Below are 72,089 nucleotides of genomic sequence, written 5' to 3'. Positions count from 1 at the left end.
TCAGTTAGATTTCTACCGTCGCGAGCAGCGAGATGATGGAAGCAGAGAAGCAGATTCCGTGGCTGAGTTCCGTCCGTTCTCGGAAGATGTTGAGAATGTGGCGATTCCGGATAACATGAAAACGTTAGTTATGGATTCTTACAGCGGAGATTCCGATCCGAAATATCATCTTCTGTATTTTAATACGAAGATGGTGATAATTGCGGCGTCAGATGCGGTGAAGTGCAGGATGTTTCCATCGACGTTCAAATCGACGGCGATGGCGTGGTTCACAACTTTGCCGCGAGGATCGATTTCAAATTTCAGAGACTTCTCATCCAAGTTTCTAGTGCAATTCTCGGCAAATAAGAATCAGCCGGTGACGATCAATGACCTATACAATATTCGCCAGCAAGAAGGGGAGTCGCTGAAAGAGTACATGGCAAGGTACAGCGCGGCGTCGGTAAAGGTAGAGGACGAGGAGCCTCGAGCTTGTGCTTTAGCATTTAAAAACGGTTTGCTGCCGGGAGGGTTGAACAGCAAATTGACACGTAAGCCGGCGCGCTCGATGGACGAGATGCGTGCTCGTGCCAGCACTTATATTCTCGACGAGGAGGACGACGCTTTCAAAAGAAAGCGCGCGAAGTTGGAAAAGGGTGACTCGTCGCCAAAGCGTGCGAAAAAAGATAGGAGCGGCGAAGATAAGGGGGATGGCAAGCAGCAGAGACCAGGTAAGGGGAAGTCGGTATTCAAACCGACCAAGGAACAGTTGTATCCACGGCGCGATGATTATGAACAACGTCGGCCTTGGCAATCTAAGTCTCATCGCCAACGGGAGGAAACTGATATGGTGATGAACACAGATTTATCGGATATGCTCCAAGGGGCGAAGGACGCGAATCTAGTGGATGAACCGGAGGCCCCAAAGTATCAGCCACGGGACGCCAATCCCAAGAAGTGGTGTGAGTTCCACCGGTCCGCCGGGCATGATACGGATGACTGTTGGACTTTGCAGCGGGAGATTGATAAGTTGATTCGGGCGGGATATCAAGGAAACCGTCAAGGTCTGTGGCGCAACGGTGGCGATCAAAACAAAGCGCACAAGTGGGAGGAGGAGCGAGCGGACACTAAGGGCAAGAAAAAGCAAGAAACAGCGGCTATCGCCACGAAAGGGGCTGATGACACGTTCGCTCAACACTCAGGCCCGCCCGTCGGGACCATCAACACCATCGCCGGGGGATTTGGCGGCGGTGGCGACACTCATGCGGCGCGTAAGCGCCATGTTCGTGCCGTTAATTCCGTTCATGAGGTCGCTTTTGGATTCGTACACCCTGACATAACAATCTCGATGGCGGACTTTGAGGGGATAAAGCCTCATAAGGACGACCCGATTGTGGTACAGTTAAGGATGAACAGTTTCAACGTCAGAAGGGTACTCCTGGATCAGGGTAGTTCGGCTGATATTATCTATGGTGATGCATTTGACAAGTTGGGACTAACTGACAATGATCTGACTCCATATGCGGGAACCTTGGTAGGTTTCGCGGGGGAGCAAGTAATGGTGCGGGGATACATTGATCTAGACACAATATTTGGGGAAGATGAGTGTGCCAGGGTTTTGAAGGTAAGGTATCTGGTTCTCCAGGTGGTGGCATCTTACAATGTCATCATTGGGCGAAATACATTGAATCGCCTTTGCGCTGTAATTTCAACAGCCCACTTGGCGGTCAAGTATCCGCTAAGCAGTGGAAAGGTGGGAAAGCTGAAGGTGGACCAGAAGATGGCGAGGGAGTGTTACAATAATTGCCTTAACTTGTATGGCAAGAAGAGTGCGTTGGTTGGTCATAGATGTTATGAAATCGAAGCTTCGGATGAAAATCTTGAGGCCCACGCCAATTGAGGAAACGAAGGCGCTAAAGTTTGGCGATCGCACTTTGAAGATTGGGACCAGACTGACGGAAGAGCAGGAGACGCGCCTGACAAAACTGCTTGGGGAGAACTTAGACTTGTTCGCTTGGAGCTGCAAAGACATGCCTGGAATTGATCCAAACTTCATATGCCATCGGTTAGCATTGAATCCAAGTGTCAAGCCAGTTTCACAACTCAGGAGACGCTTGGGTGGCGACAAAGGGAAGGCGGTACAACAGGAAGTCGACAAGTTGCTGGCGGCAGAGTTCATCAGGGAGGTGAAGTATCCGACGTGGTTGGCGAACGTCGTAATGGTGAAGAAGGCGAACGGGAAATGGCGAATGTGTGTAGATTACACAGACTTAAACAAAGCATGTCCAAAGGATTCGTATCCCCTTCCCAGCATCGATAGCCTTGTTGATGGTGCCTCGGGCAACGAACTGCTTAGCTTGATGGATGCTTATTCTGGCTATCATCAAATCCGCATGCACCCGGCAGACGAGGACAAAACGGCTTTTATGACCGCCAGAGTCAATTATTGCAATCGCACCATGCCGTTTGGACTAAAGAACGCTGGGGCGACCTACCAAAGATTGATGGATAGGGTTTTTGCTGGGCAGGTGGGAAGAAACATGGAGGTTTACGTTGATGACATGATTGTTAAATCAGTACGTGGTTTAGACCATCATCAAGATCTGGAGGAAGCATTTGGCGAAATAAGGAAGCACAATATGCGCCTCAACCCGGAGAAATGCTCTTTTGGTGTTCAGGGGGGCAAGTTTTTGGGATTCATGATCACATCCAAAGGAATCGAGATAAACCCAGAAAAATGCAAGGCGATTCAGCAGATGAAAAGCCCTTCTAATGTGAAAGAGGTCCAACGTTTGACGGGGCGAATAGCAGCTTTGTCTCGGTTTCTTCCCAAGTCTGGTGACAGATCTTTCCCTTTTTTCAAGTGTCTTCGCAAGAATGTCGCATTTGAGTGGACGGCGGAGTGTGAGGAAGCTTTTGTTCGCCTCAAGGAACTCCTATCGTCACCGCCAATCTTGTCGAAACCAATACAGGGACACCCGCTGCATTTGTATTTTGCTGTGAGCGATAGTGCTCTGAGTTCTGTGATGTTGCAGGAGATAGATGGCGAGCATCGAATTGTTTATTTTGTTAGTCACACACTCCAGGGCGCGGAGGTCAGATATCAGAAAATTGAGAAGGCGGCGCTGGCGGTCCTCGTCACCGCCCGGCGGTTGAGACCTTATTTTCAGAGTTTTCCCGTGAAGGTGCGGACGGATTTGCCCTTGAGACAAGTATTACAAAAACCGGATTTATCAGGTAGATTGGTCGCCTGGTCGGTTGAATTGTCAGAGTATGGTTTGCAATATGATAAGCGGGGCACGGTTGGTGCGCAGTCGCTAGCTGACTTTGTGGTCGAGTTGACTCCAGATCGGTTTGAAAGAGTGGACACTCAGTGGACTCTCTTCGTGGATGGATCCTCCAATAGTAGTGGCAGCGGCGCGGGAGTAACGTTAGAAGGGCCGGGAGAACTAGTGTTGGAGCAATCCCTGAAATTCGAGTTCAAAGCAACGAACAACCAAGCAGAATATGAAGCTCTCATCGCCGGATTGAAGTTGGCGCGGGAAGTGAAGATCGGGAGTTTGTTGATAAGAACGGACTCACAATTGGTGGAGAATCAAGTAAAGGGAACTTTCCAGGTCAAAGATCCTAATCTGATCAAGTACCTTGAGCGGGTACGGTATTTGATGACACTTTTTCAAGAGGTCGTGGTGGAGTACGTTCCTCGGGCAGAAAATCAGCGGGCGGACGCGCTGGCCAAATTGGCGAGCACGCGGAAGCCCGGCAATAACAAAAGTGTGATTCAGGAAACGCTGGCGTACCCAAGCATCGAAGGCGAGCTCATGGCCTGCGTGAACAGAGGGGGAACATGGATGGATTCCATAATATCTATCTTGGCGGGGGACCCGACAGAAGTGGAGCAATGCACGAAGGAACAACGGCGGGAGGCGAGTCACTATACTCTCATTGACGGACACTTGTATCGCCGTGGTTTCTCAACGCCATTGTTGAAATGCGTACCGCCAGAGAAGTACGAAGCGATAATATCTTAGGTACATGAAGGAGTGTGCGCGAGCCACATCGGGGGAAGGTCTTTGGCTTGCAAGGTGTTGAGGGCGGGTTTTTACTGGCCCACCCTCAGGAAAGATTGTATGGACTTCGTGAAGCAGTGCAAGAAATGTCAAGTGTTCGCGGATTTGTCTAAGGCACCGCCAAAAGAGTTGGTAACGATGAGCGCCCCGTGGCCTTTCGCCATGTGGGGTGTGGACTTAGTCGGACCTTTTCCGACCGCCAGGGCACAAATGAAGTTTATATTAGTGGCGGTGGACTACTTCACTAAGTGGATTGAGGCTGAACCCTTGGCCAAGATTACTTCTGCAAAGATAGTCAATTTCTACTGGAAGCATATTGTTTGCAGGTTCGGGATCCCAAGGGCGATCGTATCTGACAACGAGACCCAGTTTTCAAGCAGCCAAACAAGGGAGTTCTGCAGGGAAATGGGCATACAGATGAGGTTCGCCTCTGTTGAGCATCCGCAGACGAACGGGCAGGTGGAATCTGCAAACAGGGTAATCCTGCGAGGACTAAGACGACGGCTTGCGGAGGCTAAGGGAGCTCGACGTTCGTGAAATTCATATCTTCTGTAACAATAAAAAATACGGTCAGTGACAACATAGGAGACGAGAAAGGAAATGTCAATAATAAAAGTGAGCTATGGGCAACCTAAGTATTTGGGAGTTCTTGAGAGGTCAGCGCCCTCAAGGACAGTTGTGCAGTCAAGGATGGGAAGTGGGGCAAGGAGATTAAGAAAGGCTTTGTCGTTGGCGGACAAAGATTCCTCTGAAGGATCGGTGATCCCATTGGGCTTCTCCGTCCAGTAAAGAGGAAAAAGGGCGGTCCCGTCTCTAAGGGTGAATGCCTCTGGGTAGGCGGGATGAACCGCCACACGGAAGTACTTCCGTGCGAAGGAGGACTTCGCGTTACTTTTGTGGGGATGCAAGCACTTCCGGCCGGCTCGGGCCTTCAAGGAAATCCATCCTTTGTTTTTTATGGACTTGGGGTCGACGTCGTAGAGGTAGAAGAAACTGGTGGGGGATGGGGCGATGCCGACAGCGGCGCTTAGGATTTCAAAACACCGAATGAAGGCCCAGGCGTTAGGGTGGAGTTGGCAGGGAGCCGCGTTGATGTCGCGGAGGACGGTTTGGACAAAGGGCGAGAAAGGAAGCCTGATTCCAAGCTCGCTAAACATGTATTCATACGCAAAGAAGAAATGGGATCTCTTTACGTCGCCGTCTGGCTTATGAAGCCAGGGGCGGTCCCCAGGACTGCAAATCCAGATCCTGAGTTTCGCGCTAAACTCATCGTCATTCGACAAACCACCCAGGGAGTTCACGAACTGCACGATGAGATCGCTGTTCTGGAAAATAGAAGGTTGGTCTATAGCCTCGTGAGTGGGGGCTATTTGGACTGGAAGGGGCAGAGTGGCGTAGGTTTTTAGTCGGTAAGGTGGGATCTCCGGGGCCTCTAAACGGAGGCCGCCGGCGGCGGTGGCATCAGGGTCGCTTCCGGAGGAAGAAGAGGAGTGGTTAGGGGAGGTAGGGTTTGAAGCCATTTTTAGAAGATGGTGAAGTGAAAGAAAGGAAAAGATGAGTATGTGTGTGATGCAAAGATAAGGACAGTGGGACTCACCGGAGTAGGATGTGAAGAGTGGGTAGCGGAAAGGGTGATAAGCGACGGCTCCGGAGCGGAAGTGGGCAGAGGGAGTTTGGTAAGCGATTAGGGAAGTAAAGAGGGGTCTCGGAAAGGGATGACTGTGGGGAAGAAGGGTTTTTATAGGGGAAGGGGAGAAGCTGGAAGGGTGACGCGTGTTGGACGCGTGTGGAAGGTTGGAAGTCATGATGGTTTTGGGGAGGTGGGTCGCGTGCAACGGGGAGTTACTGCGCACGATGGGACGGTTATGAAAGGGGAAGTGACGGTTCCGGAGAAAGGGAAATTGATGTAACCGACGCATCACGTGGGGCAGCCACGTGAGGCGGATAGAGATTTGAAAGGGTTTTAAAATAAGGGAAAGCGCGAAAAGCCTCGCCACTATAAGGATCAAACACCATCGCCTGACGGGTGACACCAACAACGAAGTTCAGTCGCTCGCCGGGGTTACCGCCAGTCAATGATTGAATGATCAGCACATGACCCATGCCTGCCACCTTTCCCGCCGGCGAACGATCATACACCTGCTCCAACTTATCGCCAATACGAAGTAATCGTTCTCGCCGCTTGTGGACTTGTGGACTTGCCCGCTCGGATTGCTCGTCAAGTCAGTGGACTGGGTAACCGAAAATGCTAGTTTCCTTTTGCTCACGCCATGTTGGCGATATAGTTTACTTCTCTTTTCTCAAGCCATGTTGGCAGTGCAGATTCCGGTGTACTGTAAGACATATGTAAAAGCATTTAAAAGACACACTTAGCTCTCATACCTCGAGCTCGGTGTCTTGTGGACTAGTGGACTGGGCGAGCCCCTAGAGGGGCAACGCCCAGCATGTATCTCGCCCTGAGGCGGGGCCCTGGCCTTCAGATGGGCCTTGACCTCGGAGGCCCAATTGGCCCAATAGGTAGTACCCAAGCTCTATAAATAGGAGGTAGTTATCAAGTATAGGGGACTTTTGGCTCATTTGATGAAATAACACTTGAAATTCAGCACTCTCTCTCACTCTCATTCTCTCTTGGCACAATCCCTCTACCTCTAGGTACTATGCCTCTCTTCAATGTTCATTCCCAGAACAGTATTCTTTCTGTGAATCTGCGGTAAATATATGGTCTTTTACCGTAAACAACGTAATCACACTTAATATATATTTTCACTTTCTAAAAAAAATGTATCCCTTCTTTCACCATGAATTTGCAATAAATATATGGTCTTTCACCGTAAACAACCTAATCACACTTTCACGCTACTTGCTACCTTACTATAAATTTGCCTATTGTTTGCGTATTCTGATTAAAGGAAACTTGTATCATACAAAAAAGAAAGAAATATTGGTCATAGCAAGTAAATGAGTTGAGGTTTGCCTCTTCCAACGTTTTTTTTTCGTGCAGCCACACCGCTTACCTATGCAATAACATGGTTTCTCAAACCAACGCCTATGACGATTGACGACAATGAAGATTATTATTATTATTATTATTATTATTATTATTATTATTATTATTATTATTATTATTATTATTCTGCTTTCGTTATGTATATCTTATATTTGAAATGAGTTTAATTTTGATGCACCGACGGTGTAAAGTTTTTTTACACCGTCAACCAATCAGATTTCAAGGATGTGACATGTCAATTAAAAAAATTAAATGAAAAGAGAGATTTTCTCACATTCTTGAAATCTGATTGGTTGACGGTGTAAAAAAACTTTACACCGTCGGTGCATCAAACTTTTTCTCATTTGAAATTATGTGACTCAATAAATCATTGTGTTCACATGTTTTAAATTGTAAATCAAATAATGTTAAAAAATAAATATTAGCTTGAAATATTTTTTTTGGTACATCAGAAAATTAAAAAGAAAATTAAAAAGCTACAAGGCTAACAAATCCCTAGCTAGAATGGGACTAAGCACGGGAGGAGAGTCCTCCAAGCGATGATAGGAACACTCACAAGGAGAATGGTCCATTCACGCTGAACTAAAGTCCCGATTTCCAAAAACGCAGACGCAAGCTCATGGAAGTGGAGTTGATCACCCTGAAGAGCATCCACAATCTCCTTACAATCAACCTCACAAATGACACTACGAATATTAGAATCCCACAAAAAATTAAGGCCAAGCTTAACTGTCGTGATCTCAGCCAAGAGAGCATCGCCATCTCCCATGCCAACCATGAAGCCAGCCACCCAATTCCCAGAAGCATCACGCACCAGGCCACCCATGCCCATTTTGTGATGACTAAAACTAAAAGCTCCATCCGTATTCAACTTCACCATGCTAGAAGGAGGGAGCTTCCAACGATGAACCCGAGCATCATCATCCTCATTACCTATTCGCGTGAGCCATAACCCATAATCCTTACATTCCTGTTGTATCCATCGCGTAACGAAATCAACATACCAGTCATTATCGCCAATAACCATTACGTTTCTCCAACTCTAGAGGCCCCAAAGGGCAGCAGCAAAGAGAAGAGAGTGTTGGCCTTGAATCTGGGTACGGACCCAATCATTCACGCTGCATACTGCAAACCCGAGCCAGGTAAGGGCATTCAAATGGGGACCAGACCTCGCGAGAGTACGAGCAATCTCGTAAACAATGAAGGTTGTCCTCGAGGGGATGATCACAGCGTTGACAGTCAGGTGACGACGCCAAATGACAATGGGAACAATGGTTATTAACCTGTAACACATTGTGGCACAAAAGCCAAACGAAGACCCTCATTTCTCAGGGGCTTTAATTTTCTAAACCCAGGTCCAATTCTCTGTACGCTTAGTGATTATAATATCATCTTATTTCAATTTTAAAATCATTTATTATTTTTTCCATGAGAATGCATAAAATTATGTGACTTAAAAGTTAATAGTTTTTTTCATTCTCATTCACAAAAAATGTTAATAGTTTTTTTAAAGATCGATAAAAGTTAATAGTTGTTTAAACTAGAAGATCATGACTTGTTCACCTTATACTCCTTGAATATTTTTTAGGGACAAAAATCAAATTTTCAAGATTTTATGTAACCAAAATCATATTTAACTCTATTTCAAATTATTAATTTAACAATACTATCATCTTATAAAGTAATAAAATGATACTGTTATTTGTTTCTATTTTTAATTTTTTACTCATTCATATGGCTATTTGATGATAATATGATGTTAATGTGAGGGATAATCAAGCAATTTTTGGATAATAATCAACACTGAGTATAAATATATGATTTATTAATTATTATCATAAAGGCATAAATATTGTTCTAAAGTTTGAAAATAATTTAAACATTTTAAATATTGAAAAGAAGAAAATGTGTGCACACACGTGCATTGCACGGCCTAAAAGACTAGTTATAAATAATTATTCTAGTTTGAGTAAATAATTAAATAAATATTAAATATTTTTTAATTATAAAATATAATAAAATAAAAGTAATTGTGTCGAGACCTTTGATAAATAGTTAATATTACTAAATTTTTTAATTTTAATAATTTAAAAAATTTAATTAATACTAAAAACATAATTAAATGAATATGAAATACTTTAAATCAAGTAATAAGTTTTAATAACATTTTTTATCAACAAAAAATAATTTTTACTCTTAAAATTGAAGTTATAACTTTAATAGCCTAAAATATTATTTAGTAGATTTAATTTTTTTCATTATTTGTCATAATTTTGATCCTCTGTGTTATAATTTCTGAAGTCATTTAGTCACAAATATATAATATATAAAATAATATTTTAAGGTATAGGTAGTTTCCTTACATGTTTTTTTTTCTTTAACGTAGTTTCCTTACATGTTGCATATATTTACAGTAACAAATATTATGATATATACACCACATTAATTAATTGTACATATTCCTTGTATACACTCAATTATATATTACATTCATTATTTTTCTCTTCTCCTCTTTTCTCATTTTAAGTTTCTACACTCTCTAGTGGTCCACCAAACATTTTCCTTGCATTTAAACGTTCCCTCCAGGTGATATTCCACAGCTCTCTCTATTTACCACATGAGATCCAGGCATTGAGACATTTGCTGCAAACAAGGAAACATAATGCAAAGAAGGAAAAGAAGTAATGGACAAAAAATAAATAATAAAATCGGAACGAAACAAGTATCAAATGCATCATACCTAGTGTATTTGATGTTCTCCACCCCAGCACCTTAATTAATCTTTTTCGATGTATGTAGTCGCCCCCTCCAATCTTATTCTCAATATATATATCACAATTTCTCTCTGCCCTTGAATCACAACACAACCTCTCTTCCTGTGTCTTTTTATCAGGTCAGTGTGACCATGGTCTAGTTTGATTCAGTTTTTGTTTTTTATTTGATCAAGCAGAAGATAATTTAATTCCCTTTTGTTAGCTTTCAGTTTTGTTTCCTTGAATTATTTTTCTTTATGCACCATATGCTTATTTCATTTAATTTGACCTCTCATTCATGGGAGGATTCTCCTTGTATTGCAGGACCTGTTATTTTCATAGATCTGCTGGTTTATCGGTGAGTATGATCAATTTAATTCAATTATTATTTTCTAGGTGCAATTTTTCTGGTTTTATCTGTTTTTTTAATTGCTGCTGTTCCTTTAATATTCTGCTAGAAGATTCATAAGGGTGAATTTTATGTTGTACTGGTTATGGGGTTATAGGGTTTTAGCAAAAGTTTCGAACTTTTTGTACTCAGTAAGATTTGTAGCCCCCTCTCTCTCTCTTCGTTAATCCAATAAATATTAATCCTTTCACACTTATTCCACTCACAACCCATCGAGAGATCCAGATAATTGAAGAACAAATGAGAGATATGATAGGTAATAAAAAATAAGAGAGACATGCATAAAAAAATGTAAAATTGGGATTGAGGAGAAAGTTGTGTGTGAATATATCAAGACCTCACTCTGGAGGGATAGGGTGCCCAGCTCTTAAAAAATCTCAATTTTCTCACAAAATCTTGAACCTTTTTCGTGATCCAATGGTTCAAAACAAATTTTCATGTGTTGTGGAACCATGCATCCAAATTTTAGCCTCGGTTAATAATTGCGGTGTTGAAATTCTACTGGGACAACTTTGAACTTCCTACGTCAAAAAGTTGGGATTAGAATTGAATTTTTCATAAAACCTATAACCTAAACCTAAATAATTACTAAACTAACCAATTGGGGGTTTAACATATATTGAAGCACAAAAATCAAATAAGTGGCTAAAATGATATTTAAGTATACATAAAAATAACTCTTATCAACTCCTTTAACTAAGCACTTTGTTCTCAAATAAAAGATCAAGACTGTAATCAAACAAGTATGATTGAAACATTTCCAAAGCTGAAATTGAAACATTTTTTTACATAAATTTCGATCCTCTCTTGGGATAGGAAAATAAAATGGTTTCAATAACACTTCATTCACATCGTAAGGCTTTGCTTGCATGTCGGGGTGAAAATCAAAGGAAGAATATAAGAGGAAAGATAATGAAACGAAGGAATATACAAGAAAAATGAAATGACTTTTAAGTTGTTTGGATTGAGAAAAAAATAAGTGAGAATGAAAGGAAAAGTGAGAGAATATAAAATAATAAAAGATATGATTATCTTTACACTCATTCATAATAATAACTTGTTAACGTTATATTGTTACAATTTTATATTTTTTAATTTAAAATAAATTAAAATAAATTAGATGGGCCAGACATAACATATGACTATAAAATTTTAAATTATTGAAATTTATTATTTTAAATAATTTTAGAATAACATAATTATATAAAAATATTAAATTAGTTTAAAATACAATAATTTGATATCCTAATTATCAGTGGTTTAAAAGAGAATCTAGACAAATAGAAAATTTATTCATAGGTGATAAGGATTGTTTCATAACAAACCTAATTTGTTACTCAGATTTGAACATTGGTCAGCTCCTTGGGGAATTAATTCTCCTTATTTTCAGTTAAATGAACTTAACATCTCAAAGTGCTTTAATTGATACCTAGCTTATTTAACCAACAGTGACAAGAAGAGCAATATAATTGACTGGTAATTAAGTGATAACTTGAGTATCCTCAATGAATCTTTTCATCAATGGCAGCAGAAAAACACACTTTTGTTCCCAACTGTAATATTAAAATTAATGCAATATTACAATGATGATGTGGTTGTCTTATATCTGTGTTTTGTACCTGCACAAACAGAACTTAAGCAGGGTATATCTGGTAAAGCTTTGATTCAACTACACACTACATTGTTGAACTCATTATAATTAAAATCTTACTCTCATGAAGGACTAAATCATGCTTATTCGTATGAGAAACAATTTGTATATTTACATGAATGTTTAATAATATTAGTGAATCTGAGGTAGGGTCTAATTGCTTTATCAATTGAATGACTCTTAAATAAGAGTGTAAGTTTTTATTTGGTATCTTTTTTCAAGAAGATTGAGGCTTCAATTGATAGATGTGCTCCTCAAAGGATCAAGATATATAATAATTATAGTCTTGTGATTCTCCTGTAAGATTAGTCCAAAGTTTGTAATTTGATCACATGATTTCATTCTTTCCTTTGTGATATGCAGATGACAGAACTACTAGGGATGAAATCGCATAAGATCAATAAGAAGAAGGCTGAAACCAAGTCCTTTAAATCAAATGCTCGTCAAGGAGAAGTTTCTAAACATGCAGACAAGACAGTCACAGAGCATTCTGAAGAAGAGGATATAGTAAGATAGCGCCTTTTGGTTCTCATATTTATATATAGATAGTTGCCCATAATTGCTTTGAAGCATTTTCTTCATATTGTTTTGTTTTGGATTTCCGTTGTTATCATCATTTTTTCCCTTTTGGTATGAGTTTAACTATCAGAATAGAGAATTTAAGTTGCATTATTAAGTTGTATACCAAATATTTATGCATATGACGAGCATTATGGCACCGTTTGATTCATGTAGCAGACCACACTAGAGAGAAAAGACTTGAGTTGTTGTTGTACGCATATGTTAAATTTTTTTTTTCGGTTCGCAATCATTTGTTAATGTTCTGTAAGGCATGAGTGTCTCAGTATCCTAGTCCACCACTTGAGGTATGAATGTATATATTATGTTTTATATATTATAAAGCCAATACATATAGTTTTATTTCTTTAATAGGTACTTGTTTTTGCTCTTATATTTGTTTCAATTTGTACCACTTGAATTCTATTCATGATAGAGATTGGAAATGCGCTCTAACAATGATGATCTTGTACAGCCAATATATAAGTTAAGGACGCACAAGAAAAGATCCTTATGTTCAAGCTCCAAGAGGAAACTAAAATTGTTTACTGATGATGAGGCTGTTAAGTCTAAATTTCCAAAGTCCAGCTCAGAAGATAGGGTATGCTTATAACATGATATATATGTTTCTGAACCATTCCATTTGACTTTTAAGTTCATACTATTATTAGATTTTCAATTGTAGCATTTTGTTGTTTAACTTATGAATTGAGGGGTCATCTCTCATTTATCCAATGGCTTGATCCTATTTGTCACTTTGCTCTGGTATTATAGATTTGCATTTCTTCTTTACACGATTTTTATGTAAGTAGAAGTTAGAAAGTTAACTGGAGATTATTAGTTGGTGACTTGAATTACTGAAAAATTATGAGTGAAATCTAGGTCTATTGTTAATGTTTTCCAAGATTTTGCTATCATGTTGAAATAGGTAAGTCCATCGTTCTGCATGTGCATTGACATTTGACATAAAAGAGATTCCTTCTATTTTCAGTTTCTCTTGTTTATTGTTGTTGCTATGCCATTTTATGATTTCTATGCTTTATAACTGCTAGCCCAAGGCATCAGCTGAGCTTGATGAAGAGGTAGCTCCAGTAATCAAAGTTGATAAGCTTCTCATGCTAAGGTACTACACTGCCTTCTCATTTGAATCTTGATTTATATAGTTTTTTTATCTTAAACACTTTGAAATACCCTAGCTTTCTTCATTGATTTATGCCTACTTTATTTTTATTTATCCTCCCATAGGGTAAACAATTTAATTAAATGCATATACCAGTAAGAGCTTATCATATAAGTGTTTATCCATAAGCTAATTAGATAAGCTTATTGAAATAAACTTAAAATATGTTATAGGTATATCCATAAGCTAATCTGAGTAGCTCATGAAAATAAACTTAAAACAGCTTATAGGCATGTCATAAGCTGCTTACATAAGCTCTACAAACACATGCATCAACGTTTATGTTATCAGATAACCTCAAATAATTTATTATTATTTGACAAGTCATTGATTGACCACACCCACTTATGGAGCTGAATGAAATTTAGTGTTGAAACTTGCTTTCCATGATAAAGATCCTATGCCCCCATTTGGTGTCATCTTCTTTGTCTCATTAATAAAATAGTGTCACGTAGATATGAGCATGTAAGTTAAAAGGTTAGATGAGTGATTTTTAATGACATGACATAATTTAATTGGTGAGACAAGAAAGAGGATACCAAACGGTAACAAAGGATGGATTTCAGTCCGCTTTACATCCAATCATCAACCGCAGTTTTATCAATGTATAACTTGTTTAGTTTCAGTGATGCATTGTTTCCAACAAATTTAATTATTTAGAAACTATAAGCACTTATGAACTATTTGTTGTACGAGGGAAAATAGGGAAGCTTGCTTGCTTTCAATGAAAGACATTCACAACACCAATGAGGCAAGTGATAAATCAAGCTAATGCTCTTCCTCTCTTTTTTCATTCATTTCAAGTTTTGTTTATTCTAACTTATCATTAGTACCATGTCAAACAGGATATTGATTCAATGCAGCAACAAGATCCAGCACACACTGAAGAAGATCAAACCAAAAAGGAGAAAAGGTAAGACCTCTAACATCAGTGTTCTGCAATATAATTTCTACCTTTAACTAAACTATGTTCTTCAAGCAGTGTTAAGCTTGGATCAAGACAGAAAGGAAAAGCTGCTCTGAAGCCCAAAAGCAAGGATCTCCATTCAAGTTCAAGACAAGTTAATCCATGGAAAAACTTTGGTCTCCCCCTGGTGCCCACGTACGATGAGATTGAAGCAGTGATTGCTTTAATGTCTTTGAAAGGTAAGAAAGAAATGAGCACATTTAGAAAGATGATGAAGCCTGGAAAATCAATACAGATACTAATGAAGGTCCACAATTTCTTGGTAATAACTTGGCAAAATTTTCTTCCTTCTAGATGTAGATACACCTTTTCCACCTAGCATGGATTTGAGTGGCAAGATTAAGACCATCCCCAACTCTTCATCACATTTAGAGGTACTATATGATTCTATCCTCTCCAGTCGCTTGCTTAACAGTGTCATGTGAAACTTTTTGTCTATATCTGTCTTAATGATTATTCAAAGAGTCTCAGATATTTAATAAGTATGAAAAGAGGTGCACAAAAAATCTAAATATGACTGTGTTTTTCACATGAGCGGATTCTACTTAGCTTTCTTAATTTCATTTTTATGGTTCCAATATGCTTCTCTTTATATATTATCTTGGTTCAAAACTTTGATCAACCTGCTGACTAGAGGAAACTGATCATGATTGTTGTCAGAATCAGAGTGGCTCAGCTTCAAACATTGACAAAACAAGCTCAAATCTGAAATTGAAAGAAAGAATGGATGGTTGGTCTGAGAAGGAACTTGATGCTTTGGGGGCTGCTGTTCGTAGACATGGTGAATATAACTGGGAAGCCGCATTAGCAGATCCAGAACTGAAAATTCTGAAGAACAAAACAGCACAAGAGCTGGACACAATGTGGAACAGAGAAGCTGACAAAATGTTTCCATTGCTAAAGAGGAGGAAGAGCATGCCATGGGGGAATTCTGATAGTACCTCGGGTTCTTCTTCCAAGAATGCTGCTGAGGCTGAACCTGAGCTCTTGTTGGGTGGTGTCTTCCCGCTTCGCCTGTTGAAGTGAATGCCAAGGATTGGAGAAACCGTGTGGTTTTTTTTGCTGATTGAAAAACTAAACTTTTTTGTTGCTTTTGTCTGATTTTGCCAAGGTGGTATGGTACTGTTAGAATTTTCTGGATTTGATTTTCTGTTAATTTTTGGATTTCAGTTTTATAAAGATTTGTGGATTTCAGTTCTATAACATGAGTTGAGTAGAAAACTTTATGTTGAGTTTTAGAGGGGAGAGAATAGAAGAGGAGGGAGAGATTTATGAGAACTCTTCCACTCTTATTTAAGAGTTTTTTATTAACATATCATTTGGTTGGACACTTGGAAGTGAATTGAGGGGAGGGTTGAGTTTTTAAAAACTATTCTTTGTTTGGTTTAAATTTTTTGAGGGGAAGGGAGAATGGAGGGGGCCAAAAGCCCAAAACCACTCCTCCCTCAATTTTTACTTCCCTCCGATATTGGGGAATTGATAGTGGAAATTATTCACATGACTAAAACGCATTTTTAAATTAAGAGTTTGTTTGCTTTAACTTTTTTTTAAGAAAAATACACTTTTTTAAAATTAAAAATCATTTTCTTAACATGTTTTTTTCAACTTTTTAAAAAACTATTAATTTAGAAAAACTAAAAACAGATTATTTGGAAAAACTACTTTAATTAACTTATTAAAAATAATATTATGATCTTTTTTGTCCTAAAAAATATATTATGATAGATGAGAATGCAGTGATTAAAAGTGATTATTTGGACTTTGGACTTCTAACGTTGAGAATTCGATCTCTTAAGAGTCACTCTTGGAGACACTTTTAGCATTCACTATACCGTGGTCAAACAAGATTGTTGCAAAATCACTTGTCCGTTTTGTATTTATGTCCCAGTCTCATCAATCACATTGTATCATGTTATTAAAAATAAGAGATGAATATTATAGTTATAACCTGATATTGAATAATTTTTAAATGATGACTCACAATGTGATTAGTGAAACTGAGGAAGAGACACAAATCCGGGATAGAATATTGTAATCCCTCGTTAGAGTAGGGCAAGGGAGTGGGCAATTTAAGAACATGAGTGAGCTTTAGCTAAAAAAAAGTGCAGTAAATTCCTTTTAGAAAAAAATATATGAAATTTAAGGATGAGGATTCATGGACACGATTTAAACATGACTACCTGTAGAATATTTTCTCCTCTGTTGTGCTATTTTTTATTTTATTTTTTGGCAAAAGAATGACATAATTTGAATTGAATTGAATTGACTAAAATAGATTTCAAAGAATCGGTTCTATACAGGAAGTAGTAATTTCTTGGAACATACGTTTCTCCTCTTTCCTTCTTTCTTCCCCCCTCTTGTTTCCTTTTCATTCCACCAATATGTGGATTCCACCATCACAATTACACAGATCCCAAATGAAATACAATACAACAACTTGAACAACTAGAGTCCCCACAATCATCATTCATCATGCAAATCTCAGCTTACATGATGGAGCAGCTATCACCACTCCTGTAAAGAACAAATCCAAATCCATATGATCAGGTAAATCTACTAAATTTTAAAATAAATAAAATTGAATCCTCTCATCTTCCTTATGAATATTAGTGTCATGTTTATGCCAGAGAAATACAGTGTTTGAACAAGCACAGGTCACCAAGTCCTGCACAAAAGTTGTGTCTACCTCAATGCCTATGAAAAAAGGGGAGGATCCAGAATTTCTACCTCTTTGTTTCTTCGTATTTGCTGAGTGATTCCTCGAATTTTAGCCAGAGAGGACTTACATCCTGAGGGTTAACATTTTTTGGTCCTACAAAATATGCTTGAACAAAAAACTGTGGAGCTCTTTCCCTGAATCACAATCATTGAATTGAACATGAATTAGTCAGTACAAACAGTCAGGATAGTGATTAAAATTGATCCATTTTCTGTTCAGTAAACTAAACACATAATTTAGATCTCCAAAGGCGCATTCAGTTTAGTTCTTTAATAATACACATACAACAAACGTTTTTTCTCACTATGTGGGGTTAGTTACACGAATCGTAATGCAATATGTTCAACCCTATTGCAAATCACATCTAACGAAAAAAAATCATTTAAATCTTAATCCTTTTTAATGGCATACATGCTCAAACTGCAAGTCTTCTCCATATATATGCCCAAATCACATAAGATAAGATTCTAATACCTTCTCTTTAATAGGTGTTACCCCAATTTTCAAATCCTATCATATGTGTCTAGCTATCCATCAACATTTTCATCTCTATGACAATTAGTACCCTACCACATCTTATTCTTAGGTCTTATCTTTGTGGTATAATTTCCCTTAAGCCTAAGTGGTACATTTCTGTCACAAATGACACCCAAAACATTCCTCCAAGATTGACATTAAATTTTCCATGTAACTTTGGACATCAAATTGTTCCTCTAAGAGGACCAACTTGATGTTAAATTGACATTAGTGACTATTTCAATGGTTTATAAACTGATAAATTAACCCACTTTTATCTAAAGGACCACAATGGTGAAAAATTCGTAGTTTGGAGAGAAAACAAGAGAGGAAGAGTAATTTGCTATAACTGAGTGTTATTCAATCTCTATGAATATCTCAGATCACAAGTATTTTTAGAGTGCTTCAGCTTGTTGAGCAAGATATGCTCAAGTCTATCCAACAGCAGTGATAACTAACCACAGCTATGCAATAACAAAAGTGTTGCTAACCACATGCAAGGTACTACGAACTTCATAACTAAACACATGTAAATACTAATTATCTAATACTCTATGAAATGGATACTGTTTTCTTTGAAGAAACAAATGCATCAAGCTGAACCCTTAACTTGAAATTCTTAGCTCTGCCATGGCCAAACAGGGCATTAGAGTCAAAGGGATTGGAAAAAAACTTATTGACATGGATTTTAACATGCAACTAATATGGGGTAAATTTTAGGCAGAAAGAAGAATCTTTGGTGGTGGTCAGATCAGACAAACCTTCCCTCATATTCTGATAACCATGCAACATAGGCAGCACCAAAGTACATGGACACAAATGGACTGTTCAGATCATCAGCAGATTCAAGTTTATAAGCCCTGTGGCCCAACTCCCTGAACAAAAGAAGACATTGCACACACACGTCAGTATTCAGGAAAAAAACAAGCATTGCTTGAACACTATTATATCCATTTTTGGCAAAATTCAGATGGAAAGATTTCTTTATAATTGCAAACCAAAGATAGTTGGAAACTTGGTGTACCAGAAAGCTTTTTCAAAATGGTAGCATCTTACTGTGTAAAACAAAAAACAAATTTTAGAATTTGGCTAAGAATTCCACAGCAGAACTTTTAGAATTGGTGGTAATGGATATAGTCTAATTTCCAAATTATTCAAATTGTCAAGAATCACAACATACAAAGAAATAATACTTCCGTCAATATACGATGAGAAACTATTATAATGGGATACATCCTATACATACAAGTAAAGCCAGAAAGCAGTGGAGTAGTCAATCCCCATTATTCCAGGTCGCCCTTCAACTCCATCTACAAAACGCGTGCTAGCAACCTCTGCAATGGCACAAAGTACTCTCTGTGCACCAAATAATATTCAGCAAAAATCAGAAGGAAATGCATGTACACACATTAGAAGTATTGTCGGGTGTTTTTCACATCGAATCATAGAAAACTGAAAATGTTAGAAATGTTGTCTTCAGATTACTGAATATTCCTTGAATTTCAAAATCTCATCATGAAGACAGAAAAAATAGAAATTGTCTGCCTTCTTTCAAGATTAATTAGCTTAGCCACCCTAAAATTTATATATATGGGATAAGAAATCAATAATGAAGTTCTGATACAACTTATAAAACTATAGTGTCAGATGTATGGAGTTCACAAGCAAAACTGGGATAAGGTACATGAAAGCTTTATCACCAAACGACTTTCCAATCCCAAAAGAAAATTGAAAAGGATTGTCCCTTTTTTCTCATACTTTCTGCTCGTTTATCATGTCAGCTGAAAGTGCACAGTTTAAAAATGGCTATTATTCTTTGCAAGAGAGAGTTGAGATGGAATGGAAATATAGGAAACGGAAAACTCTACTCGTTTATCATATCGCGATCTACAAGTAAATGTACTCAGGAGAAACAAAAGCTTATTGAAAAGAAAAAGAAAAAGAAGCAAGCAGATGATTGAATCTGTTTGCTTCAATAAAACGGCGGAGGATAATATATACATTAAGAATCATAATACAAGGATTATGACAAACGTAATTATAATAATATATAATGCCTAATTAACTCATAATTACTCTATGTACATTATTTCCAACACTTCTTTGAGCTGGAGCATATAAATCATATTTGTCAATCTTGTTATGTATAAAACTAATTCAAGGACCTCTAAATGACTTGGACCGATGAAGCTATTGGTGATTAAATAGAAATATATCTCAACGTGTTTGGTTCTCACATGGAACACTAGATTTGAGACAATATGAAAGGTAGTCTGATTATGACAAATGAATGTCATCTATGTAACTTCCCCAAGCTTGGGTTCTTTAAACAACTGTATGAACTAGATAAGTTCACATGGCATGACTTCACACGAGTCTATGGAGCCAGTACTCCTTGTACAGATAATTCGAACATATGCATTAGGCATGGGAGAAGCAAGCTAGTAAGATGCTCAAACTAAATACTCCCCTGAGGAAGATAGTCACATAATGATATACACCACGCAGTACTGTAAGTCATCAAAATCATAATCTCATCTCATACCCAATCTCTTAAAGCGTCTTTAAACAGGAGCATTTAACCAATAATATGTTTAATCACCAAGAAGAGGGGCAATCATTAGAATTAGTAAAACAAAATCCAAAAGTTCTGGGTTGTTTTGTAATTTTTTTAAATGATACCATTCTATTTTCCACATATTTACTATGGTCAATGTGTCTTGTAGGCATGCCTGCACTTCATTGATCATAACCACTCTAGTAAATCAAACTTCTTCAGTTTTATATACTTACAGATTTAATTTTCAAGGTGTTGAGGTATTTGAATAGAACTATGTCCGCAACTGCCTGTAAGAAAAGATAAATAAGGTAAGGACTCATATGACAGATATACTACATATTCATATACATTTTATTTTTAAACATTTAATAATAAGAATGATCTGAAAATGTTTGGTATTCTCAAATGACCTATACAACAATATTTATATACGAAGGTGAGGAAATCAATACTAAAACAATCTTAAATCAATCCCTAAAAGGGATTAGAATATGCTAAATTAGGAAACCATACGACAAATATATATTACATATAATATCTCAATCCTAATCAACACAGTCCCCCTCAAGCTGGAGCACATATATCATAGGCGCCCACATTGTTACAAATATATGTTATCCTAGGACTGCGTGAGGGCCTAGTTAACATGTCTGCTAAATGGTCCCCTAGAGTTCACGTAAGAAGTCTTGGTGATGCCTGATGAAATAATAGAACTCAGTCTTGAAGATATAGCAAGAGGAAAAAGGAATACAATAAATATTCATATAACATTGCTATCACATGCAGTATTAGCCACATCACGTTACTCTCCTCTGCGCTAGATCTTGCAACAACATTGAGGGAACCTATAGAGGAGGAGAAGGGAAAGAGAAAGTAATAGCTATAGGGATAGTAGCTAGGGTGGTGGAGGGAGAGGGGACAGCTTGGGGTAAGGAATGTGATTCCATTAGAAACTACGTCTTCGGAAATGATGAGTTTGTCTGTGGGTGTGAGGCACTTAAGGCCTTTATGTGTGGTTGAGTAACCCAAGAAGATGAAATCTTGGAAGTGAAATGCAAGTTTTTGTTTGTTGTATGAACTCCGAAACAGAAAACAAGAGCAACTAAAGACACAGAGTGAGTGATGGTCAGAAGAGTTATTTAACAATTTAACCTATGGAACTCAAAAATTAAGAGAGCCAATAAGAAGTCTATTAATTGAAGTGCGAGGCTATGTGATACACAAGAGCGGCCACTCTAGCGCGCTGTTGACAACCCTGATCCCAAGAAAGGAGGTTCTCGCTGAAAATATAGACTAATAATTGAAGGAAGACATGAAATGTTGGTTAAACCAGTGGCAGTAATTGTAAGCATCATGAACAAAACAGATATACAGCTGATAAGTAGGATAAAAACCATCCACAGCCATGACTACTACTGCTGCAACCACCGTGTCTACCACAACCATGACAAAACTGCAGTTTGCCAAAGCTACTTCTGACTAGTCACAAGTAACACAAAGGGCATAACATACCAATAAGTAAGTGATCAGCAGGTATAAGCTAAACTTCATCTCTAACACACCTTAATGACTGCTTCAACTTGTTGATTCTACAGCAAGTTTTTATCAACTAGCTCCGCTGAAATTACAAGAGTACAGTTCACCACTGCAGAAGAAGACAAAGCACTACCGCTACTGTTGGTAGGAAAGAAAGGACACAGCACCAGAAAGTGATTGCTGGTGTCACCACCACCAAATGACGGTGGTGGATCGTACGTATATTTGAGGAGATCCACCAAGCACAAGACTCAAACCCAGAAATAAGCTATGACTATCATATTAGAAATTGAGAACTCATAGATGGTATTTGAGATAGAAAAAGAGAGAAACAGAACTCTCTTGAATGTTTACCATTTTTCACTATGTTTGCATTGCAAGCTACTCTCATGTCATGTTTATAGCTGAGCTAGGAAGCATCTAGCTACAATAGATCAATAAAGAGAGCTGACAGCTAACAAACATAACTCCCTAACTATACTGACAGATGGACATCTAACTCTACATGACATGCATACATACACAAGATGCAATAGTACAAGGATATTAATGACATTAAGTTTTCAGACTACTCCAGAAATTTAAGAAACTATTAAGCATCACTTTCGATCAAAATTATAAATTCTTACATAATGACAATGTACAACTTCAGGGAAAGTGACAAAGAAGAAAAAACCAAGTAATGCAAAATAATTTATTCATTACTAGTACATCTGAGTTATTAATCGCAATTACAGATTCTTACCTTTATTTCCACCCGGGAAAGATATGGTCTCTTCTTTTCGTCATGAGTAAAACGCACCTTTCCCTGTTTTTGTTTGGATTTACTCCACACTTTATGGATCTCAGGATGATTCCACATAGCTTCCATATCTTCTGGAGATGCTCTGGAATCCCAATATGTGTCAACACTTGCATCTTCATTCCAATCAAAGCAAAAAACTTGTTAGCCAATATAGCGATTACTTTTTTTTAATATAATTAAAATAAAAAACAGAAGCCTGACATTATTTAGATCAATTCGTATATGAACTGGACATATGATAAGAGAAAAAATATAAATAGTTGATGAATATCATCAACTTAAAAGTAAAGGCATGATCCAAGTAATGGTGTGATAAAAAGTAAATTTTAAGGATATTATAGTTATCGGATTCTTAGTTAATTTTGAGCTCTTATCATCTTTCCTCAACGAATAAAACTTATAAAAAACAAAAAAAAAATAATGTAAATGGTGTGATAATTGAAAAAGTGTAACATAGGAACAATAAAAAAATATAATCATACTTAAAATAAATACTTTCTTTCCTTTAATTATTTTTTATTATGTTACCCACAAAATAATAAACAAATATTAAAGGAGGAATTTTGTTAAAATCCATAGGGTAAAAATGAAATAAAAAATAATTAAATTTAAAAAATAAGCTCAAATGTTCTTTAAAGTTAATGAAATATGCTCATTTACCAAACGCGTTTAGTGTGGTCAAAAAAATTTACAAGCTAATCAAATAAGCTACAACCAGCTGAAATGACTAGCCAAAGACAGCCTTAGTACATAGACCCGGTGAGTAGTCTTAAGTAATAGAAAAGGGATAAGTTAATATTTTGATAAAGTGGTTAACAACTAATTGCTTGAGTGCCTAATAGATCCTTTTCTGGGTCTGCAAATATCATATAACCACCCACCAATCCTTTAAAATGGAATCCCATTAATAAATCAAAAAGTGATCAGATTTCTGAAATTTTCAAGATCAAGGAAAAGCCACGAAACTAAACCTCACGCCTATAGACACAACCAAATAGCCCAACTTTACTAAATTGCTAAACTAGCCTAGGCCTGAAAATGTACAAAATTAATAAAACCGAATAATGTTAGTCTAGCAAGGTCAATGTAATATTAGAATGAGTTCCCTTGTCAAGTTTCAACCAATATAGTGAGAACCGGCAATGCATTGTCCATCTTACCCTTAAGAAATAAAATGTTATAAAGGGGGGATAGGGAGGAGGTAGTGACCTTTTGAATTTTCTAATGAAGGTATAGGAGATCCAGCCGGACAATGAACAGGAGCTGAAGCGTTGCTCAACGGAGGACCATCATCAACAGATTTCCTGCACAAGGATGAACTCTTAGCAATTAGATACTAAAAACAAACATAAATATGAGCTTCCATTCCGAGTTATAACCCAAAAAAAAGACCACACAGCATACTTTAATACGCTGTTGTTGATACTAAAAGTATCTTATGTTAGTACTAGATGAGATTCGGCAATCAGACCATTGGCTACAATCAGAATTCAGAAGGCACTCTAGTGTTGTTTATGAGAAGTGAGAAGATTATTTTTATGTATTAAGCGGAGTCTCGCAAACCCCATGGATAAACATGAATCTCTCTCTCTATTAGTTTTCTTGACTCTATTTAGTTAGTAAACTTGCCGGATGATAGGGACAGACCACCCATTAGGAGAGTATATGAGACAAGATATAAGAGGATAGGAGAACAATGGGCAACTAACTAACTGTGACAGTTTGTGCAGTTAGAGGAGAGAGAATTTAGTTTTTGGATTGGACTTTAGAGGAGTGGACTGAGCTACTCGAATTCTCTCATTAATCTTGTAAGCATTGTATTCTTTCCCTATCTAGGGTCTGACCTACATTGGGGAAGGCTCTGGGAATTACGGTTCTTGAATTTCTAACTTTTGGTACAAGTTCCCATTACTATATCATGGTGGGACTTCCCCTCTCATTCATAGAAGACCCTATACTACAGAGATGCATCTCATAGACAGTCCAATTGATTACAACTGTTAAAGGTGAAACAAATTCCCGTACACACAAAAATCGCGCATAAGTGGAGCTTTTGCTTTTTGTCTTCATGGAGTTAGTGATATTCTGAAAGGATAAGAAATTTAAGACCATTTACCATCTATTATTCTGTTTACATAGTCTGGTGTGAACATGAAACTTTCAGATGGAACAAAACAAAATTAACAAATAAGAGAAACAAGCAAGAACAATAAAAAGAATTCTAAGGCCCAATGGTGCTAAAGCAAAAATTAGGAATGCTCCAGAACCGCTTCTCTTGGTGGAGAGAACGCAATGTCTAGAAAAGAAAAAATTATATGATGCAATGGTGGAGAGAATGAAATCCTCCAGAAGTCGAAATGCAACAATAAGTGCTGCACCAATGGGTGCATCATACTGCAGAAAAGGAATGGGGGAAAACCTGAAAAACATAGAGAAAGCAAGGATTGAAAAGTGTGGATGCCCACGCACAGCATGCTCTAGCAAGGACGAGAAATAAATAGCCAACATTGAAGTCAGAGAGCTTGGAGAAAGAGAGACAGAGAGAGGGGCACAGATTAAACTACAAAAAGAATAGCATTGTTGCATGGGTACAGTCACCTCATTCACTAATTGCACATTTTAATTTTGGTTTTTGATGTTGATGCAAAGACTGAAGACTTCTCTGACCTCGTTTGTCCTCTTACAGGAAATGGCTATATATATACACATCCCCAGAAAATAGGACATATTGCAGAAAAACTTTCCAGGAAGTTATGTTCCATTAATAAAACAGATGCTAAAATACTACAAGCTCGCTATAAGATTTGCAGATGAATATTAATAGAGAACATAGCAAAGTACACAGTGTTGAGAATGAACCAAACTTAGAGAGAGAGATAGAGAGAGAAAACGGTTACAACTGAATTCTATTATATTATAAAAAGGTAAAGGTTACACTGATCAGTATATGAGTATATATAGTCTTACATAAAGACTATTGTAATCTAACCATTAGTTAACTAAGCAAGATAGTTGACTAACTAACTAGTCTATTACTATATCCCTAATACACCCCCGCAATCTCAAGGTGGGTGATGAAGTGTGAACTTATCAACAACTCTGAGATTGGAAGCCAAAGTAGCAAATCGTGTTGGAGACAAGGCCTTAGTAAAGATGTCAGCAACTTGATCCAGTGAGGGAACATGCGTCACAATCAGACTCTTAGTAAGAACTTTCTCTCGAACAAAGAAAATATCAAGCTCCATGTGCTTGGTCCTAGCATGGAGAATAGGATTATGAGTAAGGGCTACAGCACTCATATTGTCACAGTAAACATGAGGAGTTTGATAGGGAACATTTAGTTCTGTTAGCAAAGACTGGATCCAGAGAAGTTCTGAAGTTGTATTGGCTAAGCTGCGATATTCAGCCTCTGTGCTAGAGCGAGCAACCAGAGTTTGCTTTTTAGAACTCCAGCTGACCAAATTTGGTCCAAAGAAAATGCCATAACCAGAAGTAGACCTTCTGTCATCAGGGTCAGAAGCCCAGTCAGCATCACAGTAGGCTCTAAGAGACATAGGTTGGTTTCTAAAACCCTTTTGCAGCAACAGACCATGATGTGCAGTCCCTTTTAGATAGCGAAGGATCCTTTTCACTGCAGTCCAGTGTTCTTCAAGAGGCTGAGAAAGGAATTGACACACCTTGTTCACAGAAAAACTAATCTCTGGACGAGTGAGAGTTGCATACTGCAAGGCTCCAACAATGGACCTGTACTGTGTTGGATCCTGCAAGTAATTTGCTCCATGTTTAGTCAATCTGGAGGAGCTGACCATTGGTGTAGAGATCCCTTTAGCATCTGCCATATTGGCCCTCTCAAGAAGATCATTGATGTACTTGGTTTGAGAAAGAATTAAAGAGCCATTCTGAAGCCTCTGAACCTGAATCCCAAGAAAATAGTCAAGATCACCCAATTGTTTCAAAGCAAAATCTGAATGAAGTTTCTGAACTAGCTGCTGAATCAATGCAATAGAAGACCCAGTGACAATAATGTCATCCACATAGACAAGGAGATAAACTCTATCATGTCCAGAAGAGAAAGTGAAAAGGGAGGGATCACACTTGCTGGACTTGAATCCATACTTAAGTAAAGCAGCTTTAAGCCTTTCAAACCAGGCCCTAGGGGCCTGTTTGAGTCCATACAAGGACCTTTGCAGTTTGCAAACCAGAGTCTTATCCTTATGTTCAAAACCAGGAGGTTGGTGCATGTACACTTCCTCTTCCAAGAAGCCATTTAGAAAGGCATTGTTGACATCCAATTGCTGAATATGCCAACCAAAAGTGACAGCCAATGTAAGAATGACCCTAATAGTTGTTGGCTTGACAACTGGGGAGAAAGTCTCTGTATAATCAATGCCAGGCCTTTGATGAAAACCTTTGGCCACCAATCTGGCCTTATACCTGTCAATAGTCCCATCAACATTCTCTTTGATTCTAAAAACCCATTTGCAGCCTATAGGCTTTCTGCCAGAGGGAAGAGGAACTAAAGACCAGGTTTGATTAGAGAGAAGAGCATCATATTCCTGCTGCATAGCCTGCACCCACTTGGGATTTTTTAAAGCTTGTTTGGCTGTTGTAGGTTCTGCCTGAGCCAATAAAAGGGTAGGAAACAGTCGAGGTTTCACAATTCCAGATTTTGCTCTTGTGATCATACTGTGAGTGTTAGTAGGATGCAAAGGGGCTGCTGCTGGCTCAGGAACAGAAGATACAACAGGAGATGGAGAAATCTGGTCAGCATTGGATGAAGAAGTGACCATTTGAGGTGGTGAAGGGTCTTGTGGTGCTGGGTCAGCAGACTCAGAAGAAGAACTTGCAACTCCAAAACCAGGAGGTGGTGAAGGAGGGGCACCATGTTGCTGAACTGGGGCAGAAAACAGAGGAATATGAGCCAAAATAGGAGCCTGTACTGGTGCTGCAGCAGTTGAGGAGGGGAATAACTCAGAGTAAGGAAATTTGCCCTCATTGAACACCACATCTTTTGAGATAAAGATCCGTCCTGTGCTGTCCAAGCACTTGTAGCCTTTATGACTAGAGGAATAACCAAGGAAGAGACACTCCTTGGATCTGAAAGCCAATTTAATGTTGGCATAGGGTCTAAGAAAAGGATAGCAAGCACAGCCAAACACCTTGAGAAACTTACAATCAAAAGTTTGATTATACAGCTTTGTGTAAGGACTCAAATTGCTTAGAGCTGAAGAAGGAGTCCTATTAATGAGAAAAGTGGCTGTTAAGAAGGCATGGTCCCAGTATGTGAGAGGAAGCTTAGCATGAGCAAGCAAAGTCAGGCCAACCTCAACAACCTGCCTGTGCTTCCTCTCCACACTACCATTCTGGTGATGTGTGTGTGGACAAGTAACTCGATGAACTATTCCATTATCAGCAAAAAACTTCATAAGAGGTCTGAATTCTCCCCCTCCATCACTCTGAACAGCCTTGAGTTTGTGACTAAACTGCAATTCTGCCATAGACTTGAACTGAGTGAAGCTAGTATAAGCTTCTGACTTAGCCTTGAGAGGATAGATCCAAGTATACCTTGAATAGGCATCAACACAGGTGAGGAAGTAATGATAGCCACAAGAAGACTGAACAGAGGCTGGTCCCCATAAGTCCACAAATATAAGTTGCAGGGGAGAGGAATAGACTGAGGTTGATGTATGAGAAGGAAGCCTGTGAGACTTTCCAAGACAACACGCAGCACATACAGTGGTAGAAGGCTTAATAGGAACAACTAAACTACATTGTCTAAGGGCATGCTTGAGGGCCTCATGATGAGGGTGCCCAAATCTATTGTGCCATAGATCATAAGAAGAAGGAGCAAGTGCTTGACTAGCAGATTGCACATGCTCTTTATTGGAATGTAAAGCAGAAACAGAAACTAAAGAAGTTGCAGGAGAAGAATGCTTATCAGCAGTAGTAGAAGCTTGAGCAAGAGTTGAGGTTTGCACAACCCTTATAAACACTTGATTGGCCTTATCTCTAGCCAATGTGGGACTTCTAACACACCCCCTCACGTCCAGGATTTGAACAGACTGGAACGTGGGAACAACAACGGGTGGCCCAAATATGGGAGGTCTCCACACAACAAATGGATCTAGGATAGGCTCTGATACCATGTTGAGAATGAACAAAACTTAGAGAGAGAGATAGAGAGAGAAAACGGTTACAACTGAATTCTATTATATTATAAAAAGGTAAAGGTTACACTGATCAGTATATGAGTATATATAGTCTTACATAAAGACTATTGTAATCTAACCATTAGTTAACTAAGCAAGATAGTTGACTAACTAACTAGTCTATTACTATATCCCTAATACACAGGAACATTTATATGCAAAAACAGTCTTGTGAAAGCTCAATAAAAAACAAATGGACTAGACTTCAACAATAATGAAAAAGAAGGAACCACCTAGATGGGAAACTTCCTTTGATTGACAAATAGGATTTCCAAAAGGACAATGTGGATTTGTGAGTTGCCTTCTTTGTACCACCTTTATATGCTCTTACAATAAACTCCTCACTTCTTTTTCTGCAAGAAATGCCCCTCAATGTGATAAATATTTAAGAACAAACATTCATGGTAACCACCGGCCAATATTTTTTTTACTGCACACTGTATACATGAATCACGAGAAATATTTGTAACTTACTTTTTATCGAAATTTGACAACCATTTAATATAAGCAGCACCGAAATATACACTTATGAAAGGTTTGCATAGAAATTGAATATTCCCTTCTGCTGAATATGAACGATAACCTAATTCACTGTAAGCCACAGTTAAACTTGGTGAACCATAATTATGTCACAGTGAAATAAGGAACTTTTACTGCTGATTGGCACACAAAATAAGCTATCGATATCTAGCCATTACCTCATCAACCACTCAGCAGTTTTGGGTAAAATTTGCATAAGCCCCACAGTAGGCTCTTTAGATTTGTGGCCAGAGCGCATAACAAGTAGTTGCCTATCACTTTCAAGTTCAGCAATAGCACAAATCATGCCCTGCAGCAAGGATAGAATGCACACCTTACGAGTTACAAACTACAATGACAATGACATTCTTAATAAAGTAATCAATTTCAATCATTAACGTGCTGCATATTTCTAAGAGTTGAAGGGTCTAAAGAAAAGATAGTTTTGTTACACCCACAATATTTGTGTCTGTTAATCCCCGCCCTCCATCATGGATAATATTCGCTCTAGACCTCTGACCTATAGAACTTACCTCAGGGAAGTTAGAATTTGGTTAAAGAATAACATAGTGTGACGCTCACCATGATCCTGCAATACTTTATAGCAAGCTAAATCGAAAAGTATACCACATTCTAGTTTCAATCTTTTCATCTTTTATCCCACCCCTCTCAGGTATGCAAGAATGGGATTTTGAGTAACTATTTATGTTCACAATATTTGATGTCAACTTCAACAAATCCTAGACTATACTATTTTTAAAATAGCATCAACAGAGAGAGAGAGAGAGAGAGAGAGAGAGAGAAATCAACAGAAAAAGAAAACAATCAATTGAATTGACATGGGTGACAATACAAGATCATGCATTTGGAGAATGCATGTTGATTTTTCCAAAGGATATGCATTCATGCAGTAAACCACTATGCTCAGGATTACAGATTTACAGTTTATTGTTGTCCTAGTATGGAAAGAAAGAGCGAGTGTCATCCAAAACCTATAACTACACATTTCTATTTTGCTGAAAATAGCATCAATAAATCTTATTCAGGAATTGGAAAACAGAACAATGAAATAATGTGATGAAATACTTAAACTAAAAGAAGACATACAGGATCTATCTCTGAATCGAAGTGCCTGCCAATAACAATCTTAGATACAGCCTGAAAATGCACAAAACGATCCAGAGTGAAAAAAACAAGTATACCATCCTGATCTAGTAACATTTTAAATCTATGAAATCAAAAAGCCTTTATGACTTCCCATTATGAATTAAAAGCCCTTTTTAATATTGGTAGCAAATACTTGTTAACCAGATTCTGAGACTGAGCATGTTTAGCTATTAGCTATTTTACAATTTTCAAAATAAAAGGCATGAGTAGCTTCTAAAAGCATTCAACATAAAGAGTTTTATGAAGTAGCTTTTGAGAGATTTACCAAAATCCTAATGTTTGTGTTTCTTATAGGTTGAAGCCAAAGCACAAAGCAATTCCGAACTTTTCCAAATCATTAATGTAGACTAATGTGTCTCAGGCTTACCCTCATTTCAGTCTGTGTTAAATATGGCTGCCCATCAGGATCACGTGAGAGGTGAACCTTCTGACATCTCGCCTCTCCAGCTTTTAACCATTCAGTCCTTACTTCAGGCACATTCCACATTGCCTCCAAATCCTCAGGGTCAACACAATCATCCCAATAGCTGAAGTTGATGGCCATTCTGACATAAGAAATTAATGATTGAATCAAGTGCTGATAAAAGAAATTTTATAAAAGCTAAGAAAAATAAAGGAAATAACACAGTACTTATAATTGTGTTAACATTAACATTATCCATGGACTAATTTGACTACCAGAAGATAAACTGATAAATAAGTATCAGAAAGCTTTCATGAACTTGAAGTTCAAATTAGCTCAAAGAAATTTGAACTTTATCTGACACCAATCAGAAACATGCAAAATTGAAAGTCAAAGAAAATGCTTGACATATTATATCATCCATTTCCACATAAGGAACCGAACAAAGCGACGAATCAGCTACACTGATTACTGTAAGTCTAATAATGAGAAATATCCATATGTTTTGTATCAATCCAAGATATAAATTTCAAAACCGCAAAATTTCTGAAAAATGCCACATTATTTTTGTGATTAAATGGAGACGATGGTCAAAGAGGTATCGTAACAAAATAAAGAGCAAGCAGAGGTTCTAATTACCTTCTGTTTAGAAGGCATAACTATAAATTGTTTATTTCTCAATTTGAAATGGGAACGGGCAGAAAAAATGTGTTTACATGTGATATAACTAAGACCCCCAAATAATGTAACAGCGTAAATCAAGCAAAAAACAACATAAATAAGAACATTTCATGTGTGACTGACCAATAATTTCTAGGTAAGACGATATTTAAGTGGCAAGGTGAAGGTGAAAAGAAGAGAAAGAAATGGAAAGAGAAAAAGGTGAAAGAAGAGTAAGAACTGGAAAGATAACAAGTTGAAAGAAGAGAAGAAAATGGAAAGATAACAAAAATGAGACCTGTAAGGTAATACACTCTAGTATTCATTATTTGAAAGCCTAAACTCGAGAAACCTGATTCAGAATGCAAACTCATACACGAACGACTAAGGTATTATTAGGTCCTGTTCAACTAATTTCCTTCAAGAATGAGGAAGTATATGATTTTATTTCATTCACTAGATGCGTACGCTTCACCACAGATTGAAAACTCACTGGACTTAGTGATTATTATAATTGAATTGAGAAACAACACATACAATCTGCATTAGAAATTCGACACGAATGCCAGGATAGAGATCAAAAGAACTACTAAAATCGACATCACCATTAAGAGCTAATGATATATGACATGAATAACTTCACTAAACACAACATTTCAAATCAAAAATAGCTCCTAACCTAAAATACAATGCAGCATTGTAAGCAGGCCAACAAAAAAAGCATCATCTCTTTTCAACAAGAAAATAAATCCAGCTCAATGAAAGCCAGAAATCAAATCTCATTCAACCGTTACATTGCTAAATAAACAAATGAATCAGGCATTTCAAAATTGAAGTGACATTGATGACCCCATGTAGGAGAAAATCATACAAAAATACACAAATTTGCACCCTAACACATAATTCAAAATACCCAAATTTCACGTTATCCCACATGCAACAACATTTTCAATGCAATCATTTCTTTACCTAATAAATAAATAAATGTCGCAAATTTGCGTACCTTTAAGAAGGGTTTGAAATTTGCAATGAGATAGGGATGATGAATTTGCCAGCTACAGCTAACAATGGAAGAAATGAAAAGATGTGGTGAACGATCGTTGTTGCTGGGAATGAGGTTCGTTGTTAATAAAAATCTCATTGGACTATGATTTACCAATTTACCATTCTTGTTGTTTGAGAATTGCAAAAAATTACCAACTTTTTATGGCAAAGAAAGATGATGATCTCTCACACTTTGGCGTGCCACGCTTTTCGTGTAACGCCTCTTTGGTATTCGAGTTTCTATTTGAAAAACAAAAATCAAAATGCACAAGGTTTGTTTGAACGTAAAATGCACAAGGTTAAAAAAATACTTATACCGTTAATATGAATAGAGAAATATTTTAAAAAATATATTATTCTAATTTTGAAAATTTTCAAAAAATTATTTAACTTGACCAAAATTTATTTTATCGATTATTTGTATATATTTATTATATTTAATAGGCTTAAATATGTTTTTATCCCGATACAGCAGGTCCTTTGGTTTTAGTCCGTAACTTTTCTATTTCTTTGATTTTAGTCCTTAAATGCAAATTAATATTGTGCATTTGATCCTTGCCATCAAGTTTCATTGCAAAAATGTAGAGTCACTTAACAGAAGCTTATGTGGCACTTTTACACATCATCAAATGTTTTAATGTGGTATATAGTACATGGAATTGCATTCTTTAAAGGGACTAAACCCTAAGTAATTTTTTTTTGCGCTCATTTCCAACTCTTCAAAAGAAAGCAGAAGACTGGGTCGAAGGAACTGTGGAGGAAGTATTTGTGGTTGTGTTGGAGAAGGAGGCAACGTCGTGTGGGAGAAGGGACAAGGTCACGTGGAGAATAGAAGACACATTTTTAACTTATGTCACTACTTACCCTGCTCCACACACTACTACTGATATGGATTCCCAAAATTTTGAGAACAATCAGTTGAAGCCCAAAAGTAGGGCTCCTCCACCTGCTACTCAATTACTGCATCTGCATCCTCGAGTGTCTTGATACCCTCTTGATAATCTGGACCTCCTTATAGTTTCACGTAAAGGTAAACACACTTGCACTTACACCTTATCTTCTTATGCCACTTCCAATAATTTATTACCTACCTATAAGTCTTTAATTGTTGCCATATAGGTTTTTTCTATCCCTAAGTTTTTTTTCAATTTTTTTATCATATGTTTGTTGGTGGCAAGCTATGGAGGAGGAAATGTTGGCCCTTAGGCAGTATGAGACTTGGAATTCGGTCACTTTACCTTGAAGAAATGGACTTTGGATGTAAGTGGATTTACACTACTAAAGTAAACTTTTTATGGTTTTGTAGCTCGTTTGAAAGCTCAGTTAGTTCCAAGGGATGTGTTCAAACATGTGGGAGTGACTGCACTGGTATTTTCCCCTTGTTGCTAAATTCTCCTCTGCCCGGGTGGTTAGATGTGAAAAAATGCATTTATACATAGTGATTCGCATGATAAGGTATACATGATTACATGGAGCAACCACACGAGTTTGTTGCTCAGGAGGAGTGTGTCAACTTAAAAACAATCATTGTAATTTGTGTGGCCTAAAAGAATCACCTAAGTCTTTTGGAAGATTCAATAATGTTGTAATGGAGTTTTTTTTTTGGTCTGAATGAAGAAGCGAGGTGATCAATAGCCTTTGGTTTTGTTTTTTTATTGGTCAACTGACCATTCATTACTGATACTACATTTCTGTTGGGCTAAAAATAAACAAGACAGAACAAGCCCGCTTGTAGAAAAAAAAACCAGAAGACTGGTTTATACTATCCCAAATTTCAAATGAAACGCTACTCACTGCTTTGGTTTTGGAAGCACATTGCTTTTTGTTTGCACCCCACCTTCCTTGACCTCCAACTTGACATTGGTGTAGCTTCTCAAAAAGGTCAGGTATACATGTCTCAATCCATCCATCTGCATCTATGAGTCAATTTTGCTCACGCACGACACAGCCATCCAACGAACTAGCCAACAAAGCCACCCACCACACAGCATATATTTTCTTTGTTTGTCACTTTAATTAGATAGGTGGGTTGGTGGTATCTGCCAGTGCAAAGAAAGGAAGCACGTGGTGTTCTGTATTTGCCTATGTTGTCCCGTGTTGAATTCTCCATCATCAGGGCATGTCGCCACATTGTAGGGACCGTCTCCACTTTGAACTACCCGACCATGTATGCGCTCAAATTATAACCCTAAGTTCAGTTTTATTAGCTTGCAACTTGGAAGTTGACGTTGTTGCTAATGTAATTAATGATCAAGCTAAAAGGAAAAAGAATGTTAATGCAAACCTAAAAGTATATTTTTAGAACAATGGTACGTAGACATGTGAATATTTCAAGATACTCAATAGACATACAAATTAGGATGGTTTAAACCTCCACAAATATTTGTTGTAGTGGTTAAAAATTACCGATAACGTGTATGTCAATTAAGTGTTTGTAATTTTTATATGTCGAACAATCATTATGTAAATCAATTCATTTTCAAACAGTGAATTTGGGTTATATATTTTAAACTAAATAAGCTGTAAGGTTAAAAAATGAGTATAAGAATATTATATGCATGAATCCCTTATTGACTTGCCTAAATCATTATTTTGCTTAATTTTGAGTTGAATATTGTACCTTAATTTGTCATTTTTTGTTTAGTTTTAAGTGAGCTGACTTAAGAAACTCACGATTCTTTTTTTTTTTTGTTTTAACTATTTGTTATCATGTAGCATGAAAAATAAAAAGATTTGACTATAAACATTAACTATATATAATATTTTAATGTGATTTAACCCAAATTTTTTCTTAGGTATTCAAATAAGCCTTTTTTATATTTATTTCAACCCTATGAGCGTGTTAAATAATTGTTTTTCTAAATGGCTTGACGTATCTCAGCTTATTTTGTTAAATAATCAATTATTTTCAAAAAAAAATTCATTATGTAATTTTTTATGTATGTGTGTGCTTTTGAAACAAATCAGAATTTAAAAATGAAAAGCATAAATTTAATTATTTTCATAAACTATTTTGAGTAACCTCTAAAAAAGTCTATTATAGTAGAGGAGAGAGAAATTGATTCTTATTTCCATGGAAGCACTAATTTAGTTCAAATTTACATTTTTTTCCTTATAATGAAGAAAGGCTTATAATGAAGTGTTGGCGGAAAAATCTATAATATTTGCGTCAGCTAGTCCCACCCACTAATTTGGCCATCCAAATGCAAACCTTAGCGTCATGCATAACCGATGCAAAGATGGATGATGAACCTCGTGTTAGCTTTAGGCCGCCGCTATTTATCAGCACTTGGACGCTATAGTGACTTGAGAATTTAGCATTTGCTTTGCTCGACTCTAAATTATACTTAAGCAGTGCAAGTTAGCATTGGCTAAGCTGGTTTTAAAAGAAGTGCTTAGTTTTAACCCTTGCATCAGTATTCTGACGCTATATGGAAAAAATAGCGTCGGTGTGTCGGTCATACGCTAATTTTGAACGCTAAATCAGCACATTCTTATAGTGGTATGTTATAAGCTCATTCAAACACTTGCATATAATACTTATGCTTTAATAATAAGATCAAATAAACACTTCCTAATAGACTTAAATCGGTCTTAGTAAATTCACAATTTGTTAAACACATTGGTCGAGTATCCCTCGCACAATACAACTTTAGATGGTTAGCCCATTCTGTCCCTTAATTATGAGATCGGTGGTTCGATCTTTATTCATGAGAATAAAGCATATTTTGTGACCAATCATTCCTGCAGCGAGAGAATAAATCTTTCTTATCAATTTTTTTTAGTACATTGAAAAGATAGATTGCACCGGTCAAGAATCGATCGTCGAACCTCCTCACCCAACCTATATGACCCCATCTTTGTTATCAATTATGAACACTAAAAAACTCACCAAAAAAAGAGAGGCAATCATACAAATTATTTAAAGACTATTTCATCTATCAATAATTGAGATTATATATCTAAGAAGTTTAATAACCTTTCGTCTTAGGAAGGGGTAATGAACTTGGCCTTTGGACTACCAATGTCACAAATATGTTGCGTAGATTATAAATACAAAATCAGATTCTCTTTTAATTTGTATTTCTCAAACAAGTCCAACCTTATAAAAAAATGTCTAACACATAGTAGTAAATAACCGAGTTCCTTTAATGTTTAGTTAAAAATTCAATGTTTGGGTGCTGCATGTTGAAAAAATTATTGAAACCTATTCACTTGAGGGAATTGTTATTCAGACCACCCCCACAGCTATTCAGACCCCCTTTAAATGTGTAAAAATACTAAAATGCCCTTAATGAAAAAAAATATAAAAAATTCTCACTCACATTCTCTCTCATCTCTCCTTACCTCTTTCTTCCACCACCACTACCACCCACCACCACCCACCACCTCCGCCGCCACCACCACCGCCGCCACCACCGCCACAACCTCCGTCACCACCACCACAACAACAACTTCGGTATTCTCCTCTCTATCTCCTCTTTCCTCCACCATCATCACCACCGTCACCACCACCTCTGTCACCACCACCATCACCACCACCACCACAATAACAACCTCCATCTTCTCCTCTCTCTCTCTCTCTCTCTCTCTCTCTCTTCTTTTCTACTTTTAAAGTGTCGTTTTTAGAATTGCTGTTTTTTTTCTGCAACCTAACGCACTTTGAAAGTGCGACCCTAACGCACTTTCAAAGTGAGACAGCACTTTCACCTGTCGCACTTTCAAAGTGAGAGAGGGGTCGCACTTTCAAAGTGCGTTCGATAAGGATATTTTTGGATTTCTGAAAATATTTTGGGTTTGAATAGTTGTGGGGGGTCTGAATAACAATTTCTTTCACTTAATTATATGATTTTCCAGTCTCGGAGGATTAATCTAATTACGCAACCAAAAAATAAGCCCAACATTGTGGCTATTAAATTAGCATATGATACAAAGAAAAATATAAGAAAAAGACTGGTAGTTAGATTTTTTTTCTATTAGGTAAGTAAACAGACATGAGAACAGTGAAACTCTCACGTGATCACAACTTTGTTTTTTTTTTTCATTCTTTTTTAATTAATATCATATTATTCAATAGTATGTGGTACAATATTTCATGTTCAAGTTTATGTATGAGAAAAAGAAATTTGGTTTTAACAAAGATATTAAACGATTGAATAGTTGAACTTCTTAAATATTTAGTTTAGAGTTTGATGTCTGGACGGTGGGTATGTAGAAGTATTTATCGGGACAATTCTACCCACATAAAGTGACTCAGAGCCCATAACTATTAATTTTTAAAATACCTTGGAAAAAAGAGGAAAAAAATTATATTTTTATATTTATCTTTTTGAAAATTATCATATTTAATCACAACAATTTTTTCGTATTACAATAAAAATATTGTTTTTTCACCAAAGTATATCACGATCAATAATAATGAGCCTAATCTAAGAATTTTCATGATTACATTAATAAATACTTCCTCCATTCATAAAGATTGTAGTTTTTTGTATGATTTTAATTTTTTAAATAGTTTGTTGTTTTAGAATGTCAATGCATCTTTTGTTGATTTTTTTCAAGTATACTCTCATTTAATACATTTTCTCTCACTTATCATCTTTCATATTAACCAACCACAATTCTTCTCTATTAACTACATTTTTCTTGAGTTAAAAAAAAAACTACATACTTCTCTATCTAAGTATAATTTAATAGTTGTATATAGTACTAATAAAATTAAACAAGGACATTTTAGTAACATTTTACTATCAATAATTGTCATTTTATTATTTATGCCACAACCTTAAACAATAATCTTTGTGAAACGGATGGAGTTCAGAGGAGATCTCTTCCCATAACTCATTTTCTATACCCAATTACACACTATTTAAAGAGAGCAACTGGGGAAAGTGAGATCTTTGATTTGAAATGATGAAAAACAATAAACTGGCACATGTGTTCCCAATAGTTGCATACAAAATTGCCCATTTCAAAGTTGCTGTGCGCAAAAATTCAGCAAAAGATCAACTTGGGGGGACATAGAGAAAGCGATAGGCCACAGCCCTGTGAATTGAAAGCGGAGGCTGTAGGACCACGTTCAAATCTAAATACGAGAAAATGTTAAACACAAAAACAAGACCCCAATAAAGCCCAACGTGTCTTTCGAGGAAAGGTCACGCTACGCTAGTCCTCGCCGTTCATCACCTCAGGACAAACTCACCCTTCGGAAAACATGTTTCTCTACTACTACCCCACCCTATTTTCAGCACCCTCAATATCATTAGTCGTGCAATTTCTCTCTAAAGAAAATTCCAGGAATAATGGAATATTCGCAGACGTTCATATATATTATTATTACATAATCTTGTAACATGTAAAGTTTGGAAGGAAAAAATCATAGGAAGAGTTTCCAGAAAGACAGGAAAACAATTTTGTGACGGTTAAATTATGGGTATGGTGCTGAGTTTAACATAGCCTAAAAAGGGATCATATAAATAAATATGTAGAGTTAGATTATTTTGGCTAAGGCGGGTGCGTCCCAAGACTTACAGCTCCTCCATATCCAGGATTCCCTCCCTGGCATGGAGGCTTTGCTCCTGACTGACTCCTTGGGTACCATGGTAGTTAGGCAATAGAGGGTTTTTTTTTTCTTTTTCTGTTTTGTTTTGCTTTGGTTCTCTTTGTATTAAGTATAAAAAAAGATTATAGCATGTTGATTTTATCATGGTGAAAAAATTGGGATTTTTTTTTGATAGGTAAAAGAAATATATTGATATGAAGTAGTGAAAAAATTGGGGACCAAGTATCGTTGAGGAATCCATGACTCGGCTTGTTCTCAATTTCGATATTGTAGAAGCTTGTGAAGGAAAGATGGTAAAAAAACTTATCATATGAAACAAGGGACTGATTTTTTTGGTACAACTCATAAAGAAAAAGAAAAAACGGGCAAGGAACCCGAACTAAGGCCTCAAAGAGGAGATGCCTAAGGCATCGGCTAGAAGAAGCAAACTCAATCCCGCAATCGGGTTCTCTTCAAACACAAGAGCCTCATCCTGCTGAGCTCCCAATTTTGCCAAGAAATCAGCACAAGCATTCCCCTTGCGCAGCGTGTGATGGAAATCAACACTCCAAGGTCTCCCTAGAAGCTCTTTGATGTCCCAAACCAACGGAGCGTACAAATGAGTCGACGGAGGCTCAGACAAAACAAGGTTGACAGCATCCAGAGAATCAGACTGACATTCCACCATCCTGTAGCCACGATCCCAAGCTAAGGAGAGACCATAGAAAATTGCCAACAGCTCAAGGTGGAGTATATGAGAGTCATTAAAGAAACCATAAAACCCCCCTTCCACTCACCCATCGAATTCCTGAGGCAACCACCGAATCCCCCTCGACTTGGGGATCCACACACGCTGCCATCGACATTAATAATGATGCCATCCTCCATCCTTGGAAGCCACCTGACCATCCGCGGCGAGCGCCGGGGTGCATCTAGCGGTGTTGCAAAAGCACGAAGAATGTCTGCTGCCATGACAGCAATATTATTTGCTAGCATCTGATCTGGAATTCGAACACCCTCCAAGCAAACGTTGTTTTGAACACGCCATATCCACCACAAGGTTGCCATTGTCGTCGGGCTTGCATCTACCAGTAAGCCTTTTAGCCAGAGCCGCAAGTTGTCCTCACGAAAAAGAGCGTCGTTGACATCAAACCCCGCCCGCTGCCATATTCCTCGAGCTAGCCAGCAATCTCTAAGGCAGTGCAAAGCTGTCTCTGGAAAAGAATTACACAGGACGCACTCCTCTGTATCTGCCATTCCACGTCTAAACCTGCACGAGTTAGTTGGGAGAGAATCATGGGCACAAAGCCAAACCAGAACACTACACTTTAGAGGCACACTCAAATTCCAAATCCACTGCCAGCTCGTATCGAGAGCATCAGAACCTATCCCCCTTTGTTGCACTATCCACGCATACCCAAAAGATGTAGAATACTGTCCAGAAACATGACCCGACCATCTAACTCCATCCTGAACATTATCATTCAACCGCACTTGCGTCGCTCGAATCTTTTCCTTAACCACATCAGGAAGCCAAGACCAAACCCGCTTAAGGTGCCAAGTTCCCCCATCCCACACATCTCTAATCCGCTGAGACGTGTCATGCAAATCCACAAACGGAACCTCATGACACAGAGGAGTATTAGAGCACCAAGGGACATACCAAAAAGAAGAGAGGCCATTACCAATACGGAAATCAAAACCAGGTCTAAGAACATCAAGAGCCTTGTTGAAAGCCTGCCACACCGGGGATCCATACCTCGAACCCGCGGTAAAAAAGGAGCCACCAGGAAAATAATTCGCCTTCAAAATACTTACCCACGGTCTATCTGCATTAGAAATAAGCTGCCAAACATGCTTACCAAGTAAAGCAACATCTACTACCTTACAAAGGAAGGATTGGATTCTACTGTTCATGCACCCCTGTTCCTGTTCCAGAACCTTCTCCCTACATCTGTGCCTACATCCGAAGCTATTGTCGAAATTATTCCCCCTCTTTAACCCTTTTTCCGCCTATTCCTCTTAATCTCTCCCTATTCCTCCTCTTCAACTTGCGAATTCCAGCTGTTTCATGTACTTTTCAGCTATGATCTGTACCCTATTACTCTCTGTAGCGTTCAAAGGCCTGTCACTCTATGCCTGCTCATTTCAGTTCGTACGTTTAGGGTTACAGGGGAAATAGATGCCATCGTTCTATAAATACAACAACTTCGCTTCTCGCTACAAATTGGTTCTCTTTCCGCCCCGGCAACACCAGGTTCTGTAACCCCTCTTTCTCTTCTTCCTTTTTCATCAATCATAATTGATTACTGCGTTGCGTTCCCAATTTGAAGGAATGGGGTTTGTTAACCAAAAAAGAAGAAGGAATGGGGTTTATGAATTCTTGGTATCTTTGTTATATTTGCAGTCGCAAGCATCAGAGATATTCCTGAGCATATATTGTCAAGTACCCTATTGGTGTTTTCAAGTTTGTTGAGTTCTTTCATGGTCAGGTTTTTGTTAACGAAAAAGGTAAACTTTTTTTGTCTCATTCCATGAATTTCTTGCTACAATGTTTTAGATATTTACATGTTTTTCCAGAACCTCAATAGATTTTGACACGAAGGTAAATGTGAAGCAGCATCATGAAGTTAAAGTTGGTAAGATTCTAAATGATTTAACAACTTGAGTATTTTTCAATTTCTCTGGAGAAAGGCATAATATGCGATTCTTTTGTTTTTGTTATTTATTCCAGGAAGTATACCATAGTTCCCTGTTGAAAGAAAATGGGCGTTTGGCCTTCACGTACAGTGGATGGGAAAAATGTAGGAATTAATCAAGGTATATCTTCCCGCTCTAATTAGAGATTGCTAAACGGTTGGGTAAAAAATAGAGAAGTAGACAGATTTTCATTGTTCTATTAGTAAATGATCAACATTTTTTTCCATGCTCTAGAGAAGTAGACAAATTTCCATTAGAGATTGCACACAAGTTACTTAATGCATGTATATAATGTATTTTAATTTATTGTTTTTCTTTTGATAGTTTTGCATCCTGATAATTGATTATAATGTACTAGGAACATTGTTTTTATCTTCGTCCGATTTCTCAGTTTCCCAGTACAACTTCTGGCTTCTTGAATTGCCATAACCTAATGTAACTTTCTTCGTCCGGTATGTGTTGTATTTGTAAAGTTCATTTTATAGAAAAAAAAATAAGGAGATAAAAATCATGTTTAGTTTTGGAAATATTCTATTCAGATGATAAACAAGCTTAATCGCCTCAATAAGCTCTTTGGTGCTGAGATTTTGGATATTGGTATTCTCTGATGATGTAACTGTTATTCATACAGGCACACTAGGGACTTTAACTGGAATTCAGATCCTTTTTATTGCTTTTGTTAAGTGATTCTGCATTGTCCTGTTTTTCTAAGTCAAGTTGGGTGATATTTCTGGTTTTATGTGTTGTGAAGTTTGATTAGTTCTCTATAAATAGCGATTTTTTATGGTTGTATGTTGTGAATTTTGAAAAGATCTTTCAACTTGGTGTGGTTCTATTGTTTTGAATTTGTTGTTTGAGTTATAGCAATGACTGAATTGTATGGACCTGAAAATCCTATTAGGAGCTTGTGTTCTGGGAGAGATACATGAAAGGTTAGTTAGTATGATTGGATGTGGCATATGTGTCTAGTAGGTGAACCATCTAGGCCATTTGCAATTTAGCTGGTTCTCATTGATGCTGGAGTTTTTATCTTTTATCACTTGAATGACTAGCTATTTTTGCAAACTTTTGAAGTTATTGTTTATTCCCAAGTTTATTATTGTTTGCAGGGTTAGAAGATTGAAGCACGCATTAGGCAAACAATGGCTCACCACCTGCTTTCTTCTTCTTTTTCCAGATTCTTAAAGAGAGCTTGCTCGGAGTTGGAAAGTGGTGGCCATGGCTTTCAGGCAGGAGGAGGCATATTCTTTGCCGTTGTGAGGAAAGTGATTTTCGCACTACATTTGTGCTGCTTGCAACGATTGCATTTGCAGCACTTTTCTGATGAGGTAACTTACACCGTCTTCCCTTAATTTTTTATTTTAAAAAAATTCATTCTATGATTGATGAGAGTATGGCCACCCCAGATTTTGTGCACCTAACCATAAATTTTAAGTTTCTACATCTTGCTGTTTTAATCTAGACTTATTGTTTCTGCATAAGTTAATTTATTATTATGAAATGCATGAGATATAGCCATGTTTAGATGTTTATCCATCACTTTTGTGTTTTAGTCATTGGTTGTCTTCACTGGCCATGTTTCATTTTATGTCAAACTTAGTGATGTTCTAACTAAATTTTATGTTTGCTCTAGACTCTAGAGTGCTCATGTTTTGAAGCTTAAAGCATGTTCGTTCTTTGTTATCTTTGATACACAATCATTTATGTAGAAGAAAATGCTTTATATAGACTCCCAAGGTGAGATGTTTTTCTTTGAATCAATTGTAGACTTGAGTTTAGTATTGTGATTGTCTCATATAATCATTCTGATTGTTTTGTTAACTTGTAGCTATGTGATTTCGGATTAGCTACATGGACATCTACAGCTTTAGTTCTTTTTCTTTGCACAACTATCAAAGGAACTTTTGGGTATGAACTTGAGCCCTCCACTTTGATTCTGCAAAAAATTGGTCTATTTCGCTTATTTCTTTTCATACTGTAATATCTGAAATCAAATCTTTTTATAACTTTGCTTTCCGAATGGTTAATTCCTCTTTTATAGGCATTTGTTTTATGAATTTAAGACTTAGCAGCTTTTGGGAAAACCATTTCTCATCACTAATTCATGATTTATACACATATTATTTAGTCAATGTTTTCATTAAAAGGTTTCTGCTACATGAGCACAAATGCACTTATTTGATTTCTGCCACTCTTCTTCTAGCTTCTATTATTTTCTTTGATTGCTCTTAGTTATTCTGAGGACTATTCAGTGTCATTATGATTTTGTTTTTTACTTTCCTGCTGGCCAGTAAGTGAAATAGAGGTGTTGAGGTTTTAACTTCTCATCTTCTATACTCTGTCAAAGATCTTTCTTTTTTATCTTGACTTTCCATATGGTTATATTTAGGGGCTCAGCCACACAAAAGGAACCTTGCATGGCAACAAAAGGAACTAAGATAGTTCTGCAATGCAAAAGGAATAGTTTTGACTGCTTTCTCGCCTCTTAGGAAAGGTGCCAGCAGGGGACCAAATGAAGTTATGGAGAATGATATGCTCAAAGAGATTGTTAAGGCTCATGGCAAGTCTATAGCTCAGGTCAGTCTAAGATGGTTGTATGAACAAGGAGTCACTTTTGTGGCAAAGAGCTATGATAAGGACATAATGAACCAAAATCTGCAAATCTTTGATTGGGCACTGACAAAGGAGGATCTTGAGAAAATAGATCAAATCAAGTAGAACCGTTTAATTCCTGGACCAACAAAGCCCCAGCTCAATGATCTCTTTGATGACCAAGCATAATTTATTGAAGTTTGTGTGGAAATGAATTCTTTTAATTTTAATACATGATTCTTAGAATGTAGAGATGTGAATTGAGCTCAGACATTCTCTTTTGGTTTCTGTTTCGGGTTTAAATAATTGATGTTGCATCCTATTTTATACAAATTTGTTCTGAATAACAATATTCATTATTATTTTTCAAGAGACACTTGAATTTCATACTTTATATTGCCTTTCCTCCAATTTAGAACCATGATAAGAAACCACATAATGTATCAGTTCCCCATAATTCAGGGTCCAGTTTTCTCTTTTACAAGCAGGAGATCCGAGTTTCTATAAGATAGAAAAGGAAAGAGTACACTGACTATGAGTAAACTACCATGGAATTAAACCAAATGGAAATATGGATTAACTTCCTCCCGGTCTTTTTGGTCCACTAGCTAACAGCCTGGTGCAGTACAATAAGTGATGATGCACCACTAGGACCGGCAAAGAATTTTACATAATTTGTGCTTGTTTGGTTTCATGTTTGTGTTGATGCCAAAGGGAAAACACATCCAAACTAAAGGAGGAGCAATATTTTGACATGTTGACACAAGGGAAAATAGACATCCCAACTCAGGAAGAAGTAAAATTTTGACATGTTAACTCGAACGTGAATCGGCATTGAGTTCAACGAAAATCCAGTATACACTTTAGTGCTTCATGATTAAGTTTGGTAAACAAGCAAAAGGAATGAATATTTTTTTTTGAAAGGAATGAATAAGTTATATTTAGTAGCATCTTAGATTTATCATGGAAGACCACTAAGAAAACACATTTTATGGATCACACATATCAAAATCCTGCCTTGCACACACAATGGAGTAGATTTTGATTTTACTTAAACACATTGAAGACAACTATAAATGGCAAATTGTGGAATTACGTAGAGCAATCTCTGACAAATAGCTGGTATACATGCACACAACATCCTGCAAGTGACCAGAGCATATGTCTTCTGAAATAGGAGCACTAAAAGCTGTGTCAAAACAGTCAAACTGCTCATCACGGTTAGCACCCTCCCAGTATGAAGTGTTCCAAAGTTATCTGAAATAAAGTTTACAAATATTGAAGATGTTGACCCTATCTATGAACGTACGCACAGTTAGTTACTATAAATTTTGGTTAGACATAAACTAAAAAAAAACTACAGATGAAGCCTCCCGTGCATCGCACGGGTACCATCCTAGTTATGATCCAAAGAAGGGACTGATTGACATAACATATCATAATGGAAAACTTATCATATAATATAAATTATTGTTTAAGGGAAAACAATAGGAAAAATAGGAAAAAATATAAGTAAAGTAATAAAATTATAAATTTTATATAGAAAAATATCAAATTATATATAAACAAATGTATATTTAGAAAAGAGGACAATAGAAAAACTCTAAGTAAATTAATAAAATTGTAAAATTTATGATAGTAAAATATCAAATTGTATATAACATATTTGACACGAGGGTCAACCTAAACATATTCTTAATCAAAGTCGAGACTTCACATTTCACAATTCTTTTCATATCTTACAATTATTCAATTATCTTCTTATATTATAACCAAAAGAGCCCTTAATTTTTTTTTAAAGAGAGAGCCCTTAAATTTAAATATATGGAAATAATGTTAAAAGTTACTTTCTTCACATTGTGAAAATGTTTAATCTATTTTTGTCATTTGTGTAATATTTTCTTCTTATACATCTATCTTTATCCCAAAATAATAGCTCAAATGATAAGAACTATAATACATATGAGTTAAGTGGAGACATCCCGAGAATACTTAGAAAATGCAATTTATTTTTTTATAATGTACCAAAAAATAAACACCCATCTCCAACTCTCCAAGTGTGGTTGATAGTACAGTAACATAGAAAGAGAAAGCCTATTTGTCTGGTTCCATAAGAACCTCCGCTGAGTAATTGCATATAAAAAACACACGAGAAAAGAGTGCGCGTTCTTATTATTCTTTCTTCTCTCTCAGTCGTGGTTGGTGCAGCAGAAACCAGAGACACACACACACACACACACAGTGCCGCATCAATTCAATACCCTTCGTTTTCTAGGGTTTGCAGCTCCTCCAATGGCCGCTTCATCTCTCCTCAGATCTGCACTTGTCTCCTCCTCACGACACGACCTCTCACCTTCCTCCTCCGACCGCTTCAAGGTCTGTCTTCTTCTCTGCATCACCGATTCCATTTTCTCTTTCATTTTCCCGCATTTTCTCGGAAAATACATTGAATCTTTGAATCTCAGCTCAGCTCAGCTGTTACTGTGATTGTGATATGTATCGGTTCACGCTCTGTTATTGTAGTTTTTTTGGAAGTGTTTGTTATTCATGTTTGGTTTATCGAAATTCGAACTTGGATTTGGATTTGGTGACCTACCAGCACTTTTTCCGATTCCTTTGCGTTCTTCATTTTTCCTGCAATTTATCGCAAAACAGATGAAGAATTTGGGTTATATGAAGCCATGTTTTGGTTAATGCTCTCACGTTTTGTTTTTTTTTTTCGATCTTTTTGCTCTTTTTTCTTTGTTTAGTTCTCAAAATTTGAAGTTTTTTCTGGATTTGGTGAAAACATCAGTTTGGTTATTCAGAAAACTGGGCAGGAGGAAATTTATGTTATATAACTTGTATGTGATGTTCATCTGGATAAGCTTGTGATGATGATGAGGAAATTTTTCTGCTAGAAAAATTTGAATTGTTGTGAGGAGTTTTTGTCTAATAGTTTACATGCTTAATTTTTTGATCATTTCAGGGTTAGTGCATTTCCAATTTGTATTCTGTTTGTAACATCTGTATGTATGGCCCAGGTGTTTAACCATGCCTCAAGCTGTAATATAACACCCAAGAGTTTGCAGAACAACGTATTTGGAACATCGATTCCGTGTGAATCAATAGGCTTACAGTTGAGTAGTCTAAACTTTTTACTTAGTGCCCGTTTTCTTTTCTTCACTGAGCTTGTTTCTGTTCCTTTAATAATAGTGTGTGGTTTTGTTTTTTTTATCCTAATGTATACATACTATCTTTATATGCTCAGAAACTGCCGTTCCCGGAGCATACAGCCTATCAAAGCCACTGCAACGGAAATCCCTCTCCCTGTACAGAGTATGAATGTGGCAATTATTTTGCAATGATTTGGGTGATTTGCATACAGTTTCTTAATTCTTAGATTCTTATAAGTGGCTGGTCTGGTATTTTCAGGGTCAAGCAGTGCTGGGAAGACAAGAATTGGAATAAATGGTAACTTTTGTTATGATAGTCCTCATTGTTGTTTCTTGCTTAGTAGAAACGGCCTTAAGTTATGCATGTAAAACAACTTAATTTTGAGTTCAGTCAGTGTCATTCTAAAATGTAGTTATCAGGTGAAAACTGTTTTAAAGCATGAAACATATTCTTAGATTTTCCAGCTTATCTCAAGAAAACATACATATACCGTATGCTGAAACGCGCAGGTTTTGGTAGAATTGGAAGGCTGGTGTTTCGCATAGCTACTTCCCGGGATGATATTGATGTTGTTGCAATTAATGATCCTTTTATTGATGCTAAATATATGGTATGTAAGCAATTCCCCTTAATGGTTTTTCCTGTAATATAAAGTTTATGGCTTGGTTATTGTACTGATCATAGACTATATTAAAGCTGCAAATATCTGTTTATTCATATAGTGGTTATATATAGATCTATCTCAGTTTTTTTTTTACCTTTTGTGTTTGGTTTTTGATTTAGGTTTTTTCCTCAAATAGAAATCTTATGCTGTGCTTCACATTCATATTTATGTTGATTCAATTGTAATGCTCTGTGACTGTTGTCTATGTTTTCTTATGCCTCTTGCCTTTGTTAGTATTGCACTATTGTACATATTTTGGGGTTAATTTAAATCACATTTTTTTCCATCCGAAGCTTCCTCTAGTCCTTTGAAGAATCCGATTTGCAGTCTCATTTTAAGCATTTCCTAATCACATACAAAACCAATGATACTTATTTTATTAATTTCTATGATAATCTTTGTTACGTAGAACTGAATTTCAAATGAAAACATACATTAAGGGGTCTTTAATTTTTTCGGGAGGAAAGTAAGGAGACATGATCTGGTTGTAGATTATAGTTATGAATAATACTGTTTTTAAATATAAGGGAGTTTAAAATAAAGTTAAAGAAGGGAACACAATCTTGTCTGAATCTGAAGTAGGTTGCGTGACATTTTTTGTGATCTTGGGATATTGGTGGTAGTTTATTACTTTATTATTGGATTGAAGGTGGTATATTCCAGAAGTAGGTAGTTATGATGCCTTTGGATTGCACATGAAGAGGAAACCTGTGCGACTGACTTTGTTTTTTTGGGTGCTTTGAGGATGTTTAGACTTTATATGATAAAGTTTAATTGCACTGTGATTCTGTTTAGTAAATGCCATGAAAACAGATGTTCCTAAGCATTTAGAGAAATGTGTGAGTGTATTGTTTGTTTTTACACTTCTACTGCAACATGTTTCATGAATTCATGTTTGTTTTTATCTTCCTTATGGTTGTATACTTTTTAATCTTTAAAGATGGGATGCTTGGTTGTTTTTTGACTTTTTCTATTTAATTTACTTTCTTTTTACAACGTATAGATTTTCTTTATCGTTTATCTTTCAGGCTTACATGTTTAAGTATGATTCTACTCATGGACCGTTCAAAGGAAGCATTAAGGTTTTGGATGACAATACTTTGGAGATTAATGGGAAGCAGGTTAAAGTTGTGAGTAAAAGGTATCTTGAGTTGATCCCTGATAATTGAAATGGACTTTATGAGTATGTGTTACTGCTTAACAATATTGTTGGGGATGTAAGAGTTCTAAAAGATTTGGGTTAATGAGCCTACTTTTTTGTTGCTTTATTTAGAGATCCTGCAGAGATCCCGTGGAGTGATTTTGGGGCTGATTATGTTATCGAGTCTTCAGGAGTTTTTACAACATTAGAGAAAGCTTCATCACATTTGAAGGTGAAGTTCAATTACCTGCGTATTTAGCATTGTGCCTTTCTCTCTCTTCTCCCCACTTTATGTTACTCTAACCAGCTCCAAATGCTAATTTGAGCTTTCACTCTTTCTACTTGTAGGCTGGTGCCAAGAAAGTCATAATATCAGCTCCATCTGCTGATGCACCTATGTTTGTGGTTGGAGTCAATGAGAAAACATACAATCCTAGCATGGACATTGTATCTAATGCAAGCTGTACAACGAATTGTCTTGCTCCTCTTGCCAAGGTTTGTATTGCATTGTGTAATGCATGGATTTTTTAGTTGCTCCTTTTTAAGAACAAGGAAAATGATATGGCCTAAAAGGATTTCAGTACTTGTGTGTGTGACATACTTCAAGGGGAATCCTGATAACATTTCTTTGGGAGTTTCTAAGAAATGGAATATGTGTGTTTCCTCTAATCTTCAAAGGCCACAATTTCCCTCATGATCATTATTCTTTTCTTCAGGGGTAGATCTAGGAATTGGCTTCTTGTGTGGGGGGAAGAGGAATTTGTAAAATATGAAAGTCAAGAGCTATTAAGATTATTAAATTCATACAATTGATTCATTATCACACTTTCAAGCAATATCCCTACCAACATAAGGAATCAAAGTATCAAACCATCAGACAGTGGGAAACTAGAGCTAAGCTCTGATAGCGAATCTAATTATTCCTTTTTTTTGTTTGGAATGTGGCCCATTATGGTTTGTTTCAACCTACATTTCAAATATCAATATACTATGGTCTGCTCCATGTTGGAGAGGGCGGGGGGTTCTTCTCACTTGGAAACAAAAATCTACATAACTAAGTTTAACATGGGCCTTCCCCTTCCATCTGCCCCTCATTTCCTGATTAGAAACATGCATAAAAGCATCTCATTATTCTCATCCATTATATATAAACTATTCATCAGGTGGTTCACGAGGAGTTTGGTATACTTGAAGGTTTGATGACAACAGTCCATGCAACTACAGGTCTCTTGTGAACTTTTGCTAATTAGCCTTGGATTTCTTTCTCTTTTGCATTAATAAACCTTAACACTATATCCTCACAAGTGGTATTAGTAACATCTGATTGTTTTTCTCTTTGACCAGCAACACAAAAGACTGTAGATGGTCCTTCAATGAAGGATTGGCGAGGGGGAAGAGGGGCAGCTCAAAATATAATCCCAAGTTCTACTGGTGCTGCAAAGGTAGGAGAGGGATGACCCCAAACAGATTTTGTGCTTCTATTTTAAGTATAGATTTGTGAATTTGTGCTTTGTGAAATCACAGGCTGTTGGAAAAGTTCTTCCTGAGCTAAATGGAAAACTCACTGGAATGGCATTCCGGGTGCCTACCCCTAATGTTTCTGTAGTGGACTTAACTTGTCGACTTCAAAAGAATGCTTCCTATGAAGATGTTAAAGCAGCAATAAAGTAAATCTATTGCTTTTCTGCTCTAGTTCACAAACTCCTTTTGAATTGTTCTCTACTAACTATTTGGTTGCTTTCTATGACTTTGCCACTGAAAAAATGAAGGCGTGCTTCAGAGGGACCACTAAAAGGAATTCTTGGATACACAGATGAGGATGTTGTCTCTAATGACTTCGTTGGTGATTCAAGGTAAATTACATTTTACATAGAATTCATTAGGTGCACCCTCCTACATTAATGCATCTGCTCCTATGTGTGTTCAAAACGGATTTTAATTTGCCGAAATGATACTGAACATTCATTCATCTATTTCGTTGGAAATTAGAATTTGTTCTGTTGTGTATGCTTATGTTCATTTTCTAGCTTATATCATATTATATTTCTTCACAGGTCAAGTATCTTTGACGCTAAGGCTGGGATTGCGCTTAGTGCTTCCTTTGTGAAGATGGTTTCGTGGTATGACAACGAGTGGGGTTACAGGTATATGTGCTTATAATTGCATCTAAAGTTGTTTGTTTTTATGAACTCTTATACTAGCACTGAAACGTAAAGCGTTCTAATTCGTGCTATCGTTTAATTGTTCTTTTGAATGTTGTTCTTGGCAGCAACCGAGTGTTGGACCTTGTAGGGCACATGGCGCTGGTGGGATCTTGCAATTGAAATTGTGTCTGTTAGTGCTGATGTTGCAGACCTTATCTTGCCTTATCTTAGGTTAAAAAATGGTAGCTGCTTAGGTTCTCAAATTTTGATTTTGATCTGATTTTTACAAGATGTGAGGCCAATGATCACATCATATACACTGAAAAATAAGGACATTGTTCTGCTTACCCATGTTTGTAATTGGTTTTCATTTACCATAAAGTTCTATGAACTTCCTTTAAAATAATTGACCATTTAAGGTTAACTGATTTGCATGGGCATATTTTTTTTTCTTGAAGTAATTTGCATGGGCATATTCGGATAGCTATCACTCAATCATATTTTAGTCCCACAACTGAAATGCTAATGTCTTCGATTATTACTTATTAGAGAATAATGTTAGTTGTGCAATAAAGAGCTACATTATTAGTCAGCAGTATATGACTGCTCAGTTGAGCATTATTATTTCTTTTTTAAATTAGTAAATTATGGATATAGGTTTGCTATATCATCAATCGCTCGATTATTTATTGATGGGTGGTTAAATTCAGTGATGTTTCAGGATGGATTGGGTTGGCATGTTAATGTTTTTTTTCAAATAATAAAAAAAAGGTTGTCTAAATGGCTCATGAGAAAATTTGAGTTAAATAAACAATCGTTGAATCACATTAAAGATAAGTGAGTTAAAATTTTTATGTTATTTATTAATTTATTTATAAAAAAAATTATTGGTACATTGAGTTGTGGGTTAGGTAACTCATGTCAGTCATTTAGAGAATCCCTAAAAAAAATCAACCGAGTCAAAACCATTAAACCATTGTAGCTCACTTTGGATCGGTCATTAACTGTTATAATTAATATAGCAAGTGATCGAAACTAGTGAGTAATGTATTTTCATTTGAGCTATAATATTAAACTCGGACTGGTAATTTAGTTAGAGCATGAAGTTAATAGGTTAGTGGTTTTTTTGTAAATGGGAAATAGAAAAAAAACTACAAAATAATTTTCATTTTTTTATAATATATATTTTTATTAACTTACCATAAATAGTTTCTGGCCTTTTAAAATAGTAAGCCCACTTTTTTGGTTTAGACTTGGGCCTATAATAGAAGTTGGCCTCACTTTTAATCAGAAACTCTAGTTGTCTTCTCTTTTTGTTTCTTCCATTTGAGAAGCCACACTTAGCAGCGCAACATCACTACTTTTTTCTACTATCTCTTTTCATCTTCATTTTGTTCTTCAATTTTCCTTTTTTCTTTGTCTTTGAAATTGAGTTGCTACAAGATATTAGGAGACATCGACGTACATCGTTGATGAGGTGTTTGTTGGTATGGCTCCGACAGAGAGATGTGATGAGTTGAGTTCGAACGAGAACTTGGGTCCAATAACAACGTCTTGCTTTCACTAGATCTTCACAATGTGGACCGAGTAGAAGAAACACAATTATTTTCAGATTCCTCTAGTACATTGCTTTTAACTACGTCACCCTAACACCTTTTAACTTCTCATAAAAAATATTTAAGTACAATGTAAATGTTTTCCCTCACCCCCTTTGCATGAACCACTAATCCTATTAGCACTATTCCAAATTTCTAATTCTAAAAAATGTAGATTAGTATAAAGATACCTAACAACGCTTTATTTTCCATGGGCTACACTTTCGTCTCGCACTCTCTTTTCGTATAGAACATGTTATTAAGCTCGTTTGCCATTAATTAGCGTTAGTCACCTCCTATTACATAAATATGTGTTTTCATTGAAAATTGGGTGTGTCTCATGTTCCACCCGCCTTTCTCCTCAACATTCTCCTCATTTCAATTGAAATTTTCCCGCAACAAGAAATTTAAACCTTACGCCGAACTGTTCTAGTAAAAAATTTATACTGAGGCTTTGTCTCGTAGGGCGAGACTTTGGCGCTTTGAATTGCAGGGCGAGGCTTTTGGCTCACATGGTGAGGTTTTTTCTCTCCAAAAGACTTGTGCATGGTTCCCAATGGCCACTAGGATTGCGAAGGCTTTGGCTCATTGTTAATGGCTTTCTTATTCTGAAAGACTTAGGTGGTAGCTTGTACCAAAGGTTTTTCATACCATGGTGCACTACAAGGTCAAGTCCTAAGAATACTTGTAAGGATAAGTCCTTAATACTTGATAGTGAAAAGCTTAGTGGATACCAAGGACATGACGTAGCTCTATGACTTTGGGTGAACCAGGACAAAATATGTGTGCATTGTCCGTTGCTCTCTAAACCCCTTCTACTGTCTGCATTGCACTTCCCTAGACGATACATTCATCTAATGCTATCAGTAGAAACCATGAGTGATCTATTCAATCACTATCGAATTCCATTGACACAATCCAACCCCCTTGTGTCCCTGTGGTTTTCCTCAATTGGTATCAGACTTGGCTCTGGGTTGACATCTAAACCGATGTAGAGAAATCCATAAGATTGAAAAAGATCAATTACACAAAGCTTCTTCCTCAACTACAAATCAAATGAAGTTGTTGCTACTTGGAAAGACCTGAATGAAAAAGAGCTCAATGAAGAAAACAAATGAGTTGATGCTAATGCATATGTTCACACTTTAAGGAGCTCTGACATCTTGAGAAAGGAAGGAAAGTGAAGTCTGGACCATACATATCTTATTGCTTTGCAGCATCCACAAAGCTCAAAGGATCATGTATTGCTTTCAACACCTAATCACATTTCAGGTAAACCTACTATAACCTCTTGTCAAACGATGATAAAAAAATACACTTATACATCTTTCCAGTACTGCTAATCTTGATCTTGTGTATGAGAAAGGTAAAAATTTCAGGTTAAGAAGATTATGTGGCATAAGAGATGCTGAAACATAGAACAATTACACTTTCCACTAGTCATGCTATCGTGGTGCCTCACCGTCCAAAATCACCTGTAGAGATCTTATGACATCATCAAGATCTAACGTCTGTCTTCATTTGTGATGAAGTCAGCACTGTGACACGAGAATGCTTCCATTGGACAATCACTTGGTATATTGAGAACTCAACATTGAACTCTACATACCATTTTAGCGCGCGTTGTCACGCTCCAACCTACCCATAAAGCATGAGAGAATCATCATTATTCTTCTTGGAAACTCTCTCAAAATCCCTCTGTTTCCCTAAAGCCTCAACCTCTCACATCCATCACATCATTTGAATTCAAAAGCGTCAAACCCTCTACCATTCATTCAACCGTCTCACTCTTGCAACCCTCCTTGCTCTCAAATCCTGCAACATTCTTCCTCAACCTTTGATCGATCACATAAACTCTTTTACCACATCTATGGTAGGAAAATCACCCAACGCTGGTATTAGAGTAAGCCTTCTAGATGAACCCTCTAGCAGAAAGTCCTCTTGGAAATCTCTCCTCAAGGAGAACAAGAAGAAACATATTTAATAAATTGGGGAACCTAGCAAATGGTTCAGAAGAGAACGAAACGTTGTGAGCCCGAGGTACATTGATCTGAAGTACCTTGAACTTCTACCTGTTCCTGGAAAGGATGAGTTGCTATTCCAAGGTTGGGAAGGCGTGTATGAAACTGCTTAATTAGAAGGAGGTTTATACAAAACTCATGAAGAGATTTTGGAATTATGTCGTTCACAAAATAGAGACTGGTCCATTTAATGATTAAATAAACCATATTACAGTGGATGATGTTGCTAAGACTTTGGAAGTAAGCCTGGAAGCTGGGAGAAGTATTATGTCAACTGGGAAGAATGAGTTGATGATGCTAAATCAAGAATCTAGCAGGAAACTAGGGCAAACAAGCACAAGACTGAGTATCTTCATAAGGATTGCAGATTCATCCATGTTACTATTAGCAAGATAATGCTGCCAAAGGGAGGAGCTAGAGACCACATCAATCCCCTCACCAGATATGCAGTCTACAAAGTCATCAACCATGTCAAGGTCAATCATGCTCAGTTATATTTTTAAATATTTATATAATTTTAATTAAAATTTAATCAAACAAAACACTAATACAAAAGTAAAACAAAAATATTTTCCAAAGAAAAGTGTATGTGGGCTTAGTCAAAATTGGTATCCACATTTAATATTTTATTTATAAATCTAGTGTTATAATAAATCATAAAATATTTTGTAACCACAAAAATCATAAAACACTCACTAAATGCCTTATAGTGCTCCTTATGCTATGATAGCACAATTTTAAAATTACTATTGTGACAAAATAGTCATTAGTGGTCTTCCTACCCATTAAACAAACTATATTAAAAAAATATTTATTGAAGTGGTAAACATATTATTCAAGAGCTCGTAGTCAATTCTAATTGCAACTGACCCATAAGAAAATTAATTAAATAAAATTTAGTACTTATCCTTTTTAGTTTATATACTTTATTAAGTAATAGATTATCATGCTTATGAAATATAATTTATAATTAATTAAAATTATTATATATTAAGACTTAACATTTAATATAATATATATCCCATGTGTCTGAATTAGTCAACATAAAATTTTATAAAATTTAAAATTATGAAAAATTTACTTGAAGTATCTTAATTAATATTTTTAAAATAGTTTTTAGTATCTTGAGTTAGGAAAACACTCTATCAAAATTACGTAGTATGTTTGAAGTTATAGGATTTAACATGTAATTAAGGTATTTTGGATTACAATTAAAAAAAAAGGTATTTTGGATTGAAAATTAAAAACGATCTCAACAAACATATCCCTCTATGAAATTCCACATCCAAACCCATTCTGAATTTATAACTGTTTCCTAAATTGGGAACCATGTTTGAATATTGTTCATTTCCCCTTTTATGTGAGAACAACTTTATTTGAATTCATTTTTATATAGTTGACCACATATTAATGATCAATTTAAAAAGTCTTTGTGTCAAACAAAATATTCAATGCTCTTATTTAAATACTTTGACTGAACAGTTACGTTCGGTGGAGTTGTTATATGGTCAAAACGAATTTTAATAAAATTTCCTTTTTTTCACAACACCTAAAACAACTGCACAGGAAAAACCAACCTATGTGCCAAAATCAAACCATGGGTTTTGTTAATGATATTCGCACTACCTACAAAGGTATGTCCCACTCAAGTCATTAATTTTCAAATTGATTTAATAGAATTATAAGTTGACTAACAATTTAGCCTGAAATAATGCATAACAATTATTGGGTAAAAATGTATTTATAATTTAATCTACCAAAATGTGTTTATATTAAGTATTAACCCTTCAATATATAATTTTATACAGTGAAATCCTTTAATAGTATTAAATTTTGGGGCTCATTTTCTTTTTAAAACTATTTATATTTATATGAACTTAAAAAACTTTTAGGAAAATGAAATTAATATTTTTGTTTACATTTTTTTGGCTCCTAACTCACAAAAGAATGTTTGAAGTGCCTAAATATTTTCCAAACACAATATAAAATTTTAATGGTTTCACTCTTAGGCATTTTCAGGGAGATATCCTTATTAGGAATTTTTTCAATACAAAAGCCCTTTATGTATAGGTTTCAGTTTTATATAGTTCTAGAGACGAGTCAAGTACTTATCAGATAAAAACTTGAGGGTACACAATTAGATAAATAAAATGTCAAAAAATTGAATTCTAAAATGGAAATATTATATGGTTACTTTTTTTAGTAAGCCTATTATATGGTTACTTGGTAGGTAATTAACTTTGGTCATCAAATTTTAATAAAAGAAAAAGAAATTAATAACATGTAACTAGAAACTCCTTTCCTATGACTCTAATTAATACAAAAGACCAGAGTTATTAACATGAGAACTTCTAGTGTGAATATTATAAAAGAAAAGAAAGTTCAAACCGACAACAATAACTAATCCCCTCACTGTGGGTACTCGCACTATGCAGTAAACTACTAGTCACAATATGCTTTGCATTCCCATGGGTGGGAATCAAATTCTCAACCTCATGGTAAGGGATGAAGTGAGCTAACCACTTCACCATACCTTGTGGTTTGTAATAGGGAGTTTTTGAATTGAGTAAGAATTGCTCAAGAAATTACTAGTATAATTTATCTTTATTGGTGAACACCAATTTTAAAATTTTCTTCTTCTTTATCTTTTGTCACAATGGATTCAACGTGATTTTTTTTTCATTCCCATGTAATAAAAACCGATGGTATACGTCATTATTTTGTATCAATGAGAGAAAGTAATCGAAGCTAATGAGTCAGAAGATGCTTCATACCGGCACACGCCATTTACACAGTGACACTATGGAAAACATGTGCGGTTCTAGTATTCTCCTCTTATATTATCTATGTCGTCAGTCTAACGTTCTGCATTTATTATCCATTTGTTCATCTTTATTTCTTCATTTTCTTTTTGTCTTTCTTATTTCTTTCTTTCAGCAACTGCTCTCGTTTTGGTGAAAGAGGATCATCATGGTGGTCTAAGAAGTCGATGGCCCTCGTTGTTGACGAAAATTCAGAATTAAGGTCTCACTGACTGCACGTCTTTTCAGATTATCTTGAAAATATTGTCAGGTATGATTACGCTTTTTGTTTATATGATGCACATTCAGTTTTCTACACCAGATTTTGCAGTTTCCCTAATTTATGAATTCGATTTCCCTCAACCGAGAACCCACTAAAACCCAGAATACCACCACTGAGCCTCCTAGTCCACATAGAACCACCGCGAATCACAACCTCTACCCCATTCTCTCTATTCTCTTCGTGGCTGGTGTACCCATGCTGTTAGGGTTTCTGGATTTGTGGATCTTGGTTCTGGATTTTTTCTCATTGATAGTAGATCGTCCAGATCTACAAATTACAACCCTAATCTCCTTCTTAGTCTTCTCTTTGTCTGTTGTACCCACAAGGTTGGGGTTTCTGGGTTTAGGGAGCTTGGCTTAGTTTTGTTTTCAATGATGGTTAAGTTTTGGTTTAAAAGAGGAAAATGTGGAAGATTAATGGGAAAATAGGTTAAGAGGAGAATGGGTTTCGTAGGTTTTATGGGTTTGAAAATTCTGGATTGTTTGAAGGCTTTAGTGAACATCATCTCTTATATGGGTTTGAAGTTATTATGTTTCATCATTTCCAGAACAATGATCAAGTTTTAGAAAAATGGGTAAAAAGATACAATATTTCTGCAGCATTGTTAGAACGTACACAAACTTTCAACAAATTACAAATATATGTTTGATTGGACTAAATAGCAAAGGAAGCACTAGGAGGCAAAGTTTATCATAGGATCCATGAATGAGAAAGCAAGAAAAAGAAAATGGAAATTGGGGTTGGTGCATGGTTATGGTTTAATTGAGTTTTTAGGTTTGAATGTTTTCTGGGTATTACTGAGTTTCTGGGTTTGAAAGAGATTTGGAGGAAAAATTTGACGGCAAAGATGAAAAAAAAGTGGGATTCTGGGAGGATGAAAAGTGATTTTTTTTCAAGGATAAAAAATAGAAATAGGGTATTTTGCAAGGATTGAAAAGTTTTTTAAGTCAATATTTAATATGTCTTTTTGGAAAGACTAGAAGAAAAATAGGAAATTTGAAGATGATTGATTTCAAACATGCAAGACTCTTAAGGATTCAAATTCTCTTTCTAATTTTATGGCATCTATTTCATGTGCTTTTTGTAAGAAAAAATTACCAAACATAAATAATAAGCATTCTGGATTACAAGAGGTTCCTTCTCCCCAAATATGTGTCAAAGATAAAAAAAATTCATTTTAAAACTTATTTAGTAAAATTTTATAAAAACTGTATATGAGAAAATATGTGACTTTGTTTTGTTAAATCTAGATTTATGTTGTTGTCGTTTTCACTATTGTTGTTGTTGATGATGATTATGAGGATGTTATTATTATTATTATTATTATTATTATTATTATTATTATTATTATTATTATTATTATAGGACTTGACATGAGAAGGGATAGTAGTGTCAAAAGAAAAGACAAGAAAGTTTCGAGAGTTTCAATGTTGAAAGAAAACGACTTCAAACATAATTAATGTTATGTCAAATAAAAATGTTAATTAGACTATCAAACCAATTTTAATGTTTATGAGTTTGTTAAAATCTGAATTATGAACTAATGTCTCGTGCTTTCTAAATCAAATGATAAACAAAATATTGAAAAATTTGTTTGACAATAAATACAACCCTTGTCATTAATACTTATACTTTAATTTTATGTACGTCATTCTTTTGACTTATTTCTTCTCTTCATTATTACACGTTACTATTGAACGAACAATTATTTATCTTCTACATTTCTCTCTGGCGTAGTTTATCACTTCTATTTGCTATGAATAAATGAAAATGAAGTGAAATCTTTAATGCAAATAAGAAAATATTTGAATAATTGTTTGTTGTATTTAATATTTTATGTCACATATATAATTGTTTGCTTACATCAATTATTATATCTCTTTCTTATTATTCTCTCCTTTGCTTAACAATAGTTTTGTGGTGTCCTTTATTTTTCTCCATAAAACTATAACTGCCATTAACTAGTTCGTATCTCTCTCCATGTAAATATTGAACAATAGTTGATTAACGAATACATCTATGACTATTAAAATGATGATAATTTTTTATGGCAAATCATATTAAAAGCAAGATATGAATTATTATTTTTATAAATATCATGTATCTTTGGATATGGAATATTGTTTTTAGTGTAATATTTTATGGAAGATTTTAACTCTAATTTTTTTCAGTTATTTTAGATATTTGATACATGAGTACATACTTGACATATAGACTCTGATCCTCTAGCATTATAAAAAAAATCATTTGTTCTTCTTTTTTTTATCTTCATATTTTCAGAAAGTCAATCCTACGTGCATCAAGTGACCATGGAAGATCAAATCACTGAAGATCCCAATACTGTGAGAATTGTATGTGCAATCATCTATTACATTCAAGTTTTATTTGCTGAAAGAATTCAGATTTGTTCTTCAGTATTTTTCACACTTTGGGAACTTATTTATTTACAGTTGGCTTAGTATTAATATGTATATAACAATTCTTTTACAGGATTCACTCATAGGCTTCCCAAATGCAACAAATTATATGCATGTTTCTTCCCCTAGCTTCGAGTACCCAATGAATGACTTTGATGATATATTGGATGATCTAGGTGGTGAGAATGATTTTTTGATAGCAAGTAAAAAATCCAAGACATATATAACATTGGATGATGATATTCTGGAAAAGTTTTTTCATCAACTTCCCTCTAATGATATTAATGATTCTGTTAATGAAGAACAAAGAATGCATATTGAGGAAAATGTTCCTGTGGAGATTGTTCAAACAGTTGAAACTGAATTAGAACAAGGAACTAGAGCTTCATCACAACACATATCTAATGATCAGACATCAAACATAGATCACTTGAATGTCAATTCATACGAGGAACGAAACATGTTACAACAAGTTGTAACAAATGTTTCTCCCGCGTTCACTACTGGAGAAGGATCTTCAACAGGATTACTTAATGCTTTGACTCTGAGAAGTGAAAAAGGTACAGTGGAACCTACTCTCAGCTTTGGAAACTTACCAACTTTTTCTTTCACAGTAGCTCAATATCCTTCAAGTCTAGCACTAATAAGGAATGACCTAGGTTGGGGTTAATTGTGGCAGTCATCACGAGTATTTAAATTTTTTTCCTCCTAATTTTTATAGTATATTTTTCAACTAGTTACTGTTATTATTTTCTCTCTTACTCATTTTCTCTGGTTTTACCTTTGATTTTGAGAAGGACCAATTCAACAATCATGGCAATCTCAACATGGTATGTCAAGCACCTTAGATAGACTGCCGATTTTTGAACCCCAAGATCATCTTCAATCCCATGATGGTGCTCCATTTGGTGGTTCCTTGATTCCCCATATAGTAGAAAACTCACCTATGCAGTTTCAAGCGCACTCAGCACCAATAATCCCAGTAATACATGATGTAACCAGTCAATCTGCCAGAGGACCAATAGTGAATTTTTCAGGACAACCTATGAGGCAACATTTTCTATTGAATACAAATTCAGTGGGACTAAGCACTTGGGTGCCTCCTATGCTAGGAATGACTCCAACAAGTTATCCAAGACAATTTTTGCCTACCCCATCTCTTTTAGATCTTGGAGATTATGTGGTAGCATGGGAGGTAAATTGATTAGCCAGATTCACTATTTGATAAAAGATCAATGTAATTCTATAATATTCTATTTACTATGACAATTTTCTTTTATACATCTAGGGATCTTTAGCTGGAAAGATTCAACCCAAACATGTATCCATCATTAAAGCAAAGGTATGTTAAAATCTTCCTCGACATAGAGTCTTTATATTATTGAGAAATATACATTGTATTAATAGGAAAATATTATCAGCAAAATATCTAATATTTTTTCCTCTTCCTCCCCATAAAACAGGCCTTCATGAAAGCAACATCACCCTTGACGTAAGTGAATCTTCTATTTCCCAACCCTAAATTTTCAAACGAAAATATGGATTTAAATAGCATAAATAAACACTCGTGATTATTTAAAATTATTAGTTACACACACACACTCTTGATTATCCACTTTGCTACTTTATGCAGATATACCCTTCAATGGTCAAGTAGATTAAAGATAAGTCTCATTTTTCCAGAGAATGTCGTAAATCATACAAAGAGGTAATAAATTCATGGAATAATACTATGTATTATAATTAATATAACTCTTTTCTTATTCTAGTAACATTTGAATGCAGCATCTCTAGTGGACCCATAGATTACATGTTCTTCAACACCCTTTCCAAGTCCAACAAACTTTATGAGCATCTATTAAGGAACAAATTGGTGAGACATTATACATATGATTCTCTATTTGACTATAAATATATGAATTTTGGCATGATCAGAGAGTGAACTAAAGAATGCATAGTCACAAGGATATAAAAATATGACTAGGTTCACTTTTCTTTTATATTCTCCTCATACTAATTGTAGTTTTAATAGACTTTCATGTTGCTGTGCGGATATGTTTTGCAATGATAAGGATGATCAGTTGTCATTTTTTAATTTTGTTATATGAGAATATTTATTATATTGGATCTCCATGTGCAGTGTGCGAAAATTGATTTCTCAAATTCATCATTGATTTTGTCCACAACGGAGAGGGAGAACATCTTTCTGGGATCAATTTTTCCTGGGGTGAGTGTGATCTCAATATTCTTTCACATTATTATTTTTCATTTAGGTTTTCTTTTGAACCTTCATGTGAGAATTTTAAGTAATCTTTCCAATTTGATTCATATTTGATAGGAGACAATATTTGTGGAGCCTCTTTAATCATGCAAGAAGTAAGCCAATGTCATATAAACATCAAGTTGAAGAGCTGATTTTGTAACCAAGTGGTCGTGTAAGCTAAGGAGAGGACCAGTCTTGAGATCATGCATTTTTCATTTTCTTTAAGCTTTTAGTTGATAAAGTTGGTACAAGTACAAGACAATCACAAACCAGATTTTTGTGGGTTTTATTTTTCTATAACATCTAATTATGAAAATATATTCAAAGTTTATGAATGCGTTGGTTGATAATTTTTTGCATTGCGGGTCACAATATTGATTGAAAATTTTCCAACAATTTCTAGTTCTACCTCTATCATTAATGTAAAAGAAGGGGTATTAATCTTGATTTTAAACTTCCTTCTCTGTGCATGGATCTTTGTCATTCTTATCTATGCTGATTATAATCACATTTAACCTCATAGTTAAAATATGTCATCTAAGCAATTAATGTAGTACCGATTATCCACCACAAGGTCCAAGCTTTTATGACATTTGAGTTGAAGCATCAACTCTCCTTTAATGATTTGAAGTTAGTATACAGTCTTTTAATGTATCAAATAAATCAAATGCGCGATACTATATTTATTAGATACAATTATTGAACGAAAACTAATTTTAAATCATTAAAGGCGGAGGTGATGCTAGAACTTGAATGTTAGTAAAGCTCGGTTCTAATGGTGGAAAATTAGTAATATAATTATGTTTTGATGTTTTTTTACAATGAGGCTCACAATTATTATAACCAGTTGACAGAAGAATGGTGAAGGTCTATGCACTGAGAATGAAGTTCTTAAGCATACCTAAGGTGATAAAAACCTTCTTTTCAGTGACCATACCTTCAAAGTTTGATCTATGTTCATGTTTCCCATTTGTTGAGTTTGATCTTCACTTTCACACTCTAGGGATCTCGTGTATATATATAGGGGTGTATTGAAATGTAATAACAGATAAAGTAACAACATTTTAGTCATTTCTATGAAAACCAAACAAGCCGATAATGCCAAAATAAAACCATGAAGGTTATAGGTCTAACTTGGTAAAATTTAGAGACTTGACAAATCTTGAAATTATTTTTGAGAATTCAGTGACATTCAATTAATATGGAACCTATTTGAGCTAGACTTTAATAGTGTTCCAATAATTGAAGCAATATTTTGAAGACCCAACAGTCTTGCGATATGAAAATATCTATGGAGATTACCCGCCATAGATGGGTGAAGGAGATAAAGAAGAACCCTAACCCTAATCCCCAACGGGAGATTCTTCAGACCAAGCTTTTGGCCACAAATAAAAATCTTATATTCGAGATAACATAAAACACGTGAAGTGGTAGCTTTTACTTCCTTTCTTTCCATTACTTTCTTTATGTTATTTTCCTGAATATATAAGTTGATGGTGCTCATTTCATTTTTAGTTACCTAAGACAGAACTACGTAAAGATCGAATAAAACGACAGTGCTCGTTTCATGTATACCTTCATTGCATAGTTATGTACGATGGATGTACGTTAGCCTCTAATAAAATGAAGTTTATCAAAACTCATGTTTTGTGGGCAATTCCACTCATGAAAAGGTTAATTAATACCTTAACAGCATAAATTATATTTTTTTTTATCAAGCTAGTGTAATCATTTTATCTTCAACTTGATTCTTTACAAAAATATATAAATTATAAAAATTGACACAAATCAACCAACCCCCTTTTTATCCATGTTATTCCAATTGGTATCTGAGCTCAACTCTAGCACCTAGACAAGTGAAGATGAGTGGATCCTACTCCATAATATAAAATGACAGAAATAGAACAGAAACAGGGACAGTTAATCACAATCACAAATATTTTATCTAACAAAGACACGGTACAAGAATTAATTATTTAATTGAAAGGGACAATAAACTATAACATGGTATCAGTAGGCTCCTCTCACTAATTCCAAAATACACCCAAGGAAGTTCATATACCATATCAACAATCTCCGAGTGTATGGTGCTTACTACTTGTCCGCAAGAATGAGATTTCTCCGGCAGCCATGCCCTCTTCTTTTTCCATATTTAGGCTAAAGAAAGAAGAGTTCAATCACAAATAGCAAAACTCATATCATTAAGGACCAGAGATCAAATTTTCTCAATCCGCATTTCACCGAATGCATCATAGTTTTAGACTAGAATCATAGATCTGACCATTTTGGGTAATGCCATTTTCATTCAGATACTCGACAAATTCATCAATAAGATACGGCCAGGCACCTTCAGCATCATAATCAGATAAACTTGAGCCAACAGTCTGCATAACATAGCATGACAAATATTAGTGGTTTGTGTGTTACTTCCTAAAAAGGCTAAAAACATACGATCACAAAAAGACCAGCAGCATCAAAAGTCCCGCTTGCATTGTCATTTCAAAAGTTTGTACAAAATCAAACCGGACTTCATCTCAATCAATGGACAGTAATAAAAACTGAATCAGAAAATGGTGTTATATTGATTATTGACCGGAAAACCTAATTGCCCAATCCTGTACCGGTGCGGTGTCGAACTTGGGATTAGGAAAACAAACAAATTCTTTCCACGAGTATTCCGGGAGAATTCGATGGTATGAGGCCTTCCAACCTTTCCGCTTATAATTAAGATCTTTATTCTATTCTACTGCACCCAATTTAAAGTCTGACCTCCCCCTACTGAATTATTTAACTGATTGTAGTCAGTTAGTTACCTGTTCCGTTACAACTACAGTAAATTAAGTTACAAGCAGTGACTATTGTGAAGTCTGTTACCTATTCTGTTAGAACTATTGTAACAGCCCGTTTGGATGCGGACCAATTAACACTTTTTGGAGCTTATTTAGTATTTTTTAGTAGATAAGCTCCAATAAGCCTGTCCCCAAACACCTCTCAGTTCTGTTACATGCAGCGACCATGCTTAAATATTCATGAAACAATAAATCCACATCAAGAAGGGACATTATTATGAGGGTACCACCTATTGAATTTTATTACAGTAGATAATAGTTTATTAGTTTACCTTTGCAAACTCCAAAAGCTGAGACCATGTGTCCCTAGATATTGCCTTGTTATGCCGCGCCTGAGTAAGTAGCATCAAAATTTTCAAAGTTAAGAAAACATAATAAAAAGAGCAGAGGGTATCTGATCTTGCAGTGAAACTGAAATCTATCCTAATAAGAAAGTTTTAAACGTATTCACTGAAAGCTAAAAAGATGCATAATTAATATTAATACCTGCAGGAACTGGCACCAATGATCAACCAGGGGCCACTGCTTCTCAGCGAATAATAATTGCCACATTCCAATAGCTGTATCTAATGCCAGAGACTTTTGACCCTGCAAAGTGTAACTTGAGCATCACAGTTGCATGATAAACTACACAGTGCACAAGCAAAATTGAAAAATAAAAACAGCACTAAAATCCACATATAATTTATACCAAACTAAATGTTCAGGAGAGACAGATCTTATATTTACCAATGCATAACAAAGACAAATTACCATCAAATCATTCATTGGAGGCAAAACACTAGCATCCTAGGTTGATGTTCCACCCTTTTAAATTTTAACTGTCAGATCACCTACCCTATAGCCACCCAAGTATATAATGTCCTGTACTATTGCGCAAAAATATTAACACTAATCAAAATTCATTATCAATACCCTACATAGGAATAGACCTCCAATTAGGAGCAACTATGAGAGTAGGAAGAGGAGAGTCTACGCTCCTGGTTGCTGCAAAGGTTGTAGTTAAGTGTAATGGCCGTTGCGGCCGCTAAAGTGGCAGAAAAAGGAGCTATATGGATCAAATCCAAACACAATGCATCCATTTTCTATCATAGTTTCGATTAAATCTTTGTTCCTATACCACCACAACAATTTCAGCAACAATTCAATCCCTAATAGTAATAGCTATTCTTGTAGCTTCTCTAGCTTTCATGGTTGCAGTTTCACTTCTGTTGCTGGTTTGTCTCATTTTCTGTTGATTCAGAAGGCACCTTTAGGACGAGGCTCCTTCCCTAGTTGGGGGAGTCTTAGACATAGATATGCGTTTTCAGTTATGTCACCATTATTGCTAATGTTATAGTAAGTGAGCTGTTAGTTATTTCCTGTTATTATTCAGTTACTATTCGAATTATTCTAATTCTGGCACTTACTTATAGACTATGGTTTTTAGAAGAGGAAGTTTAAATGTCCAATCCTCCATGTTTGGAAGGCAAGGACAAATCTTTGGTATGCAACAAACCCCTCTATGTGCTTAAGGAGGCTCCCTTTACCAGTCTGTTGCAGGTGCTCTCCAGTACCTCACAATTTTGACCTGAGCTATTCAGTCAACAGGTGCTGTCAATTTACAAATAACCCCTTGGATACTTATTGGACTGCAGTTATGTGTATTCTAGGACACTCAAAAAGGCACTATCATATATGGTTTTAATCTACGGTCTGCAGCCTCATCCCCTTTGCACAATGCACATTTGTGGATTGTGATGCGCATTGGGTCACTAACCTGATGATCAAGTCAACTTCTGGTGTTTGCATATTTTTGGGCAGATACCTCATATCATAGTGGTCTTGGAAGCAGCCCGATGTTGCTCAAAGTAGTATGTAGGCTGAATATAGGGGCTTGGCTCACCTCAGCTGTCCTCAGGTGATGTCCTATAGATCTAGTCCTGTCCTTACATCAGGAACTTTAGGTTGTCACAACCATTCTCTCTCTCTCTCTCTCTACTGTGACAATCTCAGTAGTGTCGTTGGCACACAACTCGTCCTGCATGCGAGGTCCATATGTATGGAATTATACCTCATTGTTAGAAAGAAGGTCACTAACAAACAGCTGTTGTCCAAAATCTGCGAGAAGAATTTCAGGGCTTGTGCCCTTATCAAGCTATTGCCCTCTACTAGACCTTTTGACATGTGCTCCAAACTAACTGTGTGCAGTCTCAATTTGCCTCGCACACTAGCTGAGATTAAAGAGGGGGGGGGGGTATTTGAGTATGATAGATAAGCTACAGTCAATGTATAGGAAATACCTATAACGTTGTTGCAATAAGTTAGTGCCATTTGTAAAGTTAGTTACTAATTAGGCTTAGCTATTAGAAGCTCAACATAATGCTGAGACTCTTCATGCACTTGTATCTGTGATAGCTCATTCAATCAATGAACTCGTTTTCATTGTCCTAACTCTCTCTACTCCTACAATTTCATTAAAAACCAACTTTGTGTGTTTAGAATGCAAACCTCATACATAATACTCCCTCCAGTCCTTATTATAAGAACCAAATTGGAGGTAAAATTTGGTCCTTATAAGAACCAACTTGAAGTTTAGGGTGCATTAAATCATAAATTATATTTTTAAGAACCAATTTGAACAAGTTCACCAAAAGAATGAAACAGAAAGCCATCAATCATAAATTAACATACAATTCAATTTTTTATTTGAATTTTGAACACTAGGGAAGGACACGAAGCATCTCTAGCGTATGACATCCACGAGAAGAATTTTAGGTCATCCTAAAGAATTAATGACCAGAAGCAGAAAACCTGCTCCGAAAAAGTGAGGTTGCCTAACAATCAGATAGATTACAATATATTGAACCTCAAAAGCAAGAAACAGGAACTGGGAACACTTTATGAATGAGGTTGACTACAGGAAAAAGAAGTTTTGCTGTTTCAAACTTTCAATACAACTCAACACACTATAACTGTATAGTTGAAAATCTAGTCTAAGATTCAAACTAAAGAAGTATCTCCAATCAATATCTAAAAATGACTCAAAATTAGTGATGAGTGAACCAAATTAGTTATGACTTCACTATTAGTGTGGTAAGAACTAAGAACTTTCGGGTACCAATAGATTTCATTAATCCAAATGCATTGTTTAAATTAGGTCAGGGAATAAGTTGCCATGCAAATTACTTAAACTGCATAAAGGAGAGGTGAGGGTAAACAAGCAGACATCAATGCATACCTTCTCTTTCGCCCAGCTGAAAGCAAAGTTGTATATGTCACGGAACTTATCTGGACAATTAAAGAATAGAAATATAATTTCAGGAAGCATCTTCAATAATTGCTGGAGATCATTTCTAACAACAAATGAGATATAAATTGTATGAATAAGACTATATATCCAAGCAATGATTTGAGTGCTATTGTCCATACATTCATCTTTCAGCTCAGAGCGCATGTATGGTATCTTTTCACGGAACTTCTCCAATGAATCAATCCTGAAAAAAAATTATATGATCTTCAACTGGGATTTCGTCATTGAAGAAACAAATTTACTTTCGAAAGTCATTATATAATTCATACCCCAGAGACTGTAAGCCTTCAATGAACTCCTTCTTGGAAAATTCACACATGGTGCCAGCCTTCATGTGCCACGAAAGAACTAACTGCAAAAATGTCATCATCTCAGTTACCTAGTGTTCCCAAGTCATCCGCATATATTCCCATGATGCAAGCAAGTTAACACTAACATAGGAAGTGTAAACAGATGTTTGACAAGAATTCATTATAAATTACAAACTCTTCATTTACAAATATTATTTAACTATTTTTTTATCCATGTAAAATTAACACATTTTAGTTTTAATCCCTATTAAAATTTGATTCGTTTTAGTCCTGAGAAAATAAAAGTTATGTGGTTTTAGTCCCTCACATGAGTTCTGCATTTTGTAAGGACCATGAGTTCTGTATTAGTGTATTTTACAAGGACGAAAAAACATATTTAACCCTATAGCATATTTCACCATGTAAGTACCGATAATCATCATTCACTTGCACCGTTAAATGAGAGGCACTATTAGCAGTCATTTTTTTCCATCCTTCAAAAAGAAGGAACTTATTTTGCTATATTTATTATTTAATACTTGTTGGAGCTTATATAAGTTAAGAGCTTCTACACTCAGAAAAAGAAAAAAAAAAAACTGATTTTAAAACCTAAGTGAACATTTTGTTATGCCATTGGTAACTTCTTGGCCAGCATATATGTAAATCTCAAAAAATAAAATTAAATAATGCCACTCTTGAAAAACCATCGTTACTTCCAACTAAAGTTCCCACACCCTGTATCTCTTTTATAGGTAATAAAATACCAACTGAATTTCAGCTATTGGGTATGTCAGATTCCAATGATCACAGTTTAAACAGAGCTTTCTAAGCAAAAAGGAGGATTATACAAAAAGAGGAAACAATAAAGAAAAAAGCAATTATCCTTGATCTAGAAATAAAAAACAATATGAAATACATAATCGTACCATTACTATATCTTGAGGATCCACCTGCACATGAAAAGAAAGGCATCAGTTACACTAGCAAAAATGATCTTAACCATCTAAATGAATCAAAACTCAAAAACATCACAAATATAAATAAGATAATAAAACATCTGAAATCAATATAATTTAAGCAAATGTATGAGATATGGTGATATTTAACAAGAGCAATGAAATTGGGATAATCAACTTGACTTCAAAATGATGGTCATAACAAGTCTCATCTCTGATATGAATATGAGACCATTCATATAAATTTAAGAAAAAAATAGATTACAATAGGGGGTATATTAGATGGATCAGGATCCTCTCATGTGGTGATATTTAACAAGACCAATGAAATTGGGATGATCAGCCTGACTTCAAGATGATGGTCGTAACAAACAAGTCTTATCTCTGATATGAATATGACACAATTCATAAATAAATAAATTTTAAGAAAAAACTAGGTTACAATAGGGGTATATTAGATGGGTCAGGATCCTCTCATGTGAAAACTCTCATGTGCCATCACATGGAGTTTTGTATCTATCTCTCTCTTCATATGTATTAAATATGTTGGACGGCCCTTTAAATATTTATGAAGAGAGAGATAGACACAATGTTCCACTTGGCATTTGCAGATCCCTTTTACATTCTCACTCTCCAGTTATTCCATTTCAATCTACTCATACAATATTCCTTCCATTATGTTAATGTTAAACTTGGTTCTCAAGTTTTGGACTACTTAATCCCTAAGTTTCAACTAATCCAAGATTAAGCAATTATCCCAAGGCGTAAAGCCTTGGTTTTCTTCTTCTTTTTCTTTATCTCCACTACTCTGATTTATCTTGAAGAACTCCCTATCAGATCTGTCCTAAAACCAGACGCCTTAAACTAACCCAATTCCAAATCACTAAAGCATTTGACTGCAATTCTGTTCCAGTGCCAATAATAATAAAAAACTGCACAATTACTGGTTACAAGTACTGTTCATCCTTATGTGAAAGCTTCTGTGATAATTATAAGTGCACAATTATAAATATGCTGAATCAAAACATCAAGAATACAATTGATTTACATTCAGGAATACCAACCTGAATATCATTGCAAAGGAGAGTGATACCATCTGCCAAAATCATATCAACATACTGATCTGCAAGGAAATTTGGGGCAATAAAGAATTTTTTAGCAAATAGAAATTATGTACCAATTTATAATTGTTAGGACCCCATTGCAAGGTATGGGACTTGAGTCCCACATTGGAAGTATGGGATTCTAATGTGGGGTTTATAAGGCCTTGGGCTCTCCAACTACAACAGCTAGCTTTTGTGGTGTGGTTCTCCCAAGGTTCTTATCAATAAATGATAGCCACTTACCAACTGGAAACAAGTAACTTAAAGATAAACAATTAGAAACAGCTCAGTTTTAAAGTTCATGTAAGCATCTGAGCCCAAACAAAAGGTAGCCTTGATTAACATCTTTAATGTATGTTCACATACAAAAGTTTACGATCTTGAATCCACCACCATATTTTCCCCATTTCTTAGACTCAAATAAAAGAAACTTCTATTCAGTGACTTTTTCCTACAAGTAAAATTAGAGGGAGATACACTAGTATCCTAATGATTCAGAATCAGTGTTGTCGAATAGCGGATATAGCAGCGCTATAGCGCTATTACTACTTGACTGTTATGCTTATCAG

The 72,089-nt window shown here is 36.0% G+C and overlaps 3 protein-coding genes across 4 annotated transcripts in view; 1 reads left to right on the top strand and 2 right to left on the bottom strand.

Annotated features, from left to right (window-relative positions):
• Positions 1-16,812: 16,812 nt before the first annotated feature.
• Positions 16,813-32,926, bottom strand: LOC130749563 (uncharacterized). Its single transcript, XM_057602936.1, has 14 exons — positions 32,833-32,926; positions 32,672-32,729; positions 30,973-31,150; positions 30,546-30,596; positions 29,618-29,748; positions 29,394-29,510; positions 29,153-29,272; positions 23,920-24,014; positions 22,651-22,823; positions 20,603-20,656; positions 19,056-19,165; positions 18,571-18,684; positions 17,302-17,427; positions 16,813-17,088 (listed from the first exon to the last, which is right to left on the bottom strand). The coding sequence occupies exons 3-14, from the start codon at positions 31,147-31,149 to the stop codon at positions 17,061-17,063; spliced, it is 1,296 nt and encodes a 431-aa protein (XP_057458919.1). The 5' UTR covers position 31,150; positions 32,672-32,729; positions 32,833-32,926; the 3' UTR covers positions 16,813-17,060.
• A 13,739-nt stretch (positions 32,927-46,665) lies between these two features.
• LOC130748148 (glyceraldehyde-3-phosphate dehydrogenase GAPCP1, chloroplastic) lies at positions 46,666-52,078 on the top strand. Its single transcript, XM_057601308.1, has 14 exons — positions 46,666-46,921; positions 47,569-47,663; positions 47,796-47,863; positions 47,960-47,998; positions 48,211-48,311; positions 49,394-49,506; positions 49,639-49,738; positions 49,855-50,001; positions 50,670-50,730; positions 50,851-50,948; positions 51,031-51,173; positions 51,276-51,359; positions 51,561-51,650; positions 51,776-52,078. Exons 1-14 carry the CDS (start codon positions 46,838-46,840, stop codon positions 51,828-51,830), a joined length of 1,278 nt encoding a protein of 425 aa, XP_057457291.1. The 5' UTR covers positions 46,666-46,837; the 3' UTR covers positions 51,831-52,078.
• Positions 52,079-64,950: 12,872 nt separating this feature from the next.
• The window catches only part of LOC130746309 (uncharacterized), an 8,230-nt gene continuing 1,091 nt past the window's right edge, over positions 64,951-72,089 (bottom strand). The window contains exons 4-12 of one of the 2 annotated variants that reach the window (XM_057598890.1): positions 71,482-71,540; positions 70,388-70,411; positions 69,441-69,523; positions 69,291-69,355; positions 69,100-69,149; positions 66,366-66,467; positions 66,152-66,211; positions 65,312-65,414; positions 64,951-65,187 (exon numbers count right to left, since the gene is read on the bottom strand). In XM_057598890.1, coding sequence (XP_057454873.1) covers positions 65,183-65,187; positions 65,312-65,414; positions 66,152-66,211; positions 66,366-66,467; positions 69,100-69,149; positions 69,291-69,355; positions 69,441-69,523; positions 70,388-70,411; positions 71,482-71,540 — 551 coding nt within the window. In that variant the 3' untranslated portion in view covers positions 64,951-65,182. Of the gene's footprint in view, positions 65,415-66,151; positions 66,212-66,365; positions 66,468-69,099; positions 69,150-69,290; positions 69,356-69,440; positions 69,524-70,387; positions 70,412-71,481; positions 71,541-72,089 lie in introns of both variants that reach the window. The other variant, XM_057598889.1, reaches the window with a different exon arrangement.

The sequence above is a fragment of the Lotus japonicus genome, chromosome 3 (genome assembly GCF_012489685.1).
Source record: "Lotus japonicus ecotype B-129 chromosome 3, LjGifu_v1.2".
Classification (NCBI taxonomy): domain Eukaryota; kingdom Viridiplantae; phylum Streptophyta; class Magnoliopsida; order Fabales; family Fabaceae; genus Lotus; species Lotus japonicus.
This window is presented reverse-complemented; position numbering and strand designations above follow the sequence as displayed.

Bases quoted from the DNA above. Each gene is read 5' to 3' on its own strand.
- LOC130749563 (XM_057602936.1), bottom strand. From the start codon at position 31,149: ATGGCCATCAACTTCAGCTATTGGGATGATTGTGTTGACCCTGAGGAT. The intron at 30,597-30,972 runs GTAAGCCTGAGA...GTGCATTTTCAG, and splicing joins TAACACAGACTGAAATGAGG to GCTGTATCTAAGATTGTTAT. The intron at 18,685-19,055 runs GTATGTATAGGA...TCTTTTGTTCAG, and splicing joins ACTGCTTTCTGGCTTTACTT to GGAGTTGGGCCACAGGGCTT.
- LOC130748148 (XM_057601308.1), top strand. From the start codon at position 46,838: ATGGCCGCTTCATCTCTCCTCAGATCTGCACTTGTCTCCTCCTCACGA. The intron at 47,864-47,959 runs GTATGAATGTGG...TGGTATTTTCAG, and splicing joins AATCCCTCTCCCTGTACAGA to GGTCAAGCAGTGCTGGGAAG. The intron at 51,174-51,275 runs GTAAATCTATTG...GAAAAAATGAAG, and splicing joins GATGTTAAAGCAGCAATAAA to GCGTGCTTCAGAGGGACCAC.